The following is a 72,089-nucleotide window of genomic DNA, read 5'->3' as shown; positions in this document are numbered from 1 at the left end:
ATTTTCGCCTAAAATCAACTCTTGAAATGATACATGATTAAATCGGAAGAAAAATATGACATTTTTCGATTTTTTTAACATAATGTGCCGCCAAAAGTTAAGCCCACGTTTTTTTTATGCGCATAGGAAAATTTCCATTTCTAGTGATATTTTAAGGCCAAAACGCCAAAAATCTCCGTGGATATACGATTCATCCAAATCTGGACTCTTTGAAACAAATACCGTCTAGACTACAACATATTTAGTAAATAAACAAAGAAAAATATATTCCGCAAGATAACCTTGCTAGCGGATTGTTCATTTATAAAACTATCACAGTATACGAATAAAAAGAAATGTAAAAAAATACACTTAGATAATATTATATAACAGTATAATATAATGACAGTGTGCATTCACAAGGAAACAAATACAGATTTACACAAATAGCATAAAAAAATATTAAAACAAATATCACGTATTTTGCACTACGAGAATTAAAAATAATAAAATAATTATTGACCTGTACCATTTGACTATAATTGGACGATAAAATACTATAATTGTTTAGAATTGTTTTTCAGAAAGGGTCAGTAACTACGAGTATATATTTTTATTTTAGTTAAAGGTCATTCAGGTAACAAGAATATTACTTCTATTAATAATTTTATGAATTTTATTTCTAGTATTTATTAGCCTACAAGTTCTTGTTTAAAACAGGAAGGGACGTGGCTTAATTTATATCCTGCGGGATTTCAGCTTATGCAGTTGGGCAAAGATATGTAAATTATTTTTGATTTTTACATTTATGCACGTTAGAGACTAAAGTATTTCTTATGGCAAACCTAGTGTCGAAGTGATGCGATATTGGTCTTGAATCTACCTTAGTTTTAAATTGTCTGACAATTAAACTTCAAAAATATAATATGTGTAAGGTACATGAAATATTTTTTCATAGTTTATAGACAATAACGTACTATTATATCATCCTACAATTATTGAAAAATCTTGTTCAGTTAAGTCCTTTATTTGAGTCGAAGTTGTATTATCGCGTCATCTGCAAAAGCAACAATATTACCTTTCATATTAAGCTTAAAGAGGTCATTGATTTATTTGATAGCACTGGACGTAATATTGTACCCTGAGACACTCCACACTCAACAGTTGTATTAGAACTGGTAATATTACCGATAGTAACACAGTGTTGAAAACCTTCACTAAATCTACAAAGACGCCAAGAGCTGTTTTACCTTCATCTAGGTCTATGCATGCAGGGTATTTCGCAAGGGCATGTAGGAGAGCCCAAAATATGGTGATTTAACGCAACTTAACTTTATACTAAGTCGTACCTCTGAGAAGTTATAGGCCTTGAAGTTTGTGTTTCTAATTTCTAAAAAAATCAATATCTGATATACTTGAATTTAGAAAAACCAAAATTGGTACACGGTGTGAGTGTACCAAGGGCATTAATCGATAGTAAGTAGAGTTCAATTGAACCGTTTTAAAGGATTGATAAGGGACGCTACACCATTAAAATATAACAGAAATTTTTAATCCGTTGGCGGACTTAAAAACTTATTACTTTATTTTATGGTGAATTTAATTCTAAAACTTTTCTTACTCTTCTTAGTTTTCGAACAACTTTGTCGTTTTCAACAAAAACACGAATAACTAATAATATACTACGTATTGTAGCTGTGTTATTTAAGATCATCGAAAATTCAAAAGTTGGCTGTGAATTTAAACGTCAAACTTGACGATCAGGAAAAAAGTTAGATAAAAATAATTTAATAGAAAAACAAACAACTTAACCAACAGAAATAACACATTTATTCTTCGTCAAAAATTGAAGTCTACTATATCCAATAATTGCTGATTGCTTCTAATGAATGTGCATTTATATGTAATGCGATTCCATAATTCTGCTCGAGGCGCAACTGGCGAAAAAATACACAAATTTTTTTAACGTTCCCCAAAGAAAGTCACATTTGTTGAGGTCTGGTGATTGTGGAGACCAAACTTGCGTGGGCAATTATTTCCTCTTCTAATTCATTTATATAGATACTGGTGGTTTAAAAAGTCTCTAACAATATTACTTAATGAGGGGGTGCTCCATCATGCATACATAAACCAATGTTCCAGTCTAAGTTGTAGTGGCATCTCAATACAATTAAGTGACATTTTTCCTGATCGTCAAGTTTGGCGTTTAAATTCATAGCCAACTTTTGAATTTTCGATGATTTTAAATAACTGCTACAATACGTATTATTAGTTATTCGTGTTTTTGTCGAAAACGACAAAGTTTTTAGAAAATTAACAAGAGTAAGAAAAGTTTTAGAATTAAATTTCCCATAAAACAAAGTAATAATTTTATAAGTCCGCCAACGGGTTAAAAATTTCTGTAACACTTTAATGGTGCATCATTCCTTATCAACCCTTTGTTTCAATTGAACTCTAGTTACTGTCGATTAATGCTTTTGATATACTCACACCGTATACCAAATTTGGTTTTTCTAAGTTCAAGTGTGAGTGAGATTGATTATTTTCAAAATTTGAAACCCCACTTTTCAAGCCTCAGGGGTGCAGCTTAGTATAAAGGTAAGTTGCGTTAAATCACCATATTTTGGGTTGCCCTACATGCCCCTGATCGGTTCTTAATCAAAACACCCTGTATACATTTGTTGTGATTTCCGTTATCGCATCTTCAGTAGATTTAGTTTTCCTGAAAACTACTCTTTCTTTTTTTTTTTTGATGAAATATATTTGTCCAAAAATTTGTAATACGAACTTTATAAGAATTTTTTCATGTCTTAACTATACCACTTATTAGTTTATCGCTTCAGTTTTATCTTAACCTTTGTAAACAGGTTTTATTATGGCATTTTCATGTTCATTTTAAAAAAATGAAACATTTTTCTGTTCAACGAATTTTTAATTATTTAGATATTAGCGTCTAATACTGCCAGCTCTGTGGCCATTTATTAGTTAATGATTTAGAAAAATTTTCCCTCGTGTCAAACCCACCACTCTAACTGCCACAGCTGATGTCATAGAACCACTTCAGGAACAGTACAATTTAATATTGTTTCCGAAGTTGACAACGACTAATTCGCATAACAATAAACACCTTTATTTGCACGGAAATGTAAATTAATTTGAGAATACAAAATCCGAGTTAGCTTCTGGTATTAATACGGTATCTATAGGTATTTGTTTTGTGTAGTCGGATAACATTAAGAATCAAAGCACATTCTCATACTGTTAATTACGAGTTGAAGGATATCACTGTGGAAATAATTAGAATTCCTATAAATTCTAAATTGTAAAGGATTCGTTTGTTCCCGGATATTCGAAACATTTTAAACAGGAAGGATTTCACGTTAACGTGAAGTATGAAACTTATTGTGATTTATTTACACGTATATTCACGCAATATATTTTGCGAGAAAGGCATTTTAATTAACGAACGCAAAAGTTTTGTTTGAAAATTTGTAAAACAAGGTTTAACTCTATTTCAAGTTTTTTCTTTGACAGTTGAAACTCTAATGTTCTACTTGACTATGATGGCTAAATGTTATTAAATTATTATATGTAAGTCTTACTGTTTTGGGCTTTAACAATTAATTTTATTGTCGTGTGGTATTTTCACAGTTCACTGTTGATGAGAATTAGATGAATTATGCACTTTCGTTGTCTCAAGAAAGTATTCACATCATTTGCAGCATATATTATTTTCCAGTAATCATCGGTAGCATGGAAATGCAATTTAATCAATTTATCTATTTTGACATTCATAATTTCGCTATTAAATAATCAATTAAATTTAATTTAACTACTTACATTAAGATAATCATTTTTAGAATATTTTGTCAAAGAATTTTACTTCCAGAATAAAAATACGTAGGTGGAAAACAGAAACGTTAATTTAAGGTAAACTCTATCCTAAATCAGAAAAAAATAGACGAGACACAATTTAGATTTTATTTACATACGTCAACCTCTGTTAATTAAGAAAAATATAAAGACCTAAAGTTTAAGAATTTGGTGTAAAACGAGACATATCCGTAAAGTAAGAGTATTTAATTTTTTTTTAAATCGAAACGGCAGTATATTTATGCAAAATTTACATATTCAAAAAGGTACATCAAACACTATTTTTGGACGTAGTCTCCTTCAATCTCATGCATTTTCTAAACCAAGAGATGAGCTTCCTGATACCTTCCTCAAAAAAATCTCTCGTCGCTTTTCGGGTCCATAGTTTCACAGGACTATGAAATAAACACCTTCAGATAAAAGAAAAGATGTAAATCAGAAGGTGCCAGGTCAGGGCTGTAAGCAGATGGTTGATGATGTTCCAATCGAACGAATCCAAGAGTTGCTTTGCGGCGTTAGGTGCGTGGGGACGTGCATTGTCATGCAACAAGCATTTTTTGTTTTGTATCGCTCTCCGTAGTGTTTTCATGGTTTCACAGTAACACACAGCACTGTTTCTCCCTGGTGCAAAAAGTCAATGAGGAGAATACCTTATCTTATGATATCTAACTATGGTCCCAAAACACAGTTGCCATGATTTTTCTCTTTTGTTCATAATGAACATCCGTTCTGCCAGCTTTATACTCACGACACCACTTGTATGCAATAGTAGGATTAAATAATAGTAAATAGATTTGATTTCGTTAAAAATCTGGAAGAAGAAACCCGATTACGCTCCACACCTAGCAGCTGGCGGGATTCGGAATAATGGCACTCATTTCAATACGCCACTACAACAACAGTTTTCAACTGACTGAGACAAATGAGCGCGCGTTCTGCTCCCTACCACTTGGCCTTGAATGCAGTGTCTTACTTTGTGGATATGTCTCGTATAATTTTGTAAGTAGACTTCAACTTATACTTTTACTTTGTGGTTACATCTTAGGAAGTAATAACGTCAATTACATTGTAAATTACACTAAATTAAATTAAATTAAGCTTATTTACTGTTTTTAAGAAAATTTTACCAACATATTTCTAATATGGCCGGTAAGTCGATACACATTTACAGTTGAAGAGAGCAGTTACAATTAAGTTGTAACGACTTTGTGACTTTAAACAGGTAAAATAACTAATTGTGGTGGGGAAGAAGGCATAGTCATCTATTCAAAACTTTTCGGAATAAAGGTTTCTTTATTATATAATACGGATTACTCTGCTTTTGTGACAAATGTGAATGCATTTTGTACATTCGCATCACTAAAATTTAAACGCTCCCACCGTATAAGACCATTATCCGTTCCCGTAATAGAGAAAATGATATACGACGGAACTTAAACTACACCTCTACGAAACCACTCCATAATAGGATATACTTTCATGCTAATACACCAGACTGTATTTCATACGCAAATAAAAATGACTCGAAACGCAGAGATCATTATGCAAACCGTTTCACTAAAGGCACCAGTAAAGCAGCCAGATTTATGCTCTCCTACGACTGCAGTAGTTCGGACAACAATAAAGATTCACTTCAAAAATTTGCTTGCTTGCCAGGGCTTCATTCGCAGCGAGCCAAAGGGTCATAAAGACGGCCCACAGCATTTCATATGGATTGGTTGTGTGTGTGTCCTTATTTAATAGCTTATTCCTTTACTGTTGTATGATTTAAAAGTATCAAATACATTACGTTTTATGGAAAGTTATTAAGACAAATGCTTAGATGATCTTTGAAATATTGGAACTCACATTTTCAGAAAATAGTAACGATTTTTTTTATTTTCTATGACAGAAAATTACATAATGAAAAAAGTGGAATAAAAATGACTTCGGTTCTTAAATATACATTAAATATTTTAATTTTCTTTTAATACTGCAAAAGCTTTTATTGAATTCGAAAATATACAGGGTATTCTACCTGTATTCTTCTGTAACTCTGTAACTGTAAAATTTATAAAACAATGGTTTTAAGAAAAGTTGCGTGGAATCATGTGGGCCATCTAAAGAAAATATTTTTAACTTTAAAGGGTGTTCCATTTCGCGTGGGCGCTACATAACTTTGTTATTTTAAATGGAACACCCTGTATATTATTGCGTTTTTAAATTTCTTGGTTAATATTAGGTAGAGTATATTAAAAGTACATGGTGTTTAAAACTTAGCTTTTTCGATATAATCAGTTGTTTTTTAAGAAAAACACAATTTCAGTTCTCTAAGATGGCGTCTAAAGCGTAAGTTAGTAACCTGCAGTTTTCACAGTTCGTTTTGGCATAAATTCCTCTATCTTGTCATCTGTGAGCAAAACGTGTACGTTATTCAGACTCGAAAATACTGAGACCTACATTTAATAATCTTACGAGTTGAAAAACTTTTTTTTATTTCAAATGTAATGACCCATAATATTTGTCATGGGTGAATGCAAAATTGAATGCCCTTTCGACTGATATAAGATTGTCCGTACTTATCTTTAACAGTTTTCAAGAAAAATCAGGTTCTTTTCTAAAGTCCGAAAAAAAGTAGCTATGTACCAACGTCAAGGGTCTGCAATTGTATTAGTACAACGTCGACATACAGGATTTTACAAAAGCACAGCACAGCACATCCTTATCGCATCCAGTTACACCAAGAGTTGCTAAAAGTAGACTTTCAGCGGAGACTGGAGTTTTGTCAGTGGACACTTAAGATGTTAAATCAAGAAGATGATATTTTTTAAACGGATCATGTTCTTCGATGAGGCTACTTTTCATAAAAATGGTTTCGTTAATAGTCACAATTGCCATTATTATGACAGTAAATCCTCACCAATTCCAGACAACCCATAGCCAACAATGGTCTTTGAACGTATGTGGATAAATTTTGGGAATACATAGGTGTCACTAGACCATTCTTTTTTGACCAGCATCTAACTGGAGCAGTTTATTTAAACTTTTTAACAAACACTCTAGTCTAGAAGATTTGTTAGGCAACATTCCTTTAACTACACTTCGAGGAATGTGGATGTAACATGATGGTGCTCCACCTCACAATACCGCTGCGGTTCGTCAATTTTTACACGAAACTTTTCCCAACAGATGTACTGGGCGCAGGGAACCATTGAGTTGACTTTCAAGGTGACCAGATATGACAAGTTGCGACTTCTTTTTATGGGGATTTATAACGAGCGTTCAAATAAAAACGTGGTCAAGTTGGTTCTGAAAATTTGGACGTAGGGCGTAGCGTATAGCAAATGAACTTAAACGTCATCTGTCAAAGCGCTATATCGCCGCTATCAATTTGAATATTTTCGTTTTAAAAAGCGTTTAAAATGGTGTTTTCTCAAGAACAAAAAGTGTTTATCATAGAGTCCTACTTTAGAAATGGACGCAAGATTGATGGAATATGGAAGTATTCTATTGAGGAATGTTTCATAGAATTTCAAAATCAATTTCCCGGCGTTGTTGAGTACAAAATTTTTCAAAGTGCAGTTCAGCGTTGTGTTAATGTTTTTCGTGAAACGGGCAGTGTAACAAGAAAAGAAGGAAGCGGCCGACCTAAAAAGCGGACTGAAGAATTAAAAGAAAATGTCCAACAAATAATGGAAAATGCGCCAAGAACTTCTGTACGTGTTTTATCACAAATGGTGGGAGTATCAGTCGGTACCTGCCACACAGTGTTAAAAAAAGATTTGCGTTTGTTCTCCTATCGTTTAACTTGTCAGCAAGAACTTCATGAAGTTGATTTTCCGCGACGGGCTGTATTTTGTGAATGGTTTTTAAACAACTACGGTGAACTTCATAATATCACCTTTTTTTCTGATGAAGCCTGGTTTCATTTAAGTGGTTACGTAAACTCACAGAATATGAGAATGTGGTCTTCTGAAAAACCAGATAACTTTTTTGTCGAGGGCCCTCTACACGCTCAAAAAATTGGAGTTTGGTGTGCTCTCAATCGAAGGAGGATTTATGGACCTATTTTTTTTAATGGTACTCTTACTGCGCAAAGGTATAGAGAAGAAATTATCGCTCCTTTTGTTAACCAGCTGGAAGAAAACGAAATTACAAACTTTTACTTTCAACAAGATGGCGCAAGGGCACATACGGCAGGCGAGACGATGAATATGTTGAGGGAAGTTTTCCAAAATCGACTAATAAGTCTCAATGCTGAACATGAATTTCCACCGAGGTCATGTGATATTACGCCGTGTGATTTCTTTTTGTGGCCTTACCTTAAAAACACTATTTTTGAACTGCCTATTCCTGATTTAAACCATCTGCAGGCTCGACTTATAGACAAGATTCGTGAAATTAACAATACCCCGAGCATCTTAGAAAATGTCTTTAATTCTTTGAGGAACAGGTGTGAAAAGTGCTTGGAACAAGGAGGGGGACACTTTCAGCAGCTGCTTTAATTTATTGTTATAACAAGGAGGGGGACACTTTCCGCAGCTCCTTTAATTGTTTGTTATTGTTATCACGATTATTCTTTAAAATAAAGTTATATAGTCATTAACGTTATTGAAACTGACAGCTGCTATACAGTTCGTTGAGAAATGAGGTTAAGTTGGTCGCTATAAGCTACTCCCTACGTCCAATGTGTCAGAGCACGTTTTTATTTGAACGCTCGTTACAAAGCAAAGTTTACGTTACACCACCAACTACCGTGGAACATATGTGGCAGCGCATTACAGTAGCAATTCAAGAAATTACGCCAGACATGCTGAACAATGTTGAACAGTCTTTTAAAAACCGAATTCGTTTGTATATTAATCAAAATGGAGGACACTTCGAGTAATTGATGTAAATCAGCGGTCTAAGTAGTATTCTCCTTACGAGTTCCAGTTTGTTTCGTTTTGCGTTTTGTTTTAGTTGTTAGTGGTTTCCTTTTGTTTGTCAAACCACTTTTTAAACATGCCAGAAAATACTGGCACTGTCAGTCTCAGGCCTGATAAAATGTGAGAGAAAAGTGGTTTTACAAGGCCATCTTGACACTTTTTCGGACTTTAGCAAAGAACTTGATTTTTCTGGAAAACTGTTGAAGATAATTATGAACAACCTCATATCAGTCGAAAGGGCATTCAATTTTGCATTCACCCATGATAATTAATATGGGTCATTCCATTTGAAAAAGAAGGTTTTTCACCTAGTAACATTATCAAATATAGGGCACAGTATTTCCTAGTCTGAATAACGTACATGTTTTGCTCATAACAAAATAGAGTAATTTATGCCAAAACGAACTGTGAAAACTGTAGGTTTCTAGCTCTTACGGTTTAGATGTCTCATTTAGAGAAGTGAAATTGTGATTTTTTTCAAAAACTACTGATTATCTCGAAAACGGTAAGTTTTAAACAGCATGTACATTTAATAAACTCTACCTAATATTAACCAAGGAATTCAAAAATGCAATAATATACAGGGTGTTCCATTTAAAATAAGAAAGTTATGAAGCGCCCAAGCGAAATAGAACACCCTGTAAAGTTGAAAATATTTTCTTTACATGGCCTACATGATTCCAGGTAACTTTCATTAAAACTATTTTTTATAAATTTTACAGTTGCAGAGTTACAGAAAAATCCCTCTTAAGTTAGGTTAGGTTAGGAACACCCTGTATATCTAAATGATACTTACTAATTAAGTGCAGTATTCAAATATCTACCAGTTTTTGAGTGTGGGCGATATATATAACCTACGGAGTAGGTATGTCATATCTTCATTGTCATTGCTACTGGCAGAGAGCAACCCACTAATCTGTATGTACTATGAAAACACGACTCATATCGCGCCAGACGGAATAAACTTTTTAACTAAACATCTGTATGACTAAACCTTTCGTGGTTGTCTCTCGTATGAGACCGAATAGGTTTGGAACTGTTATATATCTTGTGTCTTGTTGACCAATGATTTAACCGTTTTTAGAGACTATGGATATAATTCAACGTTGGCCGGAATTTGTAGCCCGCAGAGTAGTTGTTTCCCATATTATAATTAGTTAAAAATTGATATTACTGCACTCAGTTGCATAATTAATATACTTACAACATTCTCTCTAGGTTATATCTCAATGATCTTAGAGCTTCAGAATCTGTGGCATATCTATGTAAACGGAATATTGGAACACCCTGTACAATTAGAAATTGTATGCCCTCTAATAAAAAACTATATATTTCGTGTTTTGCTTTCGTATGCTGTATGGTTCTTATAAATATAGTGTCGGAGCTATGGTTCAAAGTCAGTCAGTATGTTCATTAATTTTAGTCGAAATTGTACGCAAAACTGAACTTCTTTCAATACATTTGTTGTTTGTATAAAAATACATCCATTTATCGTCAACTTTTTCATTTAATAAAATAATTTGGAAAGATAGTTCCTTTTGGTATGTTTATTGATGTTATACAAATCGTTAACTTTTCTATGATGACTTTTCTTTTTTCTTTTCTCTACTAAGACGAAATTTTTGAAAATAAGACAAAAAACACGTGTCAAGGTTCGTAGTAAAATTTTAAGAACAAGGCTAACATGATTCAAAATCCAATATTTAGTTTTAGAAAAGAGGTATTCAAATACATTAAAACTGATTAAATTAAAAAGGAGTATCTCATGTGGACAATGAAATTTTTACGCAATGATTTGTAAATTTTGAAAAGAAAAAAGAAGAAAGGAAAAGTATATAACCTATCTTTGTTTTTATGTTGTCTTCTTTCCTAACTATTAATAACTGCCAATATTTGCATAATATTCAAATTGTAAAAAAAAAAATCGGAAAGAATGTCTTGTTAAGAATAATTATTTCTTGCTTTGTCTCTCATGACAGTCCATGCGTAAAATTAGTAGTATACAATAGACTCAATATAAAGCTTTTATGAGTAATACTACTTTTAATATTTGGAATTTAAATTGTGATTGCTATAAATTTAAATATTTAAATTCAATGTGCTCCTCAGGTATAGTAATTTATTTATTCAAATTAAATCAAAGGAAATCTGCATACTTAATATTATAGTCTAATTCTAGTAATAATCAATATAAATTTAACGGCCACATTAATAGCTGTTAATACCACTAGAGCAATAATATTTGTGTAAATTTATTCAGAGATGTTTCTATAGCACTACTGATGATCTAGTAATTCTTTTATCACTGTGAGATATGAAATGATTTGTTAAATTTCCAATAAAATACATAGTATTATGTAATAATTATTTATAAAAATCCATTGTTTACTGCATGAAGAGTTGCTTAAAAGCGCCAGGTGTTTTTTCAAAAAAAATTTAAAATCCGAAAAAGGACGTTGTAAAAGAAACGATGATGGTTTCTGGTAGCAGCAATATAGAAACGAAAATGTTATTTAGTAGAATTCTTTTTGAGAGCGTGCTATAATAAAATTTTGACAAATTAATTTAGTAACAGGATTATCCAAAATGTTTCCCTTTAAACTATCTTATACTATCAAATATCACCATAGTGCACCACCAAAATAGCCCTCCCGGTATATAATTGCTCCTTAGTCAAACTCTTTAACATAGCTAATACTTATGTTTTATAAAAACTTTCATTTTTTGTTCTATGGGTATACATTTGTCTCAAGATTAGATTTTATCGGGCATTCATAAAATTAATTAATTAATCACTTTATTAGCTAAAACTCTAGTGCAAGCTTTAATTCCACATATAATTGTACCGTCAACATCTTAATATTATTTACAAACAATTAATTTAAGCACTGACATTATTATGTAATAAACAAGCGTTAAAAATATAAAATACTTTTTCTTTAAATTTTGGTTCCGCAGTGTTTTGTACATGTTCTAGGTTCCTTCCTAACCTAAAGTATTTTTTATCATAGGTTTTACGCCAGTTTTTTGTTTAATGCAAATATAATCACTTGACTGTTACTGGGCAAGGTTAAGTAATTTTTTATTTAAGTTTTTGCTAGAATCTATTACTGCAATCATATGAATTGTTATTATAATAATTGTTCCTCCATCGTTCAAAATCGCAAATACTACTTACTCGCCCTTCTATCCGCCTTACTGTTACCAATCACAATGAATGTCTCTTGTTGTAAGTTTCACGCCGACCTTTAATTCCTATTAGTTAATGATTGGTACTGTAGTGCAGACCTAAGCTTTGTTGGTGGAAAGACGCGTCTTTGAAGCTTTGTTTCGTTTCGTGTGTTAAGTTCTACAAACGGGAAGGAGTTGGTAGGTACTGTTTTTATTTGATTCTTTTTGGTTCCTTTTACTAAACTTTCGAACATTCCACATTGCGTTAAACATAAGAAAAAGTTTAATTTATAAAAAATGTAATTTTAAACTTGCTGTCTCATCAAGGCGGATGGAGGTTATGAAGTAAAGGAGTGCTGGATCTGTAGTTAAAGCACGATTAAATCTCTGTCTATAAACAACAGGGTGTTCCGGAAATAATGGTAAAAAAGTAAATTTTGCAATCCTTGCTCTGTTTGATGAGTAGCGTATGTTATAAAATACTTCCATTGCAGTTTCTCTTAAATAGTTTCAACCCCTTTTAGAGGAAGTGGAGGAAAGTCAGGAATCAGTTTTTTTCCAACTACTTTTAGAAACAGCTGCAGTTAGAAAAAGGGAATGTGGTACGCATGTAGCATTGGTATAAACTTGGTATATTATTTATCTTTTTCCTTCACCTTTATTTATTTTTAATGAAATCAAAACAAAATAATCCCTGTTTATTAATTTTATTATCTTCTCTTCTAAAATATATATATGAATATGTATTTTAGTTTTTTAGTAAGAAAAAGGTCTAAATCTTAAGGATTTCGGTTGCGGAAGCTGCAAGAAATTGAATGAAAAATTAAATTAAAAGTTCACTGAAGTTTCATTCTAATGGTAAAAATACAGGGTGTTTCAGGATTAAGTCGACAAACTTTAAGAAGATATTCCTCATAAAAAAATAAGAAAACAATCAAGTATAAATTATTTTTCAGAGACGCTTCATTTTCGAAATACAGGGCGTTAAAGATTTTTAAAAAAATTATAATTTTTTAAATAACTTCTAAATGAAGAAGGCTATTTAAGCCAAATTTGGCATGACACATCTTATAAGATACTACTTTTCCATAGAAGTAGAAGTCCCGCAGGCAACCAGTGGCAGAGTTATGGGGACTAAAAAAAATTAATACGGCCCTACTGAAAATAAAAATGACGCTGTTTGTAGATAGAACAGTTTGTTATTGATAAAAAGTGTACATTCACTTTTTTTCATAACTCTTATAGTTTCATGGCAAAATTGATTTTTCGGAAGGGTGCTTCTAGATTTTGTCGATAAACTTTAGGAAGACGTTCCTCATAAAACCTAAAAAAACATAGTACCTATTAAAATTGGTCTTAGTCTCGCGTATATGTGAGTCAAATAAGCCTTTTTGTCTCCCCTACCCTTGGGTTTAACCAATAGTATTAAAATTATTTAGGAGATGCTTCGTTTTTGAGATATAGGGTGTTTTTTTAGAAAAAAAATGATGTTGATGAAAACAATAAAAATATTTAAGTACCTAACATCTAATGTGACTATGTCGTAATGTGACAACGTAACGACCCTTGCAATACTCCTAAATTTTTTCAGGCGGTTTGTAGTCACTTCATTTACTTGTGTTGTGTGTGTACTTTTAAATAAAATAAGATGGCAAACAATACATGAAAATTTATTTGTAAATTGAAACAATCAAAAAATTATCAATTAATATTATACCTAGACAAAGCGAAAAGTGATGATGTTACGTATTTAAATATTTTGAAAGTTCAAAAATTATGTTTATCTGTGAGACAAAAATTTTAGATATAATTGATTTGACAGTTCATGGCCTTTTCAAACGTTAACGGACTTTACCGCCAAGTCTACCTACTATTAGACATAATATACATATTTAATCCTTTGGACTGGTTATTCCAAGGTTTGCAAAATTCAAATTAAACTGAGCGTCTCCAAAAAAACTTACTAGTCCTGTATAAATTCAGATGTTCTAATTTACTAATCTAATACCTCGACTTCGATTAAAAATAAAAAAGAAGACATCAGGTAGCCGCACAAAATGTGTCGTTAAGGTTGTTTGAAAATGAGAGTGAAGGAAAGTCATATCGGACCGGATTTGCCACTCCTCGGTTTTTATTGCTGTCTAGGGTCCTTAGCAACTTAAATGTAGATTCTTGTAAATATTTATTTATCGTTATTTATTAACAGTAAATTAAAGAGTCATCAGGAATTAGAATATCAAAACACTCTGCTTGTATGTCAACAAATACGTGAATTGTGAGGATTTTGCTATACTCGTGTCGGCTATTTAAAAAATTTACGAAAGAATCAGTGAAGGGACATGGAAGGGGGAAAAGAGGTAATGGTGACCGTTTTGCGGACTTTACATATCTTTGCCGGTATTTTTGTTATACATCACACACGTTGTGGTCACTTTTTTAAATCGGTAGTTCCTTGGTATTTAACTCTTACTTTAGTAGTAGCTTGGGTAAGTGATTTCATTTTTTTTTATTTTGAACCTTGCAGTGGCATAATGGAGGATGTTTTACATTTTGTTAATCTGCATCTACTTGAACCATATACAGGATGTTTAACCCAAAACTGACGTGATATATGAAGGAGAAAAATACTTTCTAATGCTTTCCATGACACTGAAAGTTAATATAAACCTATCTTATTTTAAATGCAATGCAATTTTTTTATTGTATTTTTGTTTTTAAGACAGGAATGTTTTATCTCGGAACTTAATAGTTTAAATTTGAAAGATATTTTAATTCCTTCACAAATTTTGATAATTTTTGGATTATCTTGAAATATTCATACAGGGTGTTAGATATATTTGGTCGGAAATATATGAAGAACGAATTTCAATTGAATTTTAAATATCTGTATACAGGGGTTTCTTGTTATGTCCTCCGATCCTTTATGATTATGAAATTAGCTATAACTTTTTTATTTTAATCTAAACACCAATATATTTTTAGATATTCGGGGAAAGTCTAAAATTTTAAGAAAAAAACATAGCGCACCCTTATATCCGTTTAGGAGATATTGAACATTCTATTAAGTTTTCATTTAGTTGATTATGTTTGTCACGCGAAACTAAAAAAAATATGTGTAACTAAAAGTATTTTACATTGAGGAAAGTAGATAAATGTTGATGATCACAGATGCTTAAGTTAATGTCTCGAAAATTTTTCGTTCCCAAAACTGAAAACACTTACAGGCACTTTGCTAACAATTTGAAAGTTTTGTAAGAATCTCCACAACTTGCATTTCGTCATCTTTAAACACTGACTTCTTTATTTCAAACTGAAGACACTGTATTCTTTTTTAATTAAATGAAATTAAACTTTCATCTAATGTAGGCATTACAAGGGATAAAGTTACAATTTTCTTATTATTGGCATTTACTTTTTTTTTATTTTTAGAAATATTTCATAAATATGATTTGATCGAATTAACCCTTAATGATTGCGCCCTCGAGGAAACCCCGGTATAGCAAAGCAAATTTCATACCAAAACAAATTAATATACCGACCGGATCATTAAAGTTTTTTTTAAATATTTTCTTTACTTTTGACATACTCAACTCTATGGTAAGTTACTTTTAAAATAAGAGAAGAAATTACTAATTCGAAAATGAACCATACTTCTACCAAATTGGCAGATCTTTTCACGTTGATGTATGACCACGAGTCAAATGAAATAATTGACTTTCAAAAAAAGCCAGTGGTGTAAAAATTCACTTATCCATATAATGTTTTAAGATAGGATTTTCAAAATCTACAAAGTGTTTAAATTAATTTTTTGGGTATTACTGCATATGCGATATTAAATTATAAAGTGAAAAAAAAGGAAATAGATAAATACTGAATTTACTTTACAAAATGGCAAGAACTTATTGAGAACTGCTGAAGTCGAGAAGGAACGATACGTCGTATTCTTACATGGCACCATATTTCCATGTAGGGTTGTAACTGATCAGAATCGCGTGTTTTTGAACGAGTTTTATAAATATTGGATTACTTAGTTTCTGGCAAGTTGAAAAACGATTTGTCTACTTTCTGCGACCACAGCATTTTGTCTACATTCACCATATATCCATCAATTCCTGACTAACATTAACCCTAACAAAAATAACGCCTACTACAGTTTTATCCACATTCAACTAAAATATTGAAATACAGAAGACTTTTAGATTCGAACGAACAACCTATTTTAATACGATCAGTATTAATTTGTAATATTTGGTGGTACTGGGTCATAAAATAACGATTAGTCTTTACTTCGGATGCTGGACTAAATAGTAATATTTGGCAACAACTGATTCATGTACAATAGTATGGTGTTAGTAAAATTTATTTTTTCTACCAACTCTAGGTAACTCCTACAAAGGTAAATTTTTAGCAATAATTTCCTGTACTCAGGAGCTATAAAAGGAGCCTATTAAAAATAAATTCCCAAGTGCGTAGATACTCTGTTCTCTGTACGGAATACAGTATTCAGCAGATGAGCCATTTTGAAGCTCCGATTTTATTTAATAAGATATTCTTTACATTAGAGAATAATTGAGCTCATAGTTCAGAATTAAACAAATGCCACTTTCTGTATTTACATCTTAAAATGTAGGAGTTTTATGAATTTTATTATAAAAAGGTTTAATAGATAAGTAGGGCTGTCAAAACCAAACCGCGGGACATAGGCGTACGTATTATTTATTAAAAAGCAACAATACACTGCTATAAACACCAACAGATAAGAATTAATTACGCAACATCCGCACGTTAATAAATCAACAGTATACTAACGTGACGTGAACGTGAAAAGCATTCTGGAGCAGCGGCTCACGCATATCTCAGTTGATCGCTTGACACACCATTGAATTGTGGCTCTCTCTGACAGCCTATTAATAAGACAACTTGGTCATTTATGTAAGGTTAAATTCGCGGCGCCGTATAAGAAAACAATAATTGTATACTTCTCAGCAGGACATAATTTTGGCCCCTCGAGGGGCTTTTTTTAATCGCTTACGTCGAACATACATCAAATCAGTGTCAAATCTTGTACTCTTAATTTTGGCATTGCTCTATATTAAGTTTTTCGCCGTTACTGTTCTGCGGCCTTCGAATATTTATCGGATATGAATTTTTTTGCTTGTCTGAGTGTGGGCGCGACTACCAAATGGAAATCCGATGTGACGACAGAGATTTTATCAATACCTATAAAGCGATATGCCGCCGAGATTGCCAAAGTCAACTTCGTATTACAAAACACAGCTTTTAAATATGCATGGGTTCTTTAAATAACAAATCATACCGCTCATTATCAAATATATAGATCAACATTAAGATCCTGGTAAGATGTATGACAGTTTTGTATTAACTTCAGTTATGGTAATGTGGAGAAATTTTATCTCGTAATTTTTTGTTTGTGTAAAGGCGAAACAAAGTCTTGATGACAACGTATTTAGATTTTATTTATTTATTTCAATACACTGATGAATGGATTTAATTGGGAAAAAACAAAATATATTAGAGCCAATTAAAATTAAAATATTTGCTGCAGAATACCGACTCTATCCAGACCTAGATAACTGATTTCCTATAGATTTCTGGGTGCCAAACACGAAACTTGGCGGACGGCCCTTTTTAGAGCAAAGGAGAGCGTAAAAGAGCAAAAACACAATTATGTTCAAAAGAGAAAGGTAAGGTGTCCTATGTATTTTTGGGCGCTCAACATAAATCCAATGTCAAAAAACAGCACTTTGTCATTCAAGGGAAAAGTAGACAACAACTGAATTAGATTGAAAAATTTCAAGCGTGTAGTGCATTTTAAGGATTGCCTGACCTGACCTAAGTAGCGCCTGATCTAAAAACAAAAAAAATATTTTGTCGGCCTGTGTAATTCTAGAAAATTACCATTTTCTACTAGTCTCAAGTAAGATTTTATCAAGATCAAACTTAAAATTTGTATTCGGTTAGTCAAAATAAGAAAATATTAGGAAAAATTATCCGAAGATTTTCGTGATACCCGCAGGATGTTGAGAGTTTAAAAAAAATACTTTAAATAAAATAACAGTAAAAAGTCCGCTGAATTCGTATTTAATATACCTATTAAATATGTCAACCGGTAGTGGAGATATTGGGAGTCACCATAACAAGAAGTTTGCACTCTTATGTATTCTAAGAATTCCATAAGGCGATGTTTTTTTTTTTAAATATATTTTTCATTGTCTTATATTGTATTATATTACCGTTCCCAAACATTTTAGTAAATCTCAAATATTTCTACAACTACATACTTCACAATTTCTTATGCTTTTTTCACCTAGAAAAAGTGCAGAAATTCTATGTTTTGACCCCTCCCTTTAACTTTTTTGTTTTAAGAGTTATAAAAAAATGTGAAATATAAACGCTGCAAGATTTTTTATGAAGTTTTTGAAAATGATAGTAGATTACAAATGAAGTCCAAACAAAATGGCCGTGAATGTTAACTTTATTAATTTAAATGGAACACCCTATGTATTTTTGTATATTTGGATAGAACGTTTCCTGTCGAGCATAGTCATATAGGGTTTGTTCGGTTCATCTCTAATAATAAGCGAGATAATATTAAAAAATGAAAAAGGTTTTTTATTAAAAAAATAAGACATCTTGTAACCTCTTTCAGACATTTCTGACTTTTTCCAATTACGTAAGGATTTGCAGATTTAGTTGTAATATATTTTGACATATCGGACATTGATACGGTCCAAAATGCGTATAGCTATTTTAACAGAATCTCACTAATTAGACCGTGTGATGCCAATTATTCATGGACAATGTTATATGGTAGGTCGTGATAGTGACAGGTAGTAATGTCATGATAACATTGTTATTGATTGACAGTTTGTATTATTATTTTATTAAAATGGGTTACACATAAGTAGAAAATTGAAATATTATTAGGAATTAAAATAAAGTATGGAGAATAAGTTACTCTATTTTAATTCCTATAACTACCTCTGTGTAATCCATTTTAATTAAATAATAATACAAACTGTCAAACAGTAACAATGTTGTCATAACATTATCTATTACTGTCACGGCCTATCATATAACATTATTCATGAGTAACTAGGCCTCTCGCGGCCTAATTAGTGTGATTTAGTTAAAATACCTATAAGAATTTTGGACTATTAAATCCAAATCCTTACGTAATTGGAAAAAGGCAGAAATGCCTGAAAGTGGTCTAACAATTACAAGATGTCTTATTTTTTTAACAAAAAAGATTAGTAAAAGCTTCGTGAAACATTTAAGTAAATTATAATTTTATTTTGTGTTTTCATTTCAACATCCGTTATCTGACATTTTTTTCTTGGTGAGGTCAAGGTTTAGTCGACTATATATTTTTTGTACTGAAAAATGCCTTAAAAGAATTTCATTTCAAAAGTAGGAGAAAGTGTGGCAAAAAAATCAAATGCATAGTTTTTGTCAATTGAATTATAATTATACTCGATGATAGCGAAAATAACTAATTCTGTAGAGGCCTGTTTACATTCTATTAAGTTAAAAAAGTCTTAGTGTAAAACAAAAATTGAGTTGGAGAAACATCTTAGAAAACGTAACTGTATAGGTATATCATATATTTGTTTACACCTGCTGCTATTAGTGGGAATTATTATTAATAATGTGTTTTTTTTCTTAATATGAAGTGTCGTTTGAGAAAATACAATACATCGTTTGTTTAGTATTGTAGAAGAAAAATTACAAACATTCATTATAAAACTACAGGCATACATATTGTTCACTAAACTAGTAACGCTTACAAATTTCAACACTCTGTTTCTTAGTTTTCTTAGACTTTCCTGATGAATTATTCTGTTTAATATTTTAGATTACTCAATAAATCGTGTATATTATTTATATTTTGAGATAGCAGGAACCTTCAAAATGCCAAATTCACAGGTTACAAAATTTTGGCGCATACTTTTCCATCACGTTGTAATGGCCTGAATTATATCTTGCTATTATTTCGCAAAAATTCGTGACGTAATGTTAGTAATTTAAATTTAACTGTCATTATTTATAATTTGTATTAAAGATTTTCATAGTATTATGTCGTAGAGAGCTAAATATATCCAACACAATTTGCTTCATCATGGTTTGTGGTCTTATTAAAATGACGATATTGCCGTAAAATGTTTTTATTTCATTAACGTAATAGAGGCCTTGAAACGGAAATGTCGTTTGTAACCTTTCCATTCATACATATGAAATACGTTTTTTCTAAACTTTGGAAAATACGAAAAACAGGAACCATGTTAGTTTTATGAGTATACCGCATATAATTATTATTATTCTTACCTACTTTGCATACTTATCAGTCTTTTTTCAGTAAGAACATTTACAAAAAATTGCATAACAAGAATAGGGAGATACTTAATGGTTTGTTGAACATATAATTTTTATTTTAATATTTCCAATATCATTCATTCTTTTTTCTATATGAATACAATTTTATTTTATTAAAACACTCTAAATTTCTAAAAAATTATTCAACACACTTTTGTATCTATTAATGAAATCTATCAAATGTACGTAACTGTACGTCTGATAACTTAATTATAATACATGAGAATCATTACCGAAGTCATGCTCAGAATTTAATGAATGGAAAACGACCAGAGTGCGAATTAAAAATGAGATAACAGTAGAATAGATATGTTAGTTATACTTTGAGTACATTATTTCATCTGGTTCTATTAGGAGATAAATGGGCAACATGTTCTTTAAACTGATATTGTTGTGGGAAACTACTTTGCGGATTAATGTCCTGACTAACAACTGATGTTGCTACCTTAACTACAGACGTGGAGTGAGTATAAGTGAGTTTTAACATTGTATCATACGAAGTGTCAGATTTAGACCGTCAACTTTATGGGCATAACTTTTTCTAATAAACTTTAATAATCAAAATAAGAACTGTTAAGAGTCAGCACATTTCTGCCAACGAGAAACGAGTTTATATATTCTGGTTTCATAAAATTTCGGAGTTCTGGAAGCGATGAAGCCGGCATTTTTGGTATCCTCTTGGCTTTTGAAGCATTTTTTCTGCAACGTGTTGTCGAGATGCTTGAAGAAGTGGTAGTCGATTGGCAAGAGGTCCGGGGAATATGGCGAATGAGGCCGTTTCGTAGCCCAGTTCGTTCAACTTTATTCAGCGTCGGTCGGTTGTGCGACGTGGGGTGCTGCGTTGTCGTGGAGAATATTCGGTTCTTTTCGATTGAGCAATGCCAACCGTTGTTGTCGAAATTTCTGATGTATTTCGTCGAAAATACTTCTCTGCAGTAATCGTTTCGTAAAGATTCAGGAAGCTGTGATGAATGAGAAAGGCCGCAGACCACCAAACAATCAGCATAACCTTATTTTGGTGCAAATTTGGTTTCGAGAAGTGTTGTGAAGCTTGATTGGGGTCCAACCACTGAACCGAATGTCGCCGATTGTCCGAGACAATCCACTTTTCATCGCACGTCACAATTCGATCGATAAATGAGTCATTTTGTTGCATTGAAGAAGAGCGGACGACATTTCTAAACAACGATTTTTTTATTTTCGTTCAATTCATGCGGCACCCATTTGTCGAGCTTCTTCACTTTTCCAATCGCTTGCAAATAACAAGAAATTGTCATGGAGGTTACGCACAGTTCTTCTGTGTAGTCCGTGGCAGTAATAGTCGGATTAGCCTCTACTATCGCTCGCAAAACTTCGTCATCAACGACTGTTTCGGGCCTTCCGATCTTCATTTGTGAGGTTCTCATCACCAGTTTCGAACTTTCCGTACCACCGTCGAATAGTGCGTTCGTTTACTGAATTGTCCCCAAAAGCGGCATTGATGTTTCGAGCAGGTGCTGCAGCACTGTGGTTGTTCTTCCGCTCATAAAGATATAATAGACGAAAAACATGATTTTGCATTCTGTAAATAATAGCATTAAATTATTGAAAATTGCAACATTCTTAATTAAAGCATATCAAATCTAAAAGAGCAGATTCTTAGCGTTAAAATGATATATAAGATATAAATAAATAGAGAAAAACTTTATTCCAATAACATCGCAAAAATAAACATTAAAAAATCGGACATTTCATATGTTACTACTAATACATTTATGAATGGTAACTGCTAATCTTATTTATTACATTATTAATTTATATCCTTATATTTATAATTTCCGGTTTAATTCAAACCCATTTTGGCTTTCCGTTAAAGAAAATTGTGAGAAACTTACAAACCTCATGTGTAAATAGGTATACGGGTTTCTGATTCCATAAAACATTTGTTTGACATTAAATAAATGATTTGACGTACATACGTGCAGATCCTAATCCATCCATAATAAAAGCAATAAAAGCAACTGTGATATTAGATAAACAATTACAATAATATAATACCAGTACGAACACTTAACTAATTACTAATTGAAACAGCGAATTGAAAGATTGAAAAAAAAGGTGTGTTAAGATTAATCTTGAAATTTAATTTGTTGATTACAATAGAAGTTTTTTATGATGGTTTTTGTATTTATTTTTTGTAATTTACCGAAATGAACATATTTGAAATTATTTTATTTATATATATTTTATTTAAGAGTACTCATCTGAAAACTATCCCAGTTTAAAATTCCTCATTTTTGTTTAATATACAGTGTATATTTAAAAATCTATGTCATAAGATCAGGACATTGTCCAAATGTATTGTTAAACTTATAATTAGTTCATGCACTGATTTAATTTCAAATTTTTCAGTAGTGTCAAAATCGGGGTTTCTTAATTACCTTCAATAACTATATCACTGATTGACATGTTTTTGAACCAATTCATTTTTGCTTTATTTCATATATCAAAACTGTAATATTTTATAATATACGAACCAAATCAAAGTTAATTTTGAAAGGCAGCTAGCGATTGATTTATACGCTAATTTTTACTTGTAGAATAAATGAGGTAGGGTAATTAAATTTTTTTAAATAAGTGAGTAACGCCCTACCAAATACATATTTCTCATGCAATTGAATAGATAGATATACTTCCTAGCCAATTTTAAATTTATTAAAATAACTCAACATAAAATCCAACACCAATTTGCACTTGGTCGAACTACTTTTTATATTACTCGCACCTTCGAGTATAAAACATAACTATTAAATAATAACTAATTATAAATAAATTTGTTGCTCAATTAATGTTTTAATATATGCATATAAATTGCAGAGAATTTGACGTAGATGGATTATTATTAATGATTGTCTATTTATGAATTAAATTCTTCAAGTTAAATTAATATTAAAATGACAAACATAAATTAGTCATTCTTATTCTTGATAATCGTTACATAATAATACATTTTTCAAATTTCCTCGAAAAGCATGTCCTTTATTCAAATTTTCTAAGAAAAATATTTTTTCCAATTAGCATCACTTTTTCATATTGCAAATTCAAAATTTATATTTTTCAAGATATGAAAAAGAACTATTTTTTTATTAAAATAAGTTAATTTATATTTATTGCCTACAATCGTGTACAGCCTTAATCGAAAAGTCAAAAGACGTTCCAGTATATTTGTACCTTAAATCCCATGGGTCAAATGTATATGTCAGATTTGTACCTTGTTTGCAAAGGACATTATGAAAAATATTGTTGCCTGATGAATGTCATGTAACAAAAATCTCTCCATACTTGTGGCGATGATAATGTATCATTTTGTTTAGGCTTGTTATGTTGATGTATGTACACTCTAAGTGAAGAGGTTTGTCGTCTTCAACAGGCTTAAAAGCTTCTTCATTAAATTTTTGTTTTGGGGATCCTCCAGATAATTTGTTCCTAGAGGGTTGCATCTCCAACATGTTACTACTTCACGTTCTAAAATTTTATGGGAGATTAGTTCAATTTCCTAATCGCATAAGCTACATATAAAATTATCATTCTAGACTTCCTCCGTATCTAAATATTATATAAGATTATAATGGTCATTTAGCAATCCCATAATCTTCTTGAATTTGATTTCAGTCTCGTTGCAATATCAATTGCAAATTTCGATGGCTTTTTGATGATAAAGTTGCTATGCTTTCGCATGTGTACCAATGCAACTGGTGTTGTACTTCCTTTTATAAGAGGTTATGCATTGACGTTTTTGGTACGCCAAAGGCAGGTTCAGGACCTGTAAAAGTTCTTGCAGTCACTTTCATGTTAGGGTATCTGCTTCTTTATGCCCTGACACCCATTTGAGTGTTATCTCATTGTAGATAGAGAAAGTAAGGAAAACTTAGGCAGTGTCAGACCAGTTTTGAGATGATCTTATATCTTGCCAGATGCGTCATATTATTTTATCTTTATATCGCCTCCTTCTTCTCCTATAGAGACTGTCCAGTCTTTGGATTATGCTTTGGAGTTGTGCAATTCTTTTATTTGCCTTTGTTCATAAAATTGGAAAGTCGTGTATTTCTTGTTTATTTCTTACCACAGCCGTGTGGATATGTGGATTTAGTCCTGCTGCTCGTTTGGGTGCCATTAAATACACTTTTCTCTTGTTTAAGGTTTTTTATATGCCCATTCCAAGTTAGTTTGGTATATAATGTGAACCCTAGATATTTTAGCTATTGGCTTTTACGCAATAATGTGACGAAAAGGGTATACTCCCAGTTTCTTCCTTTTTTGTGGAAAGTATGGATATATTTTTTCTGGTATCCCTCAGGTCTTCCTTTCTACATCAATCCTCTACAATTTTCAGAGCATGTTGCATAAGGTCTAATATCCTTCTCTCTGAATGTGACTATGATCTATATATACTTCGATACAGAAAGCTTTCTGTTTAGCTTGGTAATTAGTAGTAGAGGCAATGCATGCTCCTTGAGGGGATTTCTTTTGGATAAATATATACAAAATCTCACTAAATAGTGTTGATTTTGTCGCAGTAAATGTTTTTTTCCGCAACAGCAATTTTGTGGAAAGTAACAAAGATGTGGTTAAAGAGAAATATAAGAGGACAATAAAACAAAATTATTTTGAAATATATTTTCCTTTCTAAATCGACTCTTACTTATAACAATTACTTCTAATCTTCTTTCTGTTTAGAAAAAAATATTGTTTATTGAAACAATTATTGCTTCTATTCTTTTAGATAGTACACACACACTAGATATTGATCTTACATAATCATAAGATAATGACTAGGTCAGTACGGGCATGCCACCAGGAACTGGTCTTGGCCTCAGTTTCCAACAGCATATCTGTTTGTTACTTCAAACTAAACTCTCTTGGCTAAGGAAACACCTTCACTACATGACGAAGTGTGAAACACTCCTCCTCTAGACAAGACAGTGTTACATGTGCTACGTGAATGCACTACCGTCTCGTCAACAAGAGAATCCGTGTTGGGAGAACGTTGGCCTTCTAGGGTCTATATTAGAGAGATCCCTCTGAGCAACGTTATCACGTTTTTCAGTACCAATACCAGGATCCCAATGAGACCTAAGTGCTGTAGCTTCTAAGCTATCCTTCTCACAATTCCAGATTTCAGAACACTAGACATTACTGGTCAGATATGTCAAATATACATATTTTATAACATTGTTTTATTACGGACAGTCTCATATTAGGCGCCGCTTAAAAATTCATTATTTTTAATTTTTAATCATAACTTCTGCAGTGCACATTATTTTAGATTTTCGTATAGGTAATCGTCTTATTTTTTAATACAAAAGTAGTAATAAAATAATCATTTTAAAATAGTATTTATATGTTATACATTATATGTAATAAGTTAAAATCTCCGACTGAATTAAGTTCTATTAGTAAATTTCAAAGTAAATATTCAATTCTTCGCTTGAAAACAGTTACACACTACGTGACAATGGGCAATTACGTGTTGGACAAGTTTACAAACAGATATCTGTGTGTAGTGACCTGTATGTCGAAGTCCTTAATGAACCGTCGAGCAACAACCTTGCATTTAAAGAAAGTATAACAATGTCAGCATAAAAAATGAAAATTGCACCAGTCTTGGAACTGGAACGCGAAGAATTATATAAAGCGGAGGTGTGGCCTGCTCAACCCAATGTTTTCTAACCTATTCCGTCTGCATGTGAAATCGTGGGTGCGTGTACACAAAACTCAGAAAATACTAACGATATTTCACTGAGCGGTTAGAGGGAACGCGTTTGAAGGCTAGAAAGATAATAATCATTTAACGGAAATGGCTTAATACGGTTAACGTTTCAATGGATATACGTACTTAATTAAGAATCATAACATTTGCACAAGAGATATATGGGGAATAGGATACAGCTTAATTGGAAATTCCTGTAGTGAAAATATTTTATTAGCCTTTATCTACAGTTATTTGTCTGCGACATAATTTTGGCTATACTCATTTTAGCACCTATTTTGATACAGGTGAAAAAATTTAGAAAATAGTAACAAATAAAAATAAAAACAAATATTAATCAAAGGAATGCTTCGCCAAACATATGTTAGGATTATTTTATGAAACTGTATTTGCCTAGCCAAAAGTCTCATACATACAGAAAGCAGTTAAGGAAAAATATAAAAAAATACACACAAACACTTCAATTAGTTCTTAAATCAAGTGACGTTTCTTTTTAGAACATGTCTGACAGTTTTAAATTCTTTCTGTTTATCTGTTTCCATAGCTAATAGTTATTTAAAGTGGCTCATTTTCACAATTGTATTCCACGCCGGATCAACCACTTTTAACCCTGACCCTTTTCTATTTGGCTGAAACTTTTTTACTGTTTTCTACCCCTCTCTGCGAATTTTTTCAAATTTTTTTCACCCAACTCAAAAAAAGTTATGAATTTTTGAAAAAAATAGCTTTTTTTAAAAAAATAACCATAACTTTTTCAAAAATTGAGTTATCGGGAAGTTTTTTTAAAATTTTTGTTTTTAAATGTACTTTTTGAACAAACATAGATCAAAATTATCTGGAATTTCGGGATTCTCTATACATTTTCAAAAATTTTTTAAATGGTGTGAAATAAGCTAAATTTGAAAAATATTTTTTTAATCAATAAAAAAAATAGAAAACGAAAAAACACCACTCTGACAAAACTTGAGGATTTATAAAAAATGTCAGTTTATAAAAAAAAATTCAAAAATGGTCATATTAATTTTCGTTTTTTTTTTCGAAAATTGAAAAAAAAACAGTGAAGATAGGTCCAGATAATTTTGATCTATCTTTTTCAAAAAGTACATTTAAAAAGAAAAATTTTGAAAAATAAAATCTCCCAATAACTCAATTTTTGAAAAACATGGTTATTAAAAAAAAACTTTTTTTGAATGGGGTGAAAAAATTTGAAAAAATTCTCAGTGAGGTGTTAAATAGGGTAGAAAACAATAAAAAAGTTTCAGCCAAATCGAAAGGGGTTGGTTAGGTGTGATACCTATCCATTGCCCCTCATCTCCCGACCTTCCCCCACTACTCGACCGCGTACCTGCGCTCAGCGGTTTTTGGAGGAATTTTTCGCCTATCTCGCATCATTTCGGAAAAACTGAATATACGTTTTGTAGTAATATACTTCAACTTTTAAAATGCGGTTGAAAAATTAAAATCGGACCACCTCCAACGCATCCAGAAGTTTTGCAAAATAGTGCACCAAAAAATTCAAATTGCAATTGTGCCAAAACTAATGGTCCGATAGCGCCTGCCTTGTACACACTTAAAGATAATAATTCACTACTTTTGTGCACAGGGTTCTACAACTTAAAAATGAATTTAAAAAATCTAAATTTTCCGATTTTTCCGGGTTTTCTTCGTTATCGACTTCTCGTTTTATTCGTATTTCGATTCTCTACAACCGTTTTTTTAAAGCATTCATATTGCTTCGTTAGTTTAGGTTTTATATGAAAAAAACTAAAAAATGCGTCTTTTGTCTAAAAATGTTTATAAAAAATTAATTAATGGTAAATGGAGTAGGAAACATATAAGCATATATCTACAGACTGTCTTTTTGATGATGGCACAGTCCGTTTGCTACTAGTATTTTTGTAACAAAATCACCGATTGGCCTAAAAAATGCAACTACATTTTAGCAATAGAGGTGAAAATCCGAATAACACAAGTTTTGACAAATGCCCATTAAATATTTGAATAAAAGATAGTTAGATTAAATCAGTTCATAATTATGTGCATCTAATTATAGAGAAATTATAACAAAATAATTGACTTTGGTGTCAGTGTACAGGTATTAATAGTGCCTGACATTGCTGTGGTTTTACTCACAAATTGAACATTCTACGAAAAAAAAAAGAGATTAAAATATTTTGATTGCGGATGGTTTATTCAAATAACTTTTTTAACAGTTGTAACCGTTCGAACTCCTCCTAATTTCAAAGGCACTAATTAGTTTCTGTACAAATTCTATATCAAAAACGTCTACATTTCAGTGGATGTTCAGTAATTGATAAAAAATTGTTTTCAATTCCAGTATTTGAACGATCATAATCATAAATCGTTAACTTCGTTCATTATTTGTTTTGATAAGAGCAACATGAAAGCGAAAAGTTTGTCTCTACGTCGTCATTGCATTCTGTGTACTACAGATACGAACAACTGAGCTCATACAGTTTTTACTTCACCAGTAAAATATAACTAGCATCTTACCAATAACCACAATATAACTACCACATTTGGTTTCTTACCATAAAAAAAACACATCCTGTGAATTTTTGTTTCTTGAATCTATCTTAAAGTTTAATGTCTCCCATTTTTTGAAACGCTCTGTAAACTTCTGTTCTAATTCATAGTCGGTATGAAATGGTGACAATGTTTTGAGCCTAAGTGTTACACTAGTTGCGTTAGATACGTTAAGTTACCGCAATAAAATAGTGTAACTACATTCTAACTAGTTTTGGAGACACTAATGTCGATTTTACTTTCGTTTATTTTTCCTTGCCCAAGGGTTTTATTAATTAATTAGAGACACCAGAATGCAGAAAAATATTTAAATATTACAAATTAGATATCTCAACATGTCACTTGCTGACATTTCAGAGACCAATTTTGTAATTTAAAATGAAGTATTTATGTATAGATTGTTTCTTAATTCGACTGCCAAACGTCTGCAGGGTTCCTTGGCCAACATTAATACAAAAGGTTTAAATGAGCCGGACGTTAATTATTATTCCTTACAAAGATATAACAGTTTGTGGATGACCTGTTAGTAGGTAATATTTTTTATAAATTGTGTTTATACTTCAGTCATACCTAAAATATTTGATGAAACTTAGACTACTCACTTAGCTATCAACCAGTGATGGAAATGCTCTGGGGCACTATCGCTAAGAAGGAAACCAACGGTATTTTGCAGTGGTATAAGAGGTTTGATAAAAAGGTATCTAAAGGAAATATTCAAATAAATTTCGTGTGTTGTATCTTGTCTATCGAGTTGATGCTGCTATGGTTAGTTTGTGTTTAGCTAGCGAATGAGTAAGACACATACCAGTGTTTTTGGCGATCTTTTTATATTGGTGAAATGTCGGATCAGAGAGTTTGTTTGACATTTTGCATTAAAAACGGAATTAAGTTCAGCGAAGCATTCAAAATGTTAAAAAAGGCTTTTGGCGACGATACTATATTACAGCCACGTGTTTATCATTGGTACAAATCTTTTCAGGAAGGCCAAGAAGACATCGAGGATATAAGTCGAGAACTGGTCAAATGATTTCTTCGACTACAATGGAATCATCATCATGAATTTTTAACAAGGAGTACTACCTACAAGTTTTGCGCAATTTGCGTGAGGCAATCAGGAGAAAACTACGAGAACACGAGACACAACTCGTATGTTTTGCACCACGACAACGCACCAGCGCATATTGCTTTGCTTATCAAACGGTACTTGGTGAAACACAACGTAGTGATACTGCAACCACCCTATTCTCCAGACATGACCCCTATGACCTATTCCTGTTTCCCGAACTTAAAAGGATACTCAAAGGACAAAGTTTCTTAACAATATATGAGATATAGGAAAAATCGTAAACCGTGGTCAAGGCGAAACCTAAAGAGGCGTTCCATCAGTGTTTCTCAAAATGGAAACTACTTTGGCATAAGTGTATAATATTAAAGTGGGTCTGTTTTGAAGGGCGTGGAATAAAAATTGAAGATTAAATAAATACTTTCTAAGAAAAGTAACAATTCCCATTACTTTTTCATCAAACCTTGTAAGTGCATTTGACTTTATTTGAAAAACGTGTCTTTTCTCAGTTATTTTTTGTTAATTTGAAATAAATCTGTGGACATAATTGAATAAATCGGAAATGATACCAAAACTATTCATTTTGCAAAAAAGTTATACCTATACTTTTTTTAGAAATACAATAATTTTAAATGCAATATAATTATCATAAATAAAAAATAATAATAATAAACTTTTAATTTTCTGAGGGATAGTAACCACCTGTAAAATTTAAAATGAGGTCTTGTATCGATAGTTTGACTATAGATACTTTACTCACCTGATTGGAAATACAACTTATTCTGTTAAATACATGTTAAGTAATGCACAACATGTTAAATAACCCTCTTTAGTATACAAGAAACATTTATTATATCTAAATTTTTCTTTTCATCAAAATTTTTCAAGGACAACTATTATCTCACTAATATTATATTTCATTCTATAGGGTCAAAACCAACATTTTCCAGAAGACAAGAAATATTTGATTTTTTTTAGATATATTTTTATGACTACTTGAGACTTAAACTCCCTAGTTCTTCTAAAATTTGTTACAATTTTGACCACGAAACATTCTGTAAAAATTTAGCAGTTGAATTAAGATACTATATTTATATGAAAGGGCCGAGATGTTCTTCACTTGTATTCTCTCCTTTTTTAAAATACTATTTATTAGTTTTGAGAAATAATTAGATATTTTTGCAAACTAGGAATAAAAAATTGTTTTAATTCTTCAATTATTAGACATGTTAAGAGGAAACAACATTTATAAATTAGTTTAACATTCTGAATTCACTGAACAGGCTTTGTACAATAAATTAATCTGTCTTTAAAAATATGTTCTGATACTTACGAGCGTATCCGTTACATTATTATATCATTATGTCATTTTTGACATTTAACTTTGAGGTGATTTCTCAGAATGTTTGTGTTGAATTTATGCAACGCTGGATACTGTAAATCAAAACCACGCCTAGAAACTTCCTTATTGTATAAACACCCATATTTATTCCAGTTTCTCAGTTAGATTCGTGTAAATAAAAGAAAATAATGTATTAAAATCGATATTGTGTGGATCATTGTCGAATCTGTCAATAAAATATTTAACAATCTTCCAAGAATGTCTAACGATAAAATATGGCTTCATGTATTTTTAGTTTCTTTAAAATTATTGATTTGATCCACTGCAACTATGTACATTGTGATTAGTATCTACTAATTTCAAAAAATAATAAAAGGCTTGTTAGTTTTATGATAATAAGGATTAAAATGATTGTTTTAGTCACATACTCGAATTTAATTAGCAAACTTGTCAAAACTATTTTCAGTTTAAAGAACAGGGAAGGAATAAATTGAAAAGCACATATCTTTTCCATATAAAGTGTGTCCCAAAATTCACACAAGAAGTAATTTTGAGGGAAAACACAAGTTTTTCATTAAAAATTGTAAATATTTTTTTGATTCGTAAAGTATATAGGTTATGAATGGAATAGCGAATATTTTGTTGAAACTCTCCATAATAATCCGCCTGAATTAGATCAAACACATGCCTGTTTCAAAAATCGGGCCTAATTCGAATTTCATGGGCTTAAAATTAAGTAAAAAATACACAAAACAAAAGCCTAAATTTGTGTATTTGTAGAGTTCGAGCGTCATGTTATTCATAACAAAAGAAAAAAAAATTGCCCTTTTTTCAGTTATTCGCTTATATCTCCGAAAATAAGCCTCTAATCGATACTTATCGATTTTGTTTCTGAGGAAATTTGCTACAACAATTGACTTTTTCGAAAGCTCTGAAAATTTTTTTTACATTGCAAAATTAGCGGTGAAATAAATATGTCCTAAATTTCCATAATTAAATAAAAAAAACGGTAACTAGGGTCCTTTTCTCGGAGATTTTTTAATATACAGATTTTAAACCAATTACATCGAATAGTAAGTAAAAACACATGAATTTAAAAAAAATCGTCTCGAACCGACCAATAGAAGCCGAGATATATATATTTTTTTCTTAAAAACGGTGTTCTGGCTGTTCTATTTAATATTTTGTAATAAACTTGGGCTCGTTGTAAAGGAGAAGGCTTCTTTTATACGCTGAATTTTTTTGAAACGATTCAACCAAGAAATGACCAAGTAAAGCGCGGCTGAGTGGTAGCCAGGAGAGTGGAGCGCTGTGACGTCATAGTGCCCTTGCTGTGCTCGGCTTCAAAAAATTCTTACTTAACAAATGAATTGTGGCACTTAGAAAGCAGCTACCGGGATGCTTTTTTTTAATTCAACTTATTTTTTTTTTTGGTCTTTCGAATGGTGTAGGTAAAAGTCTGTGAAAGTCGTCGCCAGTTCCCGAAAAATACATATTTATTGACTTTTCACGTTTTCTTTTGTAATTATGCTTTCGACATTTTCACAAAAAGGTCTTTTTACGTGTTTAAAACCAAAAATCAATTATTTCTTTGAAAAAAAAGTGATGAGTACTCTATTTGTGTGCTCAGAAAAGTTCGACGTATAAAATATTGTCTTAAAACAATATCAACATTACATTTAAGTACTGCATTTTATAGTATTTAAAAGAACTGTTACATTCAATTCTACCATATTTTATTTAATTAATTGTATTACTAGATAAAGTTGTCTTTTTTAATTTTTATAACAATATTAAAATTAATATAAATATTTAATGTATAATATCTGTGTTTTAGATTCGATGAATTTTTCAAGTTAATTGTTTACGTTGTAGCGAACGTGATTTGAATGTGGCGAAATGCCAAAATTTCATATGTTTATCACATTTTCTTCTTTTGTATTGTATCAGTTGAACCTATAAATTCTATATTTTCAGAATGGATGGTACATAAAAAACTAACCTTTCTATATAAACTTCTTTCTGTAAACGAATAGTATCTATCTCCCTTGAAAGAGAACAGTAAATATAATATATTTTTGAATTAGAAATCTTTCGAGATATTTAAAGTACTATGGTTTTCCGGGTCGCTATGTTGTGGCCTGTGTACCTGGTCACCACTAGTTACAGAATTACCTTTCAATTCCTTATCCACAGCTAGAAATTTTTTACCTGTTCTTGTTATTCTCGGGTTAAGCTTTGTGGGGGCAGACCGCTATTAGTATCCCTGGGTTCGCCGTAATGTTCATTTCTATTGTTATTCCGCTACGGACGAAAACTCTCCTCAGGTAATGGTGATTATAGCATCCAATGCTTCCAAACGTTTCGCCGTTTTTCACTGTTGTCATCTTCAGTGACTACTCTGCAAAGGCTTACACTTTTTTAAACATTCTGTGTCTGAGGACTTATATTATTTAGTATTGTATTGGAAATTGTTTCAAAATTAAAGTAAAATAAATAAATATTTCACTATATAGTATACAAAAACTTGTAAATGTAAAACTATTGCAGTTAGATATCTGCTTTGTTAAAATTGGGAGACCGTGACCGTCTGTTTCATGCATTTTTTGTTTAAAAATTATGCAATGTTCCTGCTGAACCAAATCAAATTGGTATTCATCAAACCAACAAGCCAATGAATAATGAAATATTTACAATTAGATAAAGAAAGAGGTTTTCAGATTGTTTAAATAAAAAAAAACAAATCGTTTCAGTAGAATGACGGAATGAGAAACTTTGGTTCATTATATTATCCGTAATTATCTGCGGTTTCGCGGTGTAGAGGTCAAGTTTAATGCCATGAAATCTGAGATCAATTAGACTAATGAGGCAGGTGCACGGTGATTTATTTAAGAAAAAAAAGTGTTCAATCTATCTTTACTGTACGATACTCAAAGTCAAGATGTTCAAGGAGAATATTAATAATAATCTGGAAACAAGAAGAGTGACAAAATTATTTATCGGTGAAAACGATAAAAGTATTCTCAGATTGCTACGATTTTTCTACTTTTTACACGCATTTTTTTGATACTAATATTTTCATTATACCATAAAAATTGACCTTCAGCGTTCTTGTCCTGTAGTCTTCAGGTGATAACGTTTCGAAAATCTATTTTCCTCTTCTGGTTTTATTTTTCCCCTTTAATTACACTGCCACAATTTTTTCACAAATTCTTTGGATTTAAATAATGGAACTTTTCTTATGCCACTTTTAATTTTGGAGCCCCATTTTCAAAATACAGGGTGTCACAATTAAAATTTAAAAAAATATTTTTATTGATAACTCCGTTTATTATAGAGATACTTATTTGAAATTTAGCACATATTTTGATCTTAAGTCGGCAAACTTTTTATGTAATTTTGGTTTAAAATATCAAAGCGCGAACGGAGGGGAGGGGGTTGCAGTACCCACGGACCCCCTATTTTTTTTTAAGTACGCCTATGCTATCTGAATATTGTTTTTTAGATAAAGCGGCATTTTATTCCATTTTTTTTCGCTATTGTAAGATTTTGATTTGGGACCTCGTTTACGAGATATTGTATTTTTTTGGATACGCGACATCGATTTAGTCGATGTTAGACTTTATTGTTGGGATTATATGAAAGATTTGAGTCATAATGAATTTCAATTTACTGAATAAATTGGAATTGATCATAATCATGATCAGCGATATTTAATTTGAGCTAAATCTAACATATTTAAAAAAGTTGCAATATCTCGTACAGTAAACCCAAATCAAAATATGTGGTTTCAGTCTAAGGTGCTCTTTATCTCATATAACTCTTTAGTTTAACTATTATTTAGTTAGTATTGGTACCATATGAAATAATTTTTTCATAAAATCTCAAAAATTTGTCTAACGTCGACTAAATTGATGTTGCATATCTAAAAGAGTTACAATATCTCGTAAACCGAGCCCCAAATCAAAATCTTAAAAGAATGATAAAAATAGAATAAAACGTCGCTTTATCTAAAACAAAATACTTGGGAAGCAAAGGCGTACTCAAAAAAAAAATAGGGGTCCTCCCCTCCGTTCGTGCATTAATATTTTAAACCAAAATTACACAAAAAGTGTGCCGACTTAAGATCAATATATGTGCTAAATTTCAAATAAATATATTTACAATCACCGGAGTTATCAATAAAAATCATTTTTTAAGTTTTAATTTTGACACCCTGTATTTTGAAAATGGGATTCCGAAATAAAAAGTGGCATAAGAAAAGTCCCATTATTTTACTACAATGAATATCTGGTTAAATGCCTGACCTACTAATTTGTAATACCCTGTATATACTTTTTACAGAGTATGATATACCTATGTTTTTTTCACATGCTGAAGATGATAAAGCCATCAGAAATGCTGCATCACGTCAGAATTTCTCCTTAACCTCAAAAAATAGCTCAAAATCAGTGAAATATCGATTTTTTGTCAAAATAGTTAAGATTTTGAAATCACACTGACGAGTGGTCAAAATAAAAACTTATTTTTCTCCAAAATGCCTCTTTGTGGAGTTACTGCTATTTTTAACAAATTTTGAGCATTATTAAAATACCCCAGGAATCCATTTTAAAGAAAAAGTGCAATAATAGGAAGTTTTTATTTTGACCCATTTAAAATATCGGCATACCCGGATTTTCGTTTGCTTTAATTTTTCCCTTTCGTTAAGTTTAGGGCTCATGATAGGTATATTCCGTTTTATTAGTTTACGGTTTGCATTAATTGGATATATTTCTCTAATTCTGTAATTTTTTAGCAGGTGAAAAAATACCCAATAAATAAGAGAAAAATGAAACCTATGCCACAAACAAATAACTTCAAACAATATCATAAGTAGAGCTGTCATAATTGGCCGCGAACAAATGGTGTGCGGATCATCAACATAAAATAAAGTGAATAATGATTATAAGATTTATGTCACTGTATGACTGTGAAATCTGGATTATAGATCGCATCATCAGATATGTTCCTATCCTTGTTTCAGCGAAACTTATTCGCGGCAGTGATAAAATATCTTAATCTGAAGAGAACGACCATTCGATATCTACTAATGTAATATTTCCATAATTAAATAATCTACTTCCCAGCTGGACCGACATGGTAATTTCCACTCAGGGTTGTATACAGGGTGTTTCTAAAATAGGGTTCCAAACTTCTGCTGCGTTTATAACACATTAAAGTAAGTCAAAAAGTTCCTATTAACATGTGCCCTAAAACGCACCCTTAGGAAGTTATATGCCCTTAAAAGAGCTCAAACAGAACTGTTTTTTTTTCTGTTATTGTCAAAACGGTCGCAAATAAATAGAAAAAAATTTATGGGTCTTACATAACTTTTTACGTTAAATAACATGGGCTACTCCGTTTTTCGACATGCAAATCATATGCGTCCCATTTAGGTTGGTGAAGGGGGTTTTCGGCCCGTAATTTTTTTATTTCAATTTTTTTACAATTTTCTCTACAGATTTATAAAATCTTAACAATTTTACGTAAAAATTTTTATCTTTGTCCAAATCGATATTTCCAATGGTTTTCGAGTAAATTGAGTTTGAAAATTACTCTGCTCTTTAAGTTATTAGGCCAAAAATTACAAAAATCTGTTTACCATGGCAAATAAAAGACTGACGTTGCCACAACGCTTAACAATTTAAGTTATTGATAAACTGTCAATTGAGCTTTGCACTGTTTAATTAGTAAAAGTGGTGAGTGGAAAATTTAAGTATACAACATTATTGCAACTCATAAAATGGAGTCATATTCAAACACGGAAATGGCAGTTATGCATTTTATGTACGGCCGTGCGGCTGGAAATGCATCAGAAGCGAGGCGTATGCGGCAGCATACCCGAATAGAAGACTTCCTTCTCGACAGATATTTCAGAGGATCCATCAACGTTTAAAAGAAAATGGTTCGTTCCAACCAAGAGTAAATGATCGTGGCAGATACAGATTTGTAAGAACACCGGTGATGGAAGAAAATGTATTGAGAGCTGTGCAGGACAATCCAAGGGTTAGTGTAAGAAGTGTCGCACGTATGCATAACATAAGTTTTTCCGTAGTTTGGCGAATTCTTTGCGAACAACTACTTCATCCTTTTCATATCCAGCGTGTTCAAGCTTTAATACCGAATGACTACGAATCACGTCGGCAGTTCTGTCAATGGTTTTTGCGAAAATCTAGGCGGATTTCGAATTTTGCATCTCTTATTTTCTCAATACATTTTCTTATATAAAAGCAGCAGAAGTTTGGAACCCTATTTTAGAAACACCCTGTATATTCCAGCAGGAATTAAATGTTTTATTATTTACTATATCAAATGGTAGGTTACATGCAATCAAACATAAATTGAGTCTTCTGGTTTCCGCCATGTTTTTTATACGTGTGTTGTGTGCACTGTTTTATATTTATTATTCTATGTTTATGAATATTTATTTTAAATGTTTTCATACATGTACAAGTATGTATAAACTGAATTACATTATTTTAAATATTTTTTTAGTAAAAGAAAGTATTGTTCGTTATTTAACTTTCCCTATGACCCACATGCACTTGAAATAACACGTATTTAGTGCTACTTTGTTGGACAAATACTACTGATAAAGTTGTGATGCTGACCTGAGTACATAATTTATTACTCCTTGCTTTTCTTTATTAATTTTATGAAAAAAATAAAAAATCAAACATTTAAACGAAAGGAGCAGCGTAAATAGTACTTTTAGAACTCATTACTTTCATAAAATTCTTTTCTATTCCAAAAAATATATCTCTGTTTTGTTTTCCACCTGAATAGTTTTTATATTATGTTAATAATTTTGTAGATACTTACCGGTAAATTTGTTTTTTTTTAAATAGTATAATATAGTATTTGCTGTTCTTTAGTACTAACAGGTCTGTTCCAACAAGAGTCAGGGATTGGTTCGCAACCGTTCGAAATGTTTGGCCAGCTAAATTCTAAATGTGTCTTCAGTGAATATATCGCAAGAATTAGTTGGATGCACATTTCTGACGGTTTGGAACCAATCCCTGACTTTTGTTGGAACAGACCTAACTATGTGCTCGACATAAGTACATACAATTATGCAGCATTAAAGACAACTAAAATTGTAAAAGAAGTCGTTCGATTACGGGCAAATCGGCGACTAAACCGACAACTAGGCCACTGACTAACGGCGCCAATGGCTAGCGGACCAATTGTGACAGCCCTAATTATAACACATTTTGTGTGCTGAATTTACAAAACTATTCAGGAGTAGGCTTTGTGGAATTTTCTCAGTTTACGGATGCCAATAATGTTAAAATTACACAATTACGATTAAGTGTAATACATACCTTTTGGATATGCCTCACCTTGTGAGCTGAATGAACATTCACTACTGTATAAATAAATACTTAGTATTGCACAACTCTTGCGAGGATATGAAACAAATACTGTAAAAGATGTTTCGTTATTTTTTTTTTAAGTTAAAATATGACTCACTCATATAAGTAATCCAAGAATTACCATATGTGAAAACGAGCAGTTGGTTCCAATTTCATAACCTGTCCAGATTTAATCTAAAAGTAGTAAATGAAATGTTTTTGGGTTGTAATAGAGTCATATATTTGAAAAGTAGACGACGTTATTTACTGCGATATTACTGATTAATAGATTTCTTCTCTTTGATATATGTATACCTACATGTATATTAGAGAGGTGGAGAAAACACAATTTCTTTAAAAGCAAGTTCAAGTTATTACTGTTAGGCTAATTTTTGAACATTTTAAAGTTATTTCTGAATTTATTAATAATTACTATAATTTAAATGACATCTTAACTAATTGGACATATTTCGCAACTTAATGGCGACTGTTATAAAATAATTTGAAAGTCTAAAGCCAGTAAAGCAAGAGTAACTTGAAAAAAGAAAAGTAATTAAAGGAAAAAAAGGGATACTAAAATATATAAAGTGTTTAGATTCTTAAATATGATTGATTTATTTCAATTTTCAATGTAAGAGGTTATTACTACCCTAATTTCCATATATACGAGGTGTGGCTATAAAATAACGAGACTGATGCTGTAAAACTTTTTATAATTACACAGGGTATCCCGGTACTTGATACTTGTACTTGTTTTTGATGTTGTAAGTAAAACTTTATTATGCCCAGAACGCCAGGGACAGTCTATGCCTAATAGTTAACAATAAAGAATTGTTGCTTAGATAACTATCGCAATCTGCCTGTATCAAAAATAAGTTCCCTGATGAACCCTCTTGGTTCAACTCGGTAAAATTAGTTTAGGAAATATTTATGATTTTATGTCACAAGTGCACATTGAAAGGCGCCTTCACCATTCTTGTTTTTAATTTTTAATTGGACATAATTACTATGTTAGAACCGTACATGTTTTTAAAATAAGAGTCTAAAAAATATTACTGTCTGTTAATGTAATTTTCACTAACAAAATTTGACACACTTTACACATAACAAAATAGAAAAAAAAACAAGAATATCCCGACAGGAAGATGTTCAACGTGTTAAAATCTGGAGAATGTGGTGGCAATGAAATTGGGCCTCCTCTTCCAATCTATTTATTATTAAACACAATGGATAAACAATTTCGTCCGTCAATATTGAAATGGGGAGGGGCCCCATCATACATGAACCACATGTTTCTTCTGATGGAACATCGTCTAATAGTGGCTGCAAATTATTTTGCAAACATTCCAAATGCCCATTCAGACGTTCCTCAAAAACGTATGGACTTATTAAATTATTACTCCTTTTTTGTGTACAAACAAATAACATTCATAGACATAGGAAGTGTGTGGAGGTGGAAGGTGCCCATATTGAAAATGTTTGATAGTTTTCTTTCGTTTAAATTAATTTTTTAACTTCCTTTAACTTATTCATGTTTTGTTTTTCTATTTTGTGTTATGTGTAAAGTTTCTTAGTGAAAATTGCATTAGCAGACAGTAAGATTTTCTAGGCTATTATTTTAAAAATATGTACTGTTCTAACATAGTAATTATGTACAATTAAAAAAATTATAAAAACAAAAAATTGTGGAGGCGCCGCTCGATGTGCACTGTGACATAAAATCACAAATATTTCCTAAACTGTAAATTTTACCGAGTTGAACCAAGCGGATATTATCGTTGGCAAATTCTTCAGGGAACTTATTTTTGACACAGGCAGATTGCGATCGTCATCTATGCAAAAATTCTGAATTGTTAACCATTGGGCATAGTCCGTCCCTGGCGTTCTGGGCATAATGAAATTTCACTTACCACATCAAAAACAAGCTATACGCATATGTTATCGATCACCAAATTTGCATCATATTAAAGTTAATAGTATGGAGACTGCAAATAAAAATAACTTTTTAATTTTCACCTTTTAGGGCCCGTAACTTATTAACGAAGGCCCATATGAAGAAATGATAATATTTTAACCTCGTCTATTTGTACTCGACTTTTTTTGTATCAAGTACCGGGGGGACTCCCTGTATTTAAACATTCTTAATTATTGTCCCCTTCAATATACGCCCCTTATCTACACCGCTCCATGCGAATTTTCCATTGGTCAAAACAATGCTGGAAGTCCTTTTCTGTCTAAAGACGGCAATTGAAAGAGGCTATACAGCTGTCGGTCGTACGACTTTGACTCATGCGTAGTTATAGCACTCCTCCTCCCCCACCCATTCCTTTAATGAATTGTTATACAAAATAAACAAATATAGACAATAAAGGCTATGATAAAACATATTTCATTAACGTTGAAATTCATAACATGGGAACGATGTATTAGTAGATATTATTACGGCATAGTAGTACATTAAATTCTGTTTATTCTGTTACAACCAATCTGAGCCAGAAATAATTTATATAAGTTATAATAAGTTATTGTATTCTATTATTTTTGTTACAGAAATAATGAAGAAACAGCTGGGACTGCTAACGTTTTATTCTTACTTTCTTAACGCTTTGAGTTTGGAAATAGTAAATCAATGGAATTTTTTGAACTTCGATTTTCCTGGAGGAGTTAAGCCCCACGATTTTAAGTGAGTTTATTTTCTTTTAAGTATTGACCTTATGAGGAAGATGTCAAATATTAAAACGAATTGCATGTAAGTACTTAGTATCCTTTCTGTGGAAATACGGGATAGTGTTCAGTGTTAAAATATTTGAACAAATATCATCTGACACAAAAATAAACCAATGATTTAATGATTATAGAAATTTTTAATTTGAAGATATGAAGTTTTGGTTACTTAATTAATTATGAATCGTAAAACTGTGCGCCAAAGTATATTTTCACACTCAAAGCAAAGCTATTAACTAATAGTTTTTTCGGTAGCCAAAGTGTATTTATTGTTACTTTGGGCCCGACAGTTTACTGAGAAAGAAAACAAAAAAAAATATAAAAGTAATGATCTAAACTAAAGGTATATGCATTTAAAGCAAATTCGATGTAAATTATTTTTGTCTATACTTCGACTTACAGAATGAGCCGCTCATTTTTGCATAGAAATTTTTTAAAACGAGTTTTTTAATCTTTGTGGTTATAACTTAACTAATGAATCACGATCCTGTAACCAACTTAAAGCGTTTTTCTTTATATTTAATGTTACAGTTCAATGAAGCGCAACCATTCTCTTCACTTACTTATGTAGAATGGTCTGATGCAAAGCGCCATACGTGTACGATTATATCTCATGTTGCATGTACAAAATATTTCCTTCGTCTCTGTAAAGTCATGATGTTGTGAACTGAATTCAATTAAAATAAGTTAACTTTACATTTATACTTACTGTAGTGCTTCTGCACTTTCACTGCAAGTGATGTATGGAATACTTAACCAGAAAAATGGCGCAACCAGTTTATACGTAACGTGCTTTGTAATTTAGTGTAGTCGTTATAACTTTCTTCCTTTTTGGAAGAAGGAAGTTTTGAAAACATAAAACCAGAAATAACCGATTATCTAAAATTATTGTTTTATTGTGGAACAACGCTTTAAAGGTTAAAAAAACTGTGTAATTGAATTAAATCTAAAACCTTCTAAATATTAAATCGTAAGGGCTTGGGCCCTTTGTTTTTGAAGAAAAAGAAGGGTAAAAAATTAAAGGAGGCATAGAACATTGTAGTCATAATTAGTTTTTTTTATTGAAATAATTTGAAACATTTTCATCTCAATGCTTATTTATTAGACGCTTATGAAAATTCAAGACCGCAGATACTAACCAAATAAAGTGGGAGAATAAATTATCCAGATACTCACAAACACATTAATTCTAAAAATGAACTGTTTGACAATACGTTCTATTGTTTGTATTGTGACCGTTCAGCGTTGACGCAAAATTATCTTTTATTTAAAATCATTTATAGATGAAAATAGACGTTTCATTTATGATAAGATCACTGATTGATGTATCTTCTAGATAGTTAAAAATGTCATATTTTATTTTATCTAGATAAAATGATCTCAATCAGCGATTTTCAAACTTTTAAGTTGCGGAACCTGGGCAACATTTCGATTTTTTGAGGAACCCCCATACCTAAAAAATATTTCGAACACAATTTATTGATTATATAATATATTTATAAATAGGTACTAAGATTAACAAAATAAATATTCAACTAAGTGAAAATTAAACTAAGACTTTAAAGTTTAAAGTAAACATTCATTGGATAATTAAAAAAAGGAGTAAATATGTATAATGGGTGTCTGGGATGTGCTTGAATATTTTTACATAATAATATGTTGAAATCAGGTGCTATTGTCTAAGTTGTAATCGCATTACAAATTCTGCATTAAGCGCAATGCATTTTTGTCTAAGTCGCTGAACCTTCAGAAAGGTTGTAGGGAACCCCAGAGTTAGAGTTATAGAGTGCATTTCAATATACTTTTTAAAATTAATATAACAGTCGTTAAGTACTTACTCTAGAAGATGTAATATGAAAATCTGTTCGTATAAAATTTTACGAATTCATAACATACTTATTATTCCTACGATATACAGGGTCTACAAGATCTATGACAAACTTTGGCAAATAGTAGCCTAGTTAATTTCAAACACTTTTTTCATATGAACATAGGTCCCATTCGTTTTTGTTTAGAGGTTACAAGCATTTTAAAAATTATAATTTCATATTTCAATCAAAGTAGCCTGACAAATAAAGACTATTATTTGTGTTTAATGTTTACATATTAGTTTTATTAACCAAATTTAAAAACCAACTAAAGATTTCGTCATTGGACAGACGAGATTTGAATTTGGATCTGGTTAGCTGCATCCTGAATTATTTCAGATAACTGCTGATGGGTAGTGATTTCAATATGGTAGACAAGCTGCTTCATATGTTCATAAGTAAAAGTCCAAAGGATGTAGATCTAAGGAATGCGGTAGCCATGCTATTGGACCTTGTTGACCTATCCATTTATACGGGAAATGATCATTTAACCAAGCAGTTACTTGTCTCCCTCTATGTGATGGTGCATACCATCGTGCTGATACCACATATTTCGAGCAATATCAAGTCCTACGTCGTGAAAATTAGAAAGGTTGTTTTCCAAGAATATTCCAGACAGATGATTTAAAATATGTACAGGTAGTAAATTATTGTTGAAAATACTACCCCAAAGTTTGACATTGAAACGTTGCTGAAATCGTCTTGATCTAATTGCATGCGGATTTTGTAACGCAAGATATGTTCATTATGTTTATAATTTATGTCGTCCCTAGTAACGCTTCATCAGATCATATGACAAGCGAAATGAATCTAACATTTTGTGCATGCTGTTGAAGTTTCCAACGACAAAATTCTATCGCTGAGGAACATCTCCAGCATACAGCATACCCCGCATACATCCCAACGAAAATTTGACCCCCCTTATAATTGGAAAACCGAATAATATTTCAAAATTCGCCGAGACCCGTCGATTTTTGTTCTTGGGGGGAGCTTTTTTGACAGTCAAGCCAACTCGATATGTTCATCCCCCTAATGCCTAGCAACCCCAACTTAAAAATTTCAAATGCAACTACCCCACTTGTGGCACATCATTTTAAAGCCCTTTTCATTGCGAATACAGTGACGTACCGTTTTTAGAAATCGGTTGAGATTTGACAGAATTATTGGTTACAAACGAAAAGATGACAAACCAACTTACGCGTAGTAATTTCTACACAAATGCCCACCACTAATAAGTTTTTCATCTACTACACATGACCGCATTACCTAATTGTTATTGATGTGTCTATCAGTTTACAAAAAAGTCAGAAATGAAATAAAAAAGCTGAAGCAAATAAAACTAGATACTAAAATAGTTATTAGTAGAAGATACTTAAGTTTATAGGAATTCAGACCTTTTCAAAATAACAAAAAATCAGTACTACAAAAAAAGTCGGTGTTTTTTGCTTGTGACCAAGAAATCGTTAGTTTCAGCCGTTATTGAAAGTATTAACGTGTGTTCGAAATGGTTTATTCTATCGCGGAAAGAGTAGAAATTGTTGCAATTTATTATCGAAATCACGATTGCGCTAAAGCTACAGCACGAATTTTTAATGCCAATCATCCTGAAAAAAATGTAAACCACCAGTACGTTAAACACCTGATTGACAAATTTGTTGCAACAGGTTCGCTTTTAAACAAGAAACGTGAAGTAATTGGGCCAGTTCGAAATGAAGCAGTTGAAGTGGCAGTTTTGGGTCATGTACAGATGGATAATAAGCAATCGATTACAACTGTGTCTCAAGCTTCTGGCGTATCCCGTTCCAGTGTTCATCGAATTTTGAAAAAACACAAGTTTCATCCATTTAAGATGACGCTGGTTCAAGAGTTACATGAAGATGACTTTGATCGCCGTAACCAATTTTGCGAATACTTTAGTGAACAACTTCTACTGAATCCAAATCTTCTCTACAATACATGTTTCTCCGACGAATGCACATTTATGTTGAATGGCGAAGTGAATAGACACAATTGTCGTTATTGGAGTGATACTAATCCGCATTTAATCAGGGAATTTCATACTCAGACACCTCAAAAATTGAATGTTTGGGCAGGCATTTTGGGCGACCATCTTGTTGGACCATTTTTCATCCAAGGTAATCTCGATGGAAACACCTATCTAGAATTATTGGAAAGTACAATTGATCCTAGGATAACAGAGATTTTAGAAAGTGACGACAATTTACTAGAAAATGAAATAACCTTCCAACAAGATGGTGCGCCCCCGCACTATGCTGCTGCTGTGCGACAATTTTTGGATGACCATTTCCCGGGGCATTGGATTGGCAGAAGAGGTCCCGTCGAATGGCCACCAAGATCTCCGGATCTGTCCCCTTTGGACTTTTTTCTGTGGGGTCATTTAAAATCACGAGTGTACGCCACTCAGCCGGAAACATTGCAAGTGCTACGTCAGAGAATTGTAGAAGAATGCCGATTAATAACTGCGGATGTCTTTAATAATGTTCGAACAGAATTTGAAAACAGACTGTATTATTGTTTGGAAGTTAACGGGGGTCATTTTGAGCAATTCATCAAATAAATCTGATTTATTATTTGCTTCAGCTTTTTTATTTCATTTCTGACTTTTTTGTAAACTGATAGACACATCAATAACAATTAGGTAATGCGGTCATGTGTAGTAGATGAAAAACTTATTAGTGGTGGGCATTTGTGTAGAAATTACTACGCGTAAGTTGGTTTGTCATCTTTTCGTTTGTAACCAATAATTCTGTCAAATCTCAACCGATTTCTAAAAACGGTACGTCACTGTATTCGCAATGAAAAGGGCTTTAAAATGATGTGCCACAAGTGGGGTAGTTGCATTTGAAATTTTTAAGTTGGGGTTGCTAGGCATTAGGGGGATGAACATATCGAGTTGGCTTGACTGTCAAAAAAGCTCCCCCCAAGAACAAAAATCGACGGGTCTCGGCGAATTTTGAAATATTATTCGGTTTTCCAATTGTAGGGGGGGTCAAATTTTCGTTGGGATACCCTGTATAACGCTTGTATATTTTGGCGATGAAACGGACGCAACATTTCTCTGTTCAATACACACCATACAAAATTCGGCGATAAATTATTAGTTATACGCCGAACACTGATTGAAGAGTTGTCAATGACAATATCTGTTATATCTTCTTCTTTTTATATATTCACTTCAGTAGGACGAATGGCCTTTTTTGGAGCAAATGATGCACTAAAGACTGTGTGAGCAGGTTGATGTCTTTCGAATATCTTCATCAGTATTCTTGGTTTGCTTGTCTGGCGTTTCCATTGGAATACCCATATACAAAGACAATATCTGAATACTCTTCAGTTATAAATAAATGCATTTTTTATTTAGCACTTTAACGCGAAGTATTAAATTACAAAATGACACAAATAATAATTATACTTTGAAATATAAAATTATATTTTTTAAAATACTTGTAACTTCTAATAGACTATTGGTTATGTCTTAAAAAGCAGGGTACTAAGGAACTACAACGTTGATGGTTTTTTATTGCATGAATCGTTCAAATGGTTATTCAGAAAGAAAAAACGCGGAGTGCTATTAAATTAGAGGGTGGAAATTGGAGATAGGGGTGAAAATGCACCCTTACGGTTTTTTGAGTACCTATATCCCGAAAACGAAGCAAAATTTGAGGGTATTGCATAGGAAAATTTTTGCAGATAATGAGATTTTCTATCGAAATAGCTTATTTAAAAAAATTAAAAAATTTATTTACTGTAAAATATATTAAAAACAATTTAACAGAAAAATGCAAAAAATTCAATTTTTTGTTTTTTTTACTTTTATGCAACTCAGTCTATTTTCATCGAAAAAACTTTTATAACCCACCCTGTAGAACCGTTAAAAGCTTCGCTGTTAAAACTTCGGTAAAAGAAACCTTACCTAAATTGTTTAATAACCTCAATGTAACCGTTTACATGTAATTACACGTATTTTTAGTAATCTGACAACAGATTTGAATGAATACGAATTCAGTGTATAACCGCCGCTTAATGCCTGACACCTAATTGATTTATTAATTAACATTGACAAGATAGTTTTATAAAGACCATTATTATGAGGAAATATATTTAGGTAGTTAATTCTTATACCCTCAAGTAGGTACAAAGGCCGTCGTTTCCACAAAGAAGGGTTTTCTACAAAAAACACACAGACATTTTAAAATCTTCTTTCTTTTAAATTCTTCTCTACAAAACAACTGACACTTTATTTGATTGTAATGAAAAATACGAAAAGACTGAACTTAGGTGGCCATTGATTTAGTTTTCCTTTTTTTATAAGTGTGACAAATTAGAAGTTTAACAACGTAAATATTAACAGTACCTAAGTTGAACATTCTAGTTTCTAATAATGTATAACTATTTTAATAACTTCCGCTATGGTTTAAAACTTCGAAATTACGTCATTTTGCGTCAGTATACGCTCACTTTAAAGCTTTATAAGTGTTCAGTCCAATTCAAATGGCTTACTGCACCATTGCTACGCAGGCGTGGTAGGGGAGACAGAGTGCGCCATAAGCTCCGGTGCGAGCGGGATGGAACAGTACTAGTATGAAAAATATAAAGAAAAGTCGCACGACTATTATCAGTGATAATTACATTTATTAGATATTTAACATGATTGTCCCAAATAAACCTGAACTAATAAAATATAAAAAACCAAGGTGATGCCGACCCTGGCTTTGACCTTGACCTTAATTTTCAAGGTCAGACCTAGGTCAACTTGAAAATATTAAATGGAACACTATTCTTTATGCCAGCAATCAATACAGTGCCAAATTTTACGTCGGAATATGGGATTAGAACATTTTTTTGCATGTCCTTGCAGATAGTAGGATTTTGAATGACAAATAGACGGTGATCTTAGCTTTGACCTAACAGCTGATTAGATATCAGCCTCCAGAATGTCCCTGCCATAAAATTTAAAATTATTAATCTAACAATTTGTTAAATTTCAAACTTACTATCAAAATCTTACTAATGGTTTTAGTTGAATACGTCTAATACATTATATTACTTTCATATCCATTATACAGGGTGGTCCGAATTTATGCAGGAAACTTCGAGGATAGATAGATCTCTTTAAAATAATAGGTGTTTGCCTTATAAACATAGGCCTGGAACGGCCCCGTTTTAGAGATACAGGGTGTTAAGGTTTAAAAAAAAATAATTTTTTGTTTATATCGCACACTACTTCACAGGTGGTGTAGAAAGGAGTGTAAATAATTTTGTTGATGTGCTTACAAATTGCACTTACTTTTAACCATCAACAAATATTCTTGTAATATTATTAGAAGCGTATGCCATAAGGGGATTGTATTGGTATGAATAACTTGAAAACGGCGAATCTTAGGGAAAAAATTAAAGTCACCTTTTTTACGTATTTTGTGTATTAAAATATAAATCAGTTACAATGACATGTAAAAAATGCAGTGGCGTAGGTTTTTTTGTAAAAAAGGGGGTGACTCTTGTCTTGTTGTACACCACTGGTTGAACCTTTAAAGCTCATATTTTATAAATACGAGGTCTACTATCATACATTATCTGCACTAAATTTTATTGAAATTGGTTAATAGATTCTGGAGATATAAGCAAAAAATCAATTTTTTTAACAACTTCAACACCCTGTATCTCTAAAACGAGGCCGTTCTAGACCTATGTTTATAAGACAAACATATTATTTTAAAGAGGTCTATCTGCCCTCGAAGTTTCCTGCATAAAATTCGGACCACCCTGTATTTTCTAAAGAATAAGTTTGACCTTCAATTAATGAACTGCAAGGACATCCTGGAAAATTTATTAGATCCCACATTCCGACGAAATTTAGCACTGCGATTGCTGGTATAAAAAATATGTCACATTTAAATCTAAGGTCACCAGCGCATTGGTTTCTTGGTGTCCTATCAGGCGTAGCTTTTTTTGGTAGGACTTAATTATCAAAAGTTACCAGGGCTTTGATTCATTTTGGGACATTTTGTTACAGTAATTGGTTTCTCAAAAATGAATAATTATGAATTATAATCAGCGGAGCCAATTTTTTTTAGAAATTAATATTAAGCATCATGTGAGAGCAATCATATCCATTTACATAACGTATTAAGTATACCTACCGCAAATTTCAAGATAATGAGGTCAATGTTGATAGGCGAAACCACAAATTGTAGCGACTCATGTAACTGGCAAAATACTAATACAATGTAAACAATTAATTTTAAATTAAATATCTACTGGCGTCAAACATAAAGTTCTAAGTCACATCTTCAGAGAGACAGTATAGCCATAAATTCACATTAAATATAAAAAATGTTTAATTAAATCTTCATCAATGTCGTTTACTTTTTACTGTCACAAAAGTATTGCCGATTAGATAAATATTAAAATTAGTGTGAGTAATTCAAGAATACATAATTAATAGAAGCACACAACTAGTCACTCCACAAAGCATTTAAATTGGATGAAAATAATCTTGAATTTGTTACAGGAATTGATATCATTCCACACCTCGAAACTAGGAAAATACAGAGAGTGGTCGTCACATTTACACCCACTTAAATATTAAGGTCTGTGCGTAAAATTTCATCCGGCTAAGATGTCCTTGAAATTTTACATATTTCAAATTACATAATTCACTTTATAAAATAAATTGGTAGAACAGCAGAATTAATTTACAATAATTAATTAAATTTATTAGTAGGTAATTATAAGCAGAAGCTAAAATGAAGATAATACATGTGACGAAAGATTATCAAGTGATGACAGCTTATTAATGAAATGGAATGCTGCAAATTTCTTCATTTATGAGAACAAATGAGAAATATAATATTCGCAAAAGCAAAAATGTTATTATTTAATACGGACTCTTGAAATGATTTCTCCTCTCACATTCTCGTTATTTTTTATAAAACTAAGCTTAGTTTTCTTGTTTTCCGGATCCGGATGTGATTCAACTTTCATCTTGCGGTCAAGGTCAAGGTCACAACGAGTTCAATGTTGAGAATTGAAAAAGACATATTTGAGTACGTTACGAAGTGAGAATAAGTGACGATGACTTAAAAAAAAATGAAAAATATTACGTCACTATTTGTGGACCATTGAATTACGAGGCATTTCATCACTATTCCAGGGTTAACTCTTGATTTGATCATCAAATGAACTTTTAATTTGACCTCCTACTACTTTGCAACGTACTCGGGTGTAGAATTTTCCTTTTCCAGGATCCAGCCTCAGGCATACAGGTACCGAAAAAGAAACACAGTCAACATTCAAATGACCTTCAAGATCACCGATTCATGGACTCGAACATCCTTAAAAACATTTGTAGAGGTCATCAAGGTCTATTTCTGTAGTCAACCTTCAAATGGCCTTGAAAGTCAAGGTCAAGGTCAAGTCCAACGTCATGAGTACCTTGATGAAAATCTCATCGCCTTTGGGGTACACATCTTATTCTGAGTTTGCTTCGAGGATAACGAATTGTTTGACCTCGCTGTGACCTTCACCTTCACAGCAAGATCAAAAATGAGAATCCATCCGGATGTACAATTTTCTACCGAATCCATTGCCAGGGTAAAAAATAAAGCGTCCCATTTAAAATTATGTAGTTGACCTTCAATTGACCTTCAAGGTCTTGCTTAAGGTCAAATTCAAGGTCAGCAACCCCTTTCCTTTAGTGAACTGAATAACTTTTATTTATATCATTTATGGATCGGATGCTGAGATATTCATGTGCATCGACTATGGAAGAACCACAGTTTCTTCAAGTTAAAACAATACGGTTTAACTAAACTTACCCCTACCCAGAGTTGCTTTATTTATCTGCAACAAAAATTTAGTTTTGTCCACTTAACTCTAAAATGCTCTGCCCAATTTAAATGAATCGCTGTGAGTATGACGGGGTAACATTTTTAATTCAGTGTATATTTATTTCCATTTCGTACTAATCATTAGGCAATCATTAGATAATCAGTCATCATTTTTCTATTTTCCGGTAGCTGAAACTAGTAGGAAAGTAAAAGGAAAATTAATGTTTATCTGAATTAAAAAAAAAATAAAATTTATATCATGAATGTATTGGAGATGACTAATAAAACAATTAAACACGTCCTGTAAATATAATCACTTTAGTTTTCATTTCAAAAAACGGTGTATCTAGAGAATTACAACTCTAAAGCTAAATGAAGCAACTTCGAAAAAGACGTTTAGTTAAATCATCTAAATCATTTTGAGAAGAGAATATATGGTTTCATGTACAAGAAATATTGAAACACCCGATATAAGGATAAGTGTTTTTTTAGAAGGTACTTACTTTTTGGAAATTCAATCTTTGTGTTTAAATTTCAAAGTGGAAATTAAGAAAACAGGCAAACAATAATCGGAATCTAAATATCTTTAAATTGTGCTTACGTACTTATTAAAAAAAATGTACCTATGTTTTTATTTTTAAATGTACTTATGTACTTATGAAATGAATTTATATTTCAGACCAGAAAATACCATATTTACCGGTTTGGAGATAACAGACGATAGAATATTTCTTGCTATTCCCAGCCTAAGAGCAGGTGTTCCAGCTTCCCTAGTTACTCTTCCCAAAAATACTCCTCCAGGATCAAGTCCGGCACTCCAGGCGTACCCTGACTGGTCGTATCATCGAGCTGGTAACGCTAACTTGACTTGCGATGGCCTAATTTCTGTTTACAGGATCAGAACTGATTCCTGTAATAGATTATGGGTAAGAAAGATTTGATTTTGTCATTTCCAGCAGTTGTTGTCATACCAAAATACTTTTAGTTATTTCTTAATACAGTTTATAGAGGATGTTCCTTAATTCAATTGCCAAATGGTGTTCTGGCATTAAAACCAATATAGAAGGTTCAGAAACCAAATGGAAAATAATCTATTGATGTTTTTCTTTTACTACACTCAGAACCATTTCAAGTATCATTACTTTAGTCAATGTTTCTATGTGGGTCCTACACATCAAACTTTTTTCTATTTGTGTAAATTTACTTAATCTGATACTAATACCACAATTGGTTTAGAAGTAATTTAATAAAGCCACTGTCAACAACTTAGTTTTGTTCTTTTGACTTACCATTGACTAAGGAACACACCAAAGACGTTTGACAGTTGAAATAAGGAACAATCAGTGTAATACGAGTACATTTTTTCCAGTTGCTGTAGACTGGTCTTCTATTTGTAGGTTCTCGATGCAGGAGTGATGACCTCCATTGATTCCTTCACAACAGTTTGTCCACCAAAACTGGTAGCGTTTGATCTGAAAACAAATCAACCAGTCAGGGTATCCGTACTTCCAAAGGAGGTTATCAGACCTTTTACTGCCTTGACAAATTTAGTTATTGATGAGAGCGTTCAAGGAAAATGTGATTCAGCTTTCTTTTATATCACTGACACCACGACACCAGGTAAGCACACTATCCGAAAGAGTTTTTGTGGGATTAGTTCAGTCAAAAACTCGAAAAATATTTTTCTGACAAAACTACTCGTATAGTCTCTCATGATTTCAGTAGTCTCCGGATTTGTTAGTGTAATAGTTGTATGATTGGTAAAAAAAATAATCAAAACATAATTGTATTTCATTGGTTATAACATAATGAGAGGAATAGCAATTGAAAACTTATTTTAATTCTTGGATATCGGTGATTTGTTTTGTATATCCTGTCAATTAGTATAGAATATAATAATATAGAATAGAATAAAGGACTTTTCTTTTTACCTTCATAATTTTAATGTAAATGAGTTGTACTTTTTTTTTATGAAAATTACTTGCTAGTATAACAGAATACCTACGTAACGATTATATTCAGCTTCATACAATGGTAATGGTTCTGTTCAAATAATTGTCCCACATACTGATATACCTGTGGAGTAACTTGATGGTATTAATTAATTAAATGTTGTTGGAAGTCCTTTAAAGAGATCGGTGATATACTTCTTAATTGAGAGAATGGAGATGAACAGATAAAATGCATTGTCTCAAATATTTGCAGATTAAGTGTCAAGAAACTTTTTTTAAATTTGGTACAAATGTTTATCTTTCTTTTCGCTATTAGCCACAATTGAGAAAAATTAATAATCATTGGAATAGAACTGATAGCATAAAATTGCTAATAAGTGATAAAATTTTTGTATAAAATCATGAAAATATCGATAAATTTATTTCAAGCCTTTCTAACAAATTGTGAAAGAACTAAATCCAAAGCACAAAGTTGTATCAAGCACTCGATGTACGGATGAAATACATGCAAAAAAAATATATTCTCAAACATTTCTAAACGTTCCATGAACGATATGTATACTTGTCAAGCTTGCGTACACTTACCATATTTTTTATGATTGTGGTAAGTGAAGATATACCTTCAAACGTGTCGAGCATCCACACAATGCTGCATTTGCATACCTACGTTTGACAAATATTTGGTACATCGTCTGGATCCGGCTTTATATTTAATGTTTTATTTGATATTTAAACAACATATCGCCTAAGCACTATCTGCGTATTTCAATAGAAAAACATACTGTTCAAATTTAATTTTTGAAGTAATCACAATAAAGTGGTTAATGAAAGCAGATAAGTGGTATACCTTTTGCACCATGTGTAATGTTTGAGAAATTTAGATGATTCATTTCATAACAGTTTGTGCCTGAAAGAGCTTTAATATAAAGCAGTATTGCAAATTGTTATATGACCTTGCAAAACTTACTCTATAACATGTTTTTCTGATAAAATGTAACAATTGCAGAAAACTAAATAAAAAATCTGTGTGATTTTAGGCCTGATTGTGTACGATGGCAAAAAGGATCAAGCCTGGCGATTCTCGCATCCCACGATGTACCCTAATCCAGATTCGGCTGTTTACGATATCGCCGGAGACAGATTCTCTTTCATGGACGGCATTATAGGCCTAGCCCATTCCCCTCAATTAGCTACGTTGTTTTTCCAACCATTGGCGACCGAGAGGTAAGCTGAAGTCAATTTAACTAACGGGTTCGATCCAACTGATAGACAACATCACTTTTCGAAATTAGTATATTTGAATAGCGTCATTTCCATATGTGATATTCTAAATAAAATGTTTTGCAAACTTAAAGTTGTAATATACCTAATATCGATCCACAAACGGTGACCAAAAATGATACCTTGTATGCTTTGGTGAATTTTAAAGGGAGTATTTATCTAGGACGCTTCGTTAAAAAGATACAGGGTGTAAAACTTAAAAAGTATTTTTAATTTTTTTTTTAAATAATTTAAAAACCAGTAAGTGAAATAATTTGGAATTAGGATCCTGTATATACGTAAACATTCTCCAAAATTTGAGGCCTTTTCCTAAAATGTAGATGCTCCATTGGCGGAGATACGGGATATCGGCAGCATGTTTTTCCAAATAAAACAGTACGCCACTGCTTTACGGTAACAATCATGATATTTTAGGATTCGTCTTTCAATTTTCTACAAATTGCAAATTTTTTATATTTTTCGAAACGGCCTTATTTTCTAGTAAAACTTAATGAACGAACTGAATAATAAAAAATTTGAATTACCAAACTATCAAAAACTTGCGTGTACCATTATTTTTTTTTATACCAGTAGTCTATTCTAGTCTTAGAAATTGTTATAAAAATTAATACTTGCTTAAAAAAATGTTTGTGTTTTATTAATTATAAAAAATTTTCTTTTTGTTGTCCATGGTCTTGCAATAAAATGATTTTAATTTTTTTTCTCTAAAAAGGAAGCAAGATACGAAAAAAATTCAAGTGACCAAAGTTGTATTTTAGTGCGAAAAAATTATAAGAGTTTAAAAAAAGTCAGTGGCGCACATTTTTCTTTGTCAAAGATGCTGGTTAAGGTGCCCCCCGGAATGCCACTGGACTTAATAATTTTAATCCAGTCAGGGCTAAATTAACTCCTTTGTACTATAAATAACAGCTAAATTTCAACAAAATCGACTAAAGGATTAAGATTTTTACGAAAAAACGATTTTTTTAAAAAAGTTTGACACCCTGTATCTTGAAAACGGAGCATTGCTCGACTTATGTTTATATGAACTTTTCATTTTAGAATCACTTAAAGAACACATACTTAAATAACACCCTGAATATTTGAATACTCTAAGCAATATTTCAGAACTAATTCTTGAATAATTCATTGATAACCGCACTGCCTTACGTTAACATTTTTAATTTAGAATATATTTTGTATCTCAACTCTGATCCAGAAGTTTAAGCAATTCAAATTACCATCAACGAAACGTGAAAAATTATTGCACACCAAGGTGCAAACTGAAAGATAAATTTAATTATATCAGATAAAGCCTTGACTCTGGCTAAAGTGAATTTTTATTGCAAGTCAGCCCCCTGATTAAACTAAGTGAGGACGAGAATATTGAATTGAAGTAATTCCAGGAAAAATTAAAGATGTATAAATGGATCCGATAGAATTAAATTGAGAAATCGCCTATAAGATTTATAGTTTTTCTTAGATAAGTTCTAATACGAAAGAAACAAATTGCAAGAAGACGTTAGCAATTACTGTCATGGTATCTAAATATAGAAGTTAGAATTATAGAAGACAAAAATTCTACCGGGTTCCGCAAAACATTCTTATTTATTTTTATTATTTATATAATTCTTGTTATTTGTAGCAGTGCCATATTCTAGCGTTCTTTAGCGAGAAAAATTTACGCAAATGATACAACAAGAGCGACAAACAAATTGTATATGTGCTTACAAGTGATCTCTTTAGATTTCTTAACATTTCTATGAATAAACTACTCTCTGTTGTTCCAAAAATACCGACACTGAAGAAGAGATCGGTATATGTCTCGAAATGTTAAGAAATCTAATTTGACAACAATACATTATCAAAGCAACACATCCTAATAACAGAACTTTGTTTTTTTTTACTAATTATATTTTTTATGTCCTAGAATATTCAGCGTTCCCACTGCTGCGTTGACTAAAGGACCTCCAGCAGAACTTGAAGAGTTGCCAGTTTCATTAGCAGGCCGAAAGTCTTCTCAAGGGTTAGGCTTAGCGATGAATCATGAAGATAATACACTTTTCTTTGGGCCATTCACGGAAACCTCAATTGCTTCGTGGAACGTTGTCACAAATGATCAAAAGTAAGTAGTATTATCATCTGTATATATATATTTTTTTCTGAATCAATTAATGCTATTGAATGAGAAATGTAACCAATCTTTTCACTAGCGGTATGACATAAAGAAGATTATTCATTTAATCCCTAACACCTTTCTCACTTTTTAACCCTCTTCAGCTAAGATCTAAGCAGTTCAGTCTAATAAAATGTTAAAATTTTTTATAAAGATGGAATAGGTAGAACCAGACAATATTTTAAATGTACATTAGAATAATTAATCTAAAAAGATGGCCTAAAACATTTCAAAATATCTCGAACATTACATATTTTTTTTGTATTCTAATCCTAATCTGCGAAGTAGTGTTTGGTAATATCAGTTATATATGGAGAGAAATTATAGAGCCATTCATCAAGTAGGTAAGTGTTCTAGGCATTCTCATGTGTTTTGTGATCAGTGATTCGGCTAGAAAATATGTTAGAAAACATTGCGATGCAAACGTGTAACATTGGCAGCATTTACTTCTGAAGAATTTTGTGACATAGTTAAGAACATAAGATGCTCTATAGGAAATTGTAACTGCATGTAATGAGAATTAATAGAGGAAAGTCCCTGCTGGGGGGTACTGGTTATGGTAAGTACGAAATGGTAAATTTTACGTAAAAATCACTTTTATCCAAAGATGCACACCATTATCGCACTGTAGCTGGCTATTTTGTACATAGGAATTTTGTGAATAGCTTTTAGAGTGTCGTTTCTTTTCTTAGCCTTCATACAGTCCAGATCTCAAATTGATAGATTTCTTTTTGGGGATATATGAAGAACTTGGTATACGTTCAACCAGCTAACAGAGAACAAAACCAAGTGAAATGTCGCAAACAAAATTCGTGTCCTCAATGTAATGGGCAAACTTTCGAACATTTTACTAAGATTCTATGTTTCATACGATCTTCATATGTATTACTTATTTGATCGTATTTCTGAATTTCTTCTAGTTGGCATTTTATTTTTATCACATTTAAATAAATTACTCTGTATTTTTAATTATTCAACGTAAAGGTGCATAAATATTAGAGTTTACTATATGTCTAAGCATCAATGTGTTTACAATTGTACCCAAAATGATTTTCCCTGCTCTTGATTTTATTTTTTATTTCATGCTTTAATTCGTAAAAGCAATGTGTTCAAAATCCCCTAAAGATGTGGTTTTTATAACAGGAAGAAGACTCTCGTGACACTGATTTTTTTAAATAATAATAATGGGTTTATCTGGTTTTAATGACGTTCCATGGCTCTTCGTTACTTCTGATTTTCCACAGTAATTTTTTAAATGTTAAAATATCACGTTATTAACTTCTATTAAATATCTATCTGAAATTTCTGTTATTATACAGGGTGTCCCGCATAAGTATCGACACAGGGTAGACGCATGTAGGGATGCCCAAAATATTGTAATTTAACCAAAACTATACAGGTTGTCAAAAAAAGAGTGTAAAATATTTAAGGAGGTAATAGTATGAACCAAAATAAGCAGAAAAGTCTCAATAAACATGGGTCCGCAAAGTAACGGTTACGGAGATATAGAATGTTTTATGTTTTTTATCCCCCTTTTTTATTTTGCAAAAACGTTGTGTATTTTCTTATAATAGTTGGTTGATGTTTAGTGAAATAAACAGTACGTATTTGACAGTTGTTCTCAGTGCACAAGTTTTCTTTCGCTATGGCTGGTTACTCTAACGCAGAATTAACAGACATGCATTTCATGTATGGTCGTGCTAATGGGAACGCCACCGAAGCGCGACGTCTTTATGTTGACGCTTATCCAAATCGCCAGATTCCTTCACAACGCATGTTTGGAAGAATTCACCAAAGATTGCGTGATACCGGTTCCTTGAGCAAACAGTGCCATTTATCCGGAAGACCAAGGTCGGTATCCACTCCTAGAGCAGAAGAAGAAATTCTAGCACTGGTAGAGCAGAATCCAGGTACGAGTGTGCGGAGAATATCAGCCGAGGTAGGAATTAGTGGTCCTCTTGTTTGGAGAATCCTTCACGAGCAACTGCTTTATCCATACCATGTGCAACGAGTACAGGCCTTAAATCCAATAAATGATCATCAAGCACGTTTGGTTTTTTGCCGCTGGTTTCTACGTCATGATGCTGAAGACCCTCGTTTTCTTGCAAACATTCTTTTTACTGATGAGGCCGGGTTCACAAGAAATGGAGTGTTTAATTTTCACAATACGCATATTTGGGCCGACGAAAATCCTCATGCTCTAATAGAATCTGGACATCAGGCACGTTTTTCATTAAACATTTGGATGGGTATTGTAGGTGACAGGTTTCTAGGTCCTGTTGTTTTACCAAACCGATTAACAGGCGCTGCTTACCTCAACTTTCTGCAGAACACACTGTATGAGTTTTTGGAAGACATTCCTTTGAATCAGAGGCAACAAATGTGGTTCCAGCATGATGGTGCTCCAGCTCATTTTTCCATGGCCGTTAGAGAGCATTTACACCAAACTTTTCCACATAGATGGGTAGGAAGGGCCGGACCTGTTTTATGGCCTCCAAGATCGCCTGATCTGAACCCTCTAGATTTCTTTGTTTGGGGATATTTGAAGACATTAGTGTATGGTACTCCTGTAAATAGCCTGGAAGAGCTGCAGCTACGGATTAATCAAAAGTGTCAAGAAATCCAAACCAAGGAGGGTGTTTTCGAAAGAGTTCGAATATCGTTGAGACGAAGATGTCGTGCCTGCTTGGAAATGGACGGAGGGCACTTTGAACATCTTCTGTAACTTTGTTTTTTGTTTGTTAAAAGCTTCCTTTGTCGGTTTATTCCTAATAAAATAAAATGTTTGAAAAACGAATAGTGGTCCATATCTCCGCAACCGTTACTTTGCGGACCCATGTTTATTAAGACTTTTCTGCTTATTTTGGTTCATACTATTACCTCCTGAAATATTTTACACTCTTTTTTTAACACCCTGTATATAAAGTTGCACCCCTGAGGCGTTATTAGCCCCCAAAGTGGGGCCCTAAATTTCGAAACAAAACAATCTGCAACATTTTACCGTAGAAAAATCAAATTTGGTACATGATTTAGGTTTATTACTGGTCTTCTTTGACTATTATTTGAAGTTAATTGAAGCACTACAAGAGTTCATTGGGGATGACTCACCACTAAAATTGTACCGAATTTTTTTTTCATTGTCCGAATGGAAAAATACAAATATTAATTCAAGGCAGAATTTACTTTTAATTTTTTTTGCTCTCGTTAAATTTTAAAAAACTTTATGGTGGTCAAGAAAAACCGTATTACACAAGATTTTAATAGTGTTCATTAGAAAATAATCAAAATGTCAGTAGTAGGCTTTATCTTTCTAATTTGACAATTGGCCAAATAAATTTGGCTTTTTCTACAAAAAGAAAACAAGTACCTAGGTAGTTTTTAAATAAGCGAATATTGTATTAAGTAAAACACTCAAATAAATAATCTCAACAACAATCAGAGGCAATTGTTGAAATAAATTAATTTTATTACTAACTGACAAGTTTGAAAGATAAATTGATTGCCTACTACTGACTTTTCGATTGTGTTGCAGAGATATTATTTTTTTTCGAAATTTAGGGCCCCACTTTGGGGGCTAATTACTCCTCAGAGCTGCAACTTTGTAGATAGGTAAGTTTGGTTAAATTACAATATTTTGGCCCCATACATGTACCTGTCTTGTGTCGGTACTTATGCGGGACATCCTGTAGTAAAAACTATATTGTCAAATTTTTATCGTTGTTTTGAAAGCTGCACAATAATACTAATTAAGTCAAATGTACGACACAGCCATAATTTTTTGTGTTGATGATATTTAACGATGATATTTGGAGATAATTTTAGTGTTTCATTTTCTTTAAACTAGTACAAACTCTCATCAAATATTTTTACACCACTATTTTATTTTTGTTTACTATAAATACAAAGCTAAATTATATAAAAATGTTTCTATAAAGAATGTTAAGTATATAAAATGTAATTTTTCAAAAATATATTGTAATATTTTGAAAATCTGCAAGATTTTCACCACAATTCCATAACGTTCGTAATGGTCACTGAAAGGTAAACTAGCGACTATGAATTGAAAAATTAAATTGAAATAATGGTTCGTTGATCATTTGCACCCGTATGTTCGTCGAATTCCACGCTTTGTGAGTTCGACTGTTATTCGAGTTTTGTCACGAAATTCCTCTGTGACCCATTTACACATATTTTACAGATTTATGTCTGGCAGAAACCAATGTGTTCAGGTCAAAAATACATACAAATTTATATTTTTGCCAATAAACTATCGGCAGAATGCAATAAAATAGATAGAAAATAGATTAATGGTTTCATGTTTCAATATAAAGGCAGAAAATAATTAAAGAGTTTGTTACAAGAAGCGATAAATTCCATTTCGAGCAGTAACTATATCAAAGATGATAAGTATCAAAGCGACTTCGCCTTTGATTGTTTCATAAAATGTTTGTTGTTGAAAATTTGTTCTGGCTGTCCTGCCAAATTTTATATTGTTCAGTATAATAAATAACATTTATTTGAGCTGATGATATTTCAAGAAATAACTACTCTACGAGTTACGTACCCTAACCAGCATTGAATTGTACCAAAGGCATTCAGCTGAAACCATCAGACATATACCGGTTTTGAACTTAATAATTCTCATCAACATATCATAAAATAAGGAAGAATGTTACAGCTATTTTAGTATCTTAACTACAGATATGGAGTGAATATAGCTTATATGCAAATGTAACATCCATGAATGGTCAGTCAAAACTTTCAAACGACCAAACTAGCGGAGAACGACCTGCTGTGTGGCTTGACAGATCTTGCTTTTATAGTAGCTGCGAAATAGCAGGTCTCTCTCTATCGATCACCTTCACCGCCTTAGCAATGAGTAGAAGTGGCCATTCTAAATATAGAATTTGCATCTCACCAACTTACTTGGTTTACCCTTTTATTCACATAAATAAAGTAATAATATGAAAAAAATAAATAATACCTATTTATACAGGGTGGCCCAACGAAAACGTAACAGAGCCCATACCGGCTAGGAACATTTTTTTTTGGAAAAACGCAAAAATCCGTCGATTTTGTTTGCGAGGGGGACATCTTTTTGCATGAATTAGATGGTTCTAACTGCTACCCCCTGAGTGGGGTAAACATCCCCTTCAAATTTTTAAATGGGGAGGGTGGTCAAGTTGCATACCGTTGAAAAGCTCTTTTGATTCTCTACACAGTCATGGGTCCCTTTTGAACATCAACCCATTTTTTTAAAAGATAAAGGGTGCAGAACTTAACACATACAAAATTTCCTATTATCTCTACAAATTATTCTCTAATTAAAATTCGCTATCGAGTTCGCTGTTAATTTCAAAATCATTAAGTTAAAGAAGCGTATAAACATATCCAAATGGCTGGAAATAAATTGACCAGCAACTTCCATTTTTTGACATATTATCTTGAAAGCTGTTCAACGGATTTCGATGAAATTTGGTATCGTAATACGAAAATGGTATCAATTTCACCATTGCCGCTAGATGACGCCACCTAGAGCAGCATTGGTTCGTTAACATGGCCATAACTTTTTTGTCCACCCTGTATATATACATTATTAAACAAAATAAAGAAATGACATTCAATTTCACACAAAAAAGGTATAATTTAAGGTTTAAGTCAAAAAGTAGACCGTTTTCGAATTAAACGTAGTTTTTCAATGAGATTAAATAAAAAAACTTTATGTCAAAAGGTTATGCAAAATCAAACATTATGTATTCTCAAGGTGTTCAATACTAGTGGATGTTAAGTGTATCCGTTGCAAAATAAAATGAAAATGATCAAAATAATTTAGTTTTTAAGATTTTTACAAAGCAATTAAGTAATAGCGATTTCTTGTCGGATATTTTTCAGTCATTTAACGAGATGCTGCGGTTGCACTTCGTCGACACTCATCATAGATTAAAAGCACGTCTACAATTTCATTATTTTTGTAAACGTGTGCCATCGTTTGAAGAATGCATAGAACGACAAATAGCAACGAACACAGCTATCAAAATAAAAGTTGGTCAGGACCGTATTTAATTTTTTTTATAAAATTTGTAATGATTAATGCCTTAGTTATTTTGCAAGTTTTGTATAGATAACTTTATGCAGTAATTTTAAATTATATTTTAAATCAAGTAACCACTGAGCAGCTCCGGGGCTGACTGTATGTGCGGGCCTACCAGTGTTGACTGTTGTTACCGTTTTAATACAACTATGGAAAAGAGATCGAAACTACAATGGAAAATGGTTTTGTAAAACTAGATAATTTTTGTATGACTTTGTGATACGTTATTTTAACATCACCATATTTTATTTTACATATTTCAATGCTGATGAAATGCCGCACATTAAAAAAATGTTTGAGTGTTTCCAAAAATTAATATTTTTTGGTAATAATTGGTATGTAGATCGCATTTCGGAAACTAATTTATGTTTGAAAATAATACTTTTTGTGGTTTTATAAAATGTGCAAAATAGAAAATAAATAAAAACATTGTTGACATGCATATATCTGGAATGCGATGTTCATTTGTTTTTTTTTTGTTTTAAATTAATCCCTCATAGAAAATTTTCGAAATACACAAAGGCAGGTTTACGAATGAATGTACGCGGCAACACTATTTATTTAAAGAAATTGTGTTACAATTACTTGTATCACTTTATCAATATTTATATACTATACCTTTACATAAAAAACAGTCCTCAAAATGGCTGATATATATTCACCATGTGTATATTAATATCCCACATATGTATTTATTTAGTAAAATATGCGATTTTTATTTGTATCAAGCTTACTCAAATGCTTCCTTTGACTATTTCAGCGTCCTGGCTTACGACCCAATAAATCTCCAATTTACGGCAGAACTGAGGTGGAAGCAAGATGGTAGTTTATGGATATTAAGTTCAAGATTCCACAGGTTCTTTAAGAGAACCGTAACACCAAACGAAATCAACCTGAGGATAATGCGGATTAAGCTTGCCAGACCAGCTCTACCCCAGACCTACACCAATTTCTATTTCTAAATTATAGAGTATATAGTGAAGTGCCGCAAAAGCTAAAGTCCCCCTTAATTTTTCATCATTTCATTTAAAGCCAATTCCCTGCCAGTTTTTTACTTTGTTGGAATAAGGAATCTAATTTAGTTTCTCCTTAGATCTAAAATACAGTTCATAATAGACTGCACTGTGTCTACCAGAGGAACATAAAATATAATCTGATGAGAAAATGAAAAGCACATAATCTTAATTTTAAATTATAACTAAATATGTCATGTAACTGAAAAGTAAATGTTATTTTAGATCATTTTTAGGACAAGTTAAGGTTTTGTGATCTTTAATACTATTTACTTATTTACTTTTTAATTTTATACAAAAAAAGTACTGTCAAAATTGGCCAAAATAACATTGCTGTCGAAATAACATTCGTCTTTGTTAAAAAAATATCCATAGTTCATAGGAAAAATCTTATTTTTTTTTGTTTTATTTACCTCGAAGATTTAGAGTAAGTTATTTTAGAACATTCTGTATATGAGGTGCTGACAATCACTTTTGCAGATATCTGTTTCGTCTAATAATTGTAAAGATAACTCTCCTTGTCTTACGTATTATTTTATACATTTGTAACCTAGATATGGTGAGTACTGTATTTGTTTACAAACTTAGAGAAGATATTTGAATATATTAAATAAATTGACCTGTGAAAACTTCCTTGGCAGAAATAGTTTTTGCAAATCATAACTCTTAATTAATACCTTCTAACTTGATACATATCGATGTGTGACATATGATGAAAACTTTTTGGAACCACTGACATCGATAGCTCTGTATTTGTTTAGTATCATTTGCCATTTTAGAATTTATATTCGCATTTACTAATACACAGGCGCATTGTCATTTCACAAAAAAGTAAGAATTAAAAAAAAAATAAATTATTCCAGTAAAACATTTGTTCACTAATAATTTTCACCATAAAAACTTAAATTTGAACTAGCAATTTTTGTGTTTAATACAAAAAATGAAAATGAGACAAACAAGCGGGCGACATCCTATTTAAGGCAACAGCTGTTCACGCACTTTTACGTAGTATGTAAGTTAGAGTCGATCCAGAGGTTCTCAATAAGTTTTCCAATTTTAATGATGTTGAATATTAAAAAATGGTTATTATCAATGTATTGTACCTACTATTAAAAAAATCATTTACGAATTTGTGAACACGCTATATATTAATCGTTAACTTGTTAATTTATTAATGTATAAATTTGAATTCTTCGCGAACTTTTCAGGTCCATGCCTCATTTGTTTCATATTAATTTAAAATGGATTTTGTTTTCTTTTGAGTACATTTTTATCGCAGTTTGATTTTTCTCCTAAATAATTTTTTTTATAGTTCCAGTTCTGTTGTAATAAAAATTAATTAAATTAAACAATGTATTAAAGATTATATTTATTTAATAAGTGTTGTTAATTAATAGGCAAATATACTTATTTATACGGAGTATATTCACACTAATCTGTTTACTTGAACATTTTGTTTCTGAGTTGATAATAGACATTATCTTGACATTTGTGACAATAAAAAATTAAAAACGAAAATATTTGTAAAAACTAATATAGGAATGTGTACTCATATTGATATAGCAATGTTCCAAAGGTAAGTCTACCATTTAAAACACTACCTATAAAATTTTCAACCAACTCGTCGATTTTATATTTTTTTTGTATCTAAGCCCTAGTATTACTCATCTGAAGTTATTTATTCATACGAAAGCCAGCGATATAGGTGTAGATCATGGAACCGAATATTAGATCTGTGTCCTAGAAACTGACATTTGCTGGACTAATTTAATAACAAGTACCAGCCAGTAAACGCGTACTAATTGAGATATAAAAACGTTAAACGTGGAAAATTATATATGAAGGTTGTGTAAATATAATAATCAAATCGCATATAGGTGCTGTTGTATTAAAAAATATACCTACATGTTCGTATATGGTATTATGTTTATAAATGTTGTTACGAATTTAGGTAAATGGTATTTATAAACCATAGACCTTCATGGGGCTTTTTACATGTATATTTTTTGTCATTCTCTATTTGCACTTATTATAAATACAGGGTGTTATAAGTTTGACTTAATTTTAACAGACGATAGAATACATGGGTCATCATACTCAACCATTTCCGAGAAAAAAATTATCAAAATCTCCAACTTCATGTACAAAAGTTCGATTAATTAAGGAATATTGACATAACTGCGTGCATAGAATACCATAAAATACAATGTTTATCATTTTTTTAAATTAATTCATGCTTAATTTTAAAAAATAATTAGTGTTGTAATAAGTTTAACATTCGATAAAATTCATATCGAGCATTGTGACAACGGCGCGACGGATAATACGAGGTACTAAGCTGTCCAGCATTACGCAATTCAGTTGGTATCTGGAATTGGACCGTGTCTAAGTGTTTTTTGCATTCCACTATTTCCTTTTCTTGAGGTGTTTTCCAGCGAGTTCGCGAAAATTGTCATGTGTGCATCGAAAATGGTGGTGGACATTTTGAGCATATGTTGTAGTCTGTTTTGTACTTGTGCGTTTAAAAATTACTGAATTTTGCTTTTTGGTAAGTACCTAAATTATGTTTAACACGTATGATTATTTGGAGAACGTGAATCTTTGGGTACTTTAATGACATATTTTTAAATTCATAAATAATTCATTTGATTAAAAGTTTGATTAAAAGTTTAGTTCCTGTTTTAAGAGATTCATAATTACTAAAATTCGATATAAAATTTAAGCACAACACTATCTTCGTACTATAAAATCCATACATTTTATTTTATTTATTTAGTAACTGGAAAATAATTGTCTTGAAATTTACTAAATGTTTCACAATAATAGTTGTTTATATTTTTTCCGTAGGACAAGTCTGCCGCGTGCACACGTGGTATGCATCAGCTGTGTGGCGTTAGATTAAGCGTTGTTGTCACGTTGTGATGAAACTACCCAATATTAATACTCGCTGTATTTTAAAATCTGTGAATCTTACGCTCCTGTAATATAAAACTTTTTTGTTCATTTATGATTACTCTATCTCATTCTGATGTAATATCAGTCAAACTTCTTACACCCTGTACATGTGTGTTGACTATTTTAGTCTAGATAAATTATTCTGTCAACAAAAAAAATTGTGGGGGATCTATAATTTCTATTTCTTTTTGTTTTAAATATGCAGGGTTTGATAAAAATTTGTTATTTTGCAAAATTTTTGTATTTGGAATAGTTTCGGGTTAACAAATTTTTTTCTTAGATCATTACATTTCGACTCAAACTTGAGATAATTATGTCACTTCAAAAATAATTTATTTGATAACAGAAACAAAATAGTTTGTAATAGACTTTTCTCTCATAAGAACTGTTCAATATGACCGTTTTCTGTAATACATAAATTAATTCTTCGCAAAAAATTGAAATGCACTCTAATCAGTATTCCTTCATTCTGCAAATTGTAAACATCATCATCAATCCTGTTCCACAGTTGCACTTTACTATCAATACCCAAAGAGTATATTTTCTGTTTTAAGGCCCTTTAAATAAAAAACTCTCAAGGATATAAATCTGCTGAAGGTGGTGGCCAGTGAATTGGATCTGTCTGGAACCTAAATATTTAAATGTTCTCTTACATTGCGATTGAAGTGAAGTGGTTTTCTGTCATGTATAAAATACATGTGAGAGTATTTTGCAGAAAATCCAGATAACTGTTACCATCGAGATAATTTAGTAGCCTAATAGTTAGTTGTATCTGCTTATTTTGATCATAGGAAACTGTGGTAGCTCCATATTCTCGGAATATCTAAAAATCTTTCAAAAAATATTTCACAACTACTGAATAAAATGATCAAAATTTTGAATTTTCTGAGACTATTAACTAATAGGATTATCTAATATATTGGGTGTGTGAAGAGAGCTTGATTTATTATCCTTCTATAAAAAAATCTTCTAATTAGAAATGCTGATTAAATACTGCAAACCTCGTTTTTTAGTACTTTATAATCGCTTAAAGGATAGTAATTAAATCAGATTGAAACACCTACACGTTTGATTTTCGGATTAAATTAGCGATGAGTTGCCGCCTAACGCGTGTGTACTAATTAATTTAACCGTTTCAGCTATCCCGATCGATACTTTCGTTTAATATTGGGAGCTTACAGTACATGAAGAGTTATTAACATAACCCATCAATCATCCTATAGGAGACAGCCGATTACCGACCGAGTAATCCTGCAATTTGGTACATTCGCAGTATTTACATTTTGCGCATCTGCACATCGCAGCCGAGAAAAACAAATGCAGCAGATCATTGTGGCATCTGTATAACACTACTGCAGCACAATTAGTCGCACTAGGGTCTAAACTTTATCTTATTTGTTCTGGCGATTTTATTTAATTCATTAGTTCATTCATTTTTTCTATTGTTTTTACCTGTAAACGTTTATATCAATTGTAAAGTGTGCAGCTATAAAATTTAATATAAATTCACATGCTGCTCCATTATAAATGGGATATACACCAACTGTCAGTTTAGGACACAATAACCTTATGCATCGTTACGAACAGTATCGCAACAACATTAATTCACGAAAAAACTGTTATTAGTTTCTCGAAAGGGAACTCATAAATTATTATTTATACTTTAATTATGGTATGTGGGAACTTAGAAATGTTGTACGTTCAGATATTAAACTTCAGGCACTTACTGTCCTTTTGCTCACGTAACTTTTAATGGGTTGGCCGTACAGGGTGTTACACTGTCACTCAACAATTCAATTCAAGAACAAGAAAACACTAGAACATCTTAAGGAAGGTTTTTTAATAACAATTTATACAATTGAATCAAATAAAACAACTATAACGCAACGGATTCAAATAAACAATACCAATAGCTACCTCGCACGAGACAATGTGTTTCCCAAGATTCTGGGAATCGAGACTACGTGGCAGAATTTGGAATTACGATATTACCCATTAATAAATTAACCCCGAGACTAACGTTAAATAGACCGGACAGTGTGAAAACCCAAGGAGGACAGCCTGATTGGGAATCTCACCGGATTTCAACATTTTTACTTCGATCCCGCCCATTTCGGGTTTTGTTATCAGTTTATCTGCCAATTTAGACTTTCAAGGGCAAACAGGGCGTTTCCTTTATGCCTTAGGTACTTGCTATCTTGTCGGTTCGACCTCCCTGCCCCCCTCATGAATCTTGGGAACGTTCTAGGCATGATTTTACTGTTTCATGTTAATAATTATGTAACAAAACTGAATTTACATAAAATCCTATTTATATACCTTCCTTCGCCATACGCCTCTGAAGAAGGGAAGCCTTCGTTGACCTAAATTTCGTTGTTTTTCCGAGAAAGAAAATACTTCGGCCTATTTTTGTGGGTACCTGAAGAGCCTGTGATGAACAAGTATCGGTTTTTCCTTCTTTTAGACCCGAAAAATGCTTGCCAGATGGCCAGAAATGTTTGCATTTATACCTACTTATTCAATATGTTTTCTAATTTCTTTGATGGCCTTTTTCTAAGTGTCAGCGATGGTTAAGTTTTGTAAATTTATTAATTTTGATGGCAAAAGTTTTGTAGACACGGCGCTGCTCATGTTTTTATCTGGAAACTCTAAATCTACTTGAAGCCTCTTATTTTTCAGTATTGTTACAGTACGAGTGGTCCTAAATCGTTCCAAAAAGTAGTCAATAACGCATTTTCGCTTTTGTTACAACATTGTGATTTAATCAAACTTAATTGGAAGTCAATGTTGAGAGAAACATGAGGTAGTACAATAATAATGTTTATTATAATTTTGTGTGATAACTTAAGTCAGACATTCTTGTATTTAAATGTAGATCCTAAAGGGCAGCACATCTGTTGCATATAATGTCTAAATCGAACACTAACCTCAGTTATTTATAATATGTTGTTGCGTGTTATTGTTGCTGATGATTAAAAATTTGGTTTAATTTACTTATTTTTCATTGACTTTAACAGTAGCTATACTGAACTTTGATAAAGCGAGAAACGTTAAGTCGAAACCAAAATTACAGAATTTAATACATAGAAAGCCGAATAATAAAAAATTACTTGCACATGCATTTCATAAGCAAAAATAATACATGCAGATGCAAAATAGAACGGTAAGTAAGTTAGGCAATGTCTTCTTTTTCTCTACTAGCTTTAATTTTCTTTTTTATATGATTTTTAGTATTTAGTACAATTATTTATTGCTTTTATATACGTCGTATCATCTCATAATTGGATCCTTTAAAATTTAGCTGGTGTATGTAAAATACGTAGTTAAATAAATTTAATTTACAAAGTGAACTTCAACACAGTCACACAAAAAATATATTGTACGAGTTTGACGGCCAGACTATGTCAACTACATGTTTTCGGGGTCGCTGAATCCGAATCCGTGATCCATTTAACCCCATTACGTCAGGTGTTACCGATAACCCGATATCACCGCAAAATCCAAGCTGTCAACTCCTGTTACACACAACGGTCCTGTAAAGGGAGATGTGCCCCACAATAACCCCATAATCCTATATATTCAACCTCAATCCTCCTAACCCCATAACCGTATAATCCCATAACCCCATAACCGATAACTCCAATAACCACGAAACTCAGTAGTTTGACTTGAACTCCCATTGCGGGATATAATCAAGGCTCTATAAACAATATATTTAACCCTATAATCCCCAAACCTCATAACCCCATAACCCTATAGTTCCATGACCCCATAATTCCAATAACAACGTTAAACAGTAGTTCGATTGTTTGATGGAAGGAACATGGTCTATATAGTTATTGGCTTCCAGTTTCATCACCTCCATTAGATTAACCGTCAATTTCAAAAATATTATGCCAAATGAAGCTTTATTTCGCGTAAACTAACCCAGTCAAGAATTTTTCTACTTTCCGCCTTTTTATTTCTTCCACTAACCGATATTACTTTTATTATTTTATTATCTCAATAAGATACGTACCATTATGTAAATACAAATTCATAACTGATAGAAAAGCTTTATAAATGTACATGAAAAGAAAAAATACCCGTAGTTCGTTACGTACGATCGACATATACAATAATAGTATTACTATCTACAATTTTTTTCTCGGTCCCTATTGGTCGGAGGAAAAACTTTTTTTTTTAAATTCTTGAAAAAATGTCAGCTTTCGAATGGCAGTATCGACATTTTGATACGAACTGAAATCAAAAAGTTAATCAAAGTTTTATGACCCCGGAAAAAAAACAGATTTTTCGATCGTTTTTTACGATATTTGAAATCGATTTGAAGCTCGCGCGATATTTGCACATGATAGTGTAATTATTAAAGAAACTTTTAAGCCCAACCCAATAGGGCGTGTCGATTTTGTGAAAAAAAATTTTATTTGCGATTTTTGTAAATGAGGGTGTCCAAAAATATGCCGTTTGATGTGTTTTATCCGAATTTGAAAGGTTTTTGCTTATTTATAAACATTTACCTTGGTAAATTTGCGTTTGAAAAAAATGTATATTGAAATTTCTGAAAAAAAATTGTTTTTGGAAGAAATATTNCTTTTTCATGGGCCCCCTTGTCTTTAGAGCCAAAAAAATTTGGTAGCATATTTTAATTTCTTAAAAATTGTTAGTCCCCTAGAAAGCCACTGAATTGGGAAACTTTTTTGTCACTTGGTATTTTTTTCGTAAAATGCATTATTTTCGAGAAAAATGGCAAAATGTGATCGAATGCATATCGTGATTCGTATGAAATTTTACGTGTTAGTCGTAGGTGGCTGGCGTTCGCAATAAACAAACAAATTAATTTTAGTTGACTGCAATTTTTACATGAAATGTGAAAATTTTTCGACTTTGGAGTACTATTTACCAAGCAAACCAGTATAATTGCCGGTTCTTGTAAATATAATTGTGAATAGTTAAACCAAAACACAACTCTTTCACACTACTCATTTTTGAAAAAATAAATTAAAAAACCACACGCCGTACCAACCCAATTCCTAAAGATGTGGCGGCCTATGAATTATGGGGATTTTACAAAAACGCTCTTTTTCGAAAAACTCGATTTTTGTAAAAACTATAAAATATTTTTCAATGTTGAAAAAATCATTTTATTTTGCTTACCAAGAGCTATCCTTCACTAAGTTTGCGATTTTTAGCGTTTTTTTGCAATAACTAATTAATTTATTTATCGATCAAAACGGTTTGGGCATATTCGATTCGTATTAAAAATTCCTACAACTTTTGTTTGAAACATTTTTTTCTAAACTGTTTACTCTTTTTTATACCTAAATGAAAAAAAATATTTTTGCGACCTTTAGACACCATTTCGAAAATGAAGCCCAAAAATGCTGGTGAGGTAAAGTAGTTCATTGAATTCTACGGAATTCCTAATTTTTACATATTTTCAATTACTGAACTATTTTTTGGCAAAAAACGAGGTATTTTCTACAATTTGATTGGACTATAACGTGACATTCGGACTCGAAAAACGTTTTTTTGTGTGACTCTGTAATTTATTAAATTATGGAACAAGCCCGACCAATAAATTGAAAAATGTCATAAATAATTGACTTCAGGTAAAGGTCGCTGTATTGGGACTGACATAATTTTTTAGTTATGAATGTTTGATCCCTTTTGATAAAACGCTCAAATAAAAATTTACATGTATTTAGCGGCCAATATTGGTCCTATTAAATTTTTATTATGAATCAATACATTTATTGGTTTTAATTTTTAATTTACTTTTAT

General features: G+C 31.8%; 1 protein-coding gene across 2 annotated transcripts; it reads left to right on the top strand.

The window, feature by feature from the left end:
• The first annotated feature begins 12,006 nt into the window (after positions 1 to 12,006).
• On the top strand, positions 12,007 to 64,682 carry LOC108905025 (protein yellow-like). 2 transcript variants are annotated; one of them, XM_018707788.1, is made up of 7 exons: positions 12,007 to 12,128; positions 40,970 to 41,102; positions 51,541 to 51,787; positions 52,259 to 52,481; positions 53,851 to 54,037; positions 56,004 to 56,198; positions 63,101 to 64,682. In XM_018707788.1, the coding sequence occupies exons 2-7, from the start codon at positions 40,975 to 40,977 to the stop codon at positions 63,300 to 63,302; spliced, it is 1,182 nt and encodes a 393-aa protein (XP_018563304.1). In that variant the 5' UTR covers positions 12,007 to 12,128; positions 40,970 to 40,974; the 3' UTR covers positions 63,303 to 64,682. The 2 variants fall into 2 exon arrangements, with proteins under 2 accessions (XP_018563304.1, XP_018563314.1); XM_018707798.1 differs by lacking the exon at positions 12,007 to 12,128 and adding an exon at positions 14,345 to 14,416.
• The last annotated feature ends 7,407 nt before the right edge of the window (positions 64,683 to 72,089 follow it).

The sequence above is a fragment of the Anoplophora glabripennis genome, unplaced genomic scaffold, assembly GCF_000390285.2.
Source record: "Anoplophora glabripennis isolate ALB-LARVAE unplaced genomic scaffold, Agla_2.0 scaffold8, whole genome shotgun sequence".
NCBI lineage: Eukaryota > Metazoa > Arthropoda > Insecta > Coleoptera > Cerambycidae > Anoplophora > Anoplophora glabripennis.
This window is presented reverse-complemented; position numbering and strand designations above follow the sequence as displayed.

What these genes read in the sequence shown, in the direction of transcription:
- LOC108905025 (XM_018707788.1), top strand. Translation starts at nt 40,975, where the DNA reads ATGAAGAAACAGCTGGGACTGCTAACGTTTTATTCTTACTTTCTTAAC. An exon ending in GTTAAGCCCCACGATTTTAA is followed by an intron (nt 41,103 to 51,540) that starts GTGAGTTTATTT and finishes TTTATATTTCAG; the next exon opens with ACCAGAAAATACCATATTTA. An exon ending in GTTGTCACAAATGATCAAAA is followed by an intron (nt 56,199 to 63,100) that starts GTAAGTAGTATT and finishes TGACTATTTCAG; the next exon opens with CGTCCTGGCTTACGACCCAA.